This window comes from Mesocricetus auratus, unplaced genomic scaffold (assembly GCF_017639785.1).
Source record: "Mesocricetus auratus isolate SY011 unplaced genomic scaffold, BCM_Maur_2.0 Super-Scaffold_4256, whole genome shotgun sequence".
In the NCBI taxonomy this organism is placed as follows: domain Eukaryota; kingdom Metazoa; phylum Chordata; class Mammalia; order Rodentia; family Cricetidae; genus Mesocricetus; species Mesocricetus auratus.
In genome coordinates, this window is record NW_024429182.1 from 21,474,756 (window position 1) to 21,546,844 (window position 72,089).

Consider the following 72,089-nt stretch of genomic DNA (forward strand, 5'->3'; position numbering starts at 1 on the left):
TAAGCTATATTGGAGAGGCTACCTTAAATGCCCTTCCCTGATAAGGAGATTGATGACTATCTAATGTACCATCCTAGAACCTTCATCCAGCAGCTGATAGAAGCAGAAGCAGACACCCACAGCTAAACACTGAACTGAACACCTGAAATTCAGTTGCAAAGAGGGAGGAGTGATGATCAAAGAGGTCAAGATCAGGCTGGAGAAACCCACAAAAATAGCTGACCATGAATAAGGGGGAGCTCATGGACCCCATACTGCTAGATGGAAAACCAGTATAAGACCAAACCAGTCCCCCTGAACGTGGATGTCAGTTAGGAGGCCTGGGCAATCAATGGGGCCTTTGGCAGTGAATCAGTATTTATCCCTAGTATGCGAATGGACTTTGGGAGCCCACTCCACATAAAGGGATATTCTCTCAGCCTACACACATGGGATAGGGCCTAGGTCCTGCTACAAATGATATGATAGACTTTTAAGATTGCCCCATGGAAGGCCTCACCCTCCCTGGGTAGTAGAAAAGTGATGTGGTAGGGGACAGGTGGGGAGCAGGGGAGGAGGAGAGGGAGAGAGGACTGGGATTGACATGTTAAACAGGCTTGCTTCTAATTTAAATAAAAATATAATTATAGTTATTTTTCACAAATGTCAATATGAAATTACCATTTGAATAAGCATACCCAGTATTCATCTATCCACAAAAATGAAAACATAAGATGACAAAACATGTGTAGATATTCATGTACAAATAGCTCAGAAACATCAGAAGTATAAATAACTCAGGTACATGAATAATGAATAAGGGTATTGTGGTTCTCAAAAGTCTAAAGAGTTTGCTATAACAGGAGGAAAAAGAAAAATGCTGAACTTAGAGGAACATAAAGTATTTTATGCAAGTGAAAGAAGACAGAAAATAAAACCACACACACACACACACACACACACACACACACACACACACACAAAGACCTGGTTTAGATGTCAGTAAACTGTCAAAGAGACATGGGAAAATCTATAGAGACAGACCTCACACTAACAGTTACTAGTAATACCATGGTGTACGGGGAATGATGATTTAGTGGCTGTAGTTTGCTGTTGATTATAAATTACCAAGAGAGGGATATCTAGTCTTTCTCAGAGTTTAGTTCCCTAAATGGTTTTCCAATATATACTCAAATACTTAGTCATTCCTTTTAACATAGGGGAGCACTAAATGGACTGAGCAGGGTGCATTTATTTTATATACTTAGCCACATATTGAATATTCAATATTTAAATGACATGAAGAAGCTCTGTGAATGGAAGATGTTGGTAGAAGAAGGTAAGACACAGTGACATATATCAATTAAATAGAATATTTAAAAATAATATTAATAAGTCTTAGGTAGATTGACCATGAAAACCAATACCAAAAAGAGATAGGGGTTTATCACTGTTTAATGGCTAATCATAAATTCAAAATGAAATATAAACATGTTAGGAGAGCATTTAGAAAGCATAAAAAGATTAGAATATAGGCATAGAAGAAGGGAGGAACATGACAGCACAGTCAAGGGAAATATCCTCAAGAACATTTTGGAAGAAAATTTCCCACAACTATAGAAATAGATGGCTACCCAGGTAGAAGAGGTCTACAGAACTCAATATACATGGCACCAGAAAGAAGCCTCTCATGACAGGTAATAGATAAAGCATTAAAAACAGAGTATAGAGGCTGGGTGTTGGTGGTGCACACCTGTAATCCCAGCACTCGGGGGGCAGAGACAGGTGAATTTCTGTGAGTATGAGACTAGCCTGATCTATAGAGCGAGTGCCAGGATAGGCTCCAAAGCTACACAGAGAAACGCTGTATTGAAAAACCAAAAAACAACTTTCCCCCTCCAAAAAGAAATCCACAGTGCAGAGAGGTACAGGCCGTGCCAGTCATAAGAATGGGTAAGAGGAGTTCAGTTCAGTGTTTAGCTGTGGGTGTCTGCCTCTGCTTCCATCAGCCACTGGATGAAGGCTCTAGGATGGCATACAAGATAGTTGTCAATCTCATTATTGGGGAAGGGCTTTTAAGGTATCCTCTCCACTATTGCTTAGATTGCAAATTGATGTCATTCTTGTAGATATCTGGAAATCTCACTAATGCCAGATCTCTCCTCAAACCTATAATGGCGAAACCCACAGAAACAGCTGACCTGTACAAGGGGGGAGCTCATGGACCCCAGACCGATGGCTGAGAGACCAGTATGGGACTGATCCAGACCCTCTGAACGTGGGTGTCAGTGAGGTGGCCTTGGCATTCTTTGGGGCCTCAGGTACTAAATGAATATTTATACTGGCTTCCAAATGGACTTTGGGATCCCATTCCACATGGAGGGGTGCTTTCTCAGCCTGGATACATGGTGGATGGCCTAGGCCCTGCCCGGGATGATATGACAGACTTTGGAGATCCCCCCTGTAGAGTGGAGTGGAGATTGGGTGGGGGGATGGGAGGGTTTGTGGGGGACAGGGAAGGAGGGGAGGGAGCCAGGATTGACATGTGAAGCAAGCTTGTTTCTAATTTAAATAAAAAAATGAATTTGGTTCAGATCCCAAAGCCCCACACCACTAATACCACCTCCTGCCATAACATCCACCCCTGTGAACATCAAGCCACTCCCACCTTGGGATGATATCTGCTGCTTGGGTAAAGGACATTCTACTCAAAAGAACACCTGCCGAACATGCCAGTCAAAAGAACAAGCACAAGCCATGCTTGTCTGTAGAATAGGTGCAGGCTATACTATCCAGGAAAAACAAATAAAAAACAGCTATGTCAACTTAGACAGAGACTCTGCTTGACCAGAGACCACAGCTGCTGCCAGATCCACAGATAGGTGGCCCACCTGAGGTCATCCTCCACTCTCTAAATTCACACATGCTATTCCTAACCCCAATCCCCTCCACATCCATCATCCCGCACACAGGGACTCCCTGCTGGACCTGAAGTCTTGCTGGCCACCAAAAATCCAGGTCAAAAAGAACAGAATGCCAAAGAGGAAACAGAAACAAAGAAACAGAAAACGCATCCATCAAAGACAAACTCAGAAATTGGCACCTAAATTTATGCTCATCTTAAAACCCAAATGCCTAGAGGCAGGTGTAAGAACAGAACCACAGCCAGGGCAATATGATGACACCAGAGTCCAGCTATCATAATACAGTAAGTCCTAAATGTTTCAACACAGCTGAAGCAAAAGAAAATGACCTTAAAACCAATTTATGAAGATTATAGAGGTCCTTAAAGAGGAAATTTTAAAAATGCTGTAAAGAAATCCAGGAAACCACAAAGAAACAATTGGAGGGAATTAAGAAAAGCCTTAAAGACAGACAAGGGAAAATAAAAACAGGTGATGGAAATGAATAAAATTGTAGAAGACCTGAAAATGTAAATAGAAGCAATAAAGAAAATACAAATGGAGGGAATTCTGGAAATGAAAAATCTAGGTCAATTAGCATGCATGTACCCAAAGGATTCCCAATCATTTCACAAGGACATTTGCACAAATATGATCACAGCAGCACTATTCATGATAGCCAGAACTTGGGAGCAATCTAGATGACCCTCAACCAAGAATGGATGAATGAAATGTAATACATTTTCACAGTAGATGTAGACAAGTGGGTGGAACTTGAAAAAAATAATCCTGAGTAAGACAACAAAGACCAAGAATGACAAACATGATATTATTTGCTTGGATATAAGATGTAAAGAACAATCATGATGTAATCCACAGACCTAGAGATGCTTGTAACAAGGAGAGCTCGAGGAGGTAATCATGTGTCTCCCTGAGAAAGAAAGTACAACAGATTTTGGGGTGGATTGGAGTAGCTGGGGATGGAAACAGGAGAGATTAGATGGTGAATGGAGGGTAAGGGTACTGGGAGAGACAATTGGAATTGTGTAGCATTTAATTGGTGAGATAGAAACCTAGTGAAATGGAAACTCCCTGGATCTACAAAATTGATCCTAGGGAAGACTCCTGGTAAAGTGAGATAAGGAGCCTGAACCAACTATTGCCTGTAACTAGGGAAGGCTTCGATGGAGGGACTGGCACAGTAACTAAGCCTCAAAACCTTCGACCTACAATTTGTCCTGACTGCAATATGTGCTGAGGAAAAGGTGCATAACTTGTGGAAGTGGTCAGTCAACGACTATTCCCATGCACGTATCTGACACTGTAAGGCTAGGAATGGGAATCTGGATAGCACAAAGAACTGAGTAGAACCAACTAGACCGACTAAAAAAAAGTAAATGAAATGATTACTAATGATATTCTGCTGTACTCATACATTGGAACCTAGCTTAATTGTCACGAGAGCGGCTTCACCCAGAAACTGATGGGTACAAATGTAGAAACTCACAGCCAAATGTGAGGAATCTGGGAGTTCTATCAGGGAATCCTGTGGGAGAGGGGGAGGGATGATTGTAGGAGTCAAAGGGGTGAAGGCCTCCTGTTGTGTGTTGTTTGTACACTGTCTGAAAATGTATCGCTGTAGTTAGTATAATAAAAACCTGAACTGCCAATAGCTAGGCAAGAAGCATATGCAGGACTCCTTGGCACAGAGAGGGGAAGCAGGAGAAGATAATCAAGGCACAAGGGGCCACCAATGAGACAGGGAGGGAGTTCAGCAGACAGAATGAATGAAAGGTAAAGAACACACAGGCCTCACCCTCCCCAGAGAGCAGAGTGGGGATTGGATGGGGGGTTGGGGTGGTTGGTGGGGAGTGGGGGAGGAGGTGAGGGAGAGGGAGCTGGGATTAACATGTGAAGCAAGCTTCTTTCTAATTTAAATTAAAAAGATAAAACAACAGCAACAGCAAAAAACACAAGGTAAAATGTAGATTAATATAAATGAGTAAATTTAAGTTATAAGACCTAGTGAGACAAGCCTAAACTCAGGCCAAGTTTAATAATTAGCAATAAGTCTCCATGTCATTATTTGTGAGCTATTGGCCAACAACAAAGCTTGTTACAGACAGCAAGTCAACACAGCCCACAAAATCAACTATCCAGTGCTCACAGGAGCTCACATTGATTGAACTAACAACCAAGAAGCCTGTATAGGTCTGCCCTATGCCCCATGCGTATATGCTATGTTTGTTCAGCATGATATTAGTGTAAGGATTCAGACATTATGCTGATCCAACCCCTGACAACTGGCATTCAGGCAGATACTTAGACAGTTCAAAGAGCCCTGTGTTGCAGCGACTACATCATGTGTTATGTGGCTGCATAAGGACTCTGTACACATATGCAAGCTTTCCCTTTTAAGTGAGCGCCTCCCACCTGTTCACCCCCTTACTCTTTGCTTCTTCCCCCTTCCATTTCTGCCCCCCCTTCCCTTCCCCTTCTATCCTTGTTCCTGGTTGGCCAACACATACCCCTCCCTTTGTTTCCTTCCCCCAATAAACTCCGTGTGGGTTTTGCGGAGTTTTGTGGTTCCTGTTTCATCACCCACAGCTGCAGCAAAACAATAATTTCTTCCACCACCCGCAGCCAGCGGCCAGCACCTAGAGACACTGGGGGACCCTGATCCCGAACTGTCAGCCCACTTTCCATCTACCCATCTGCTGGCACTCCTGCACAACACCAGCTACAATTTAGTAAGGTACCCCTTCTCCTGGTCAGTGTAAACATTTCCTTAGACCTGTGGGAGTGACTGTTGATCATCTGGCACCCTTCTAGTGTTCTTGGACCTTCTAGTGTTCTTGGAACGGGGGCACTCTCACTCACAGCCTTCCAGGCCACGGTTTATGCCTCTTGCTGACTATTACCTCTGGTAGACTTCCTAAGGGCCAGGACTAGCACCACCCACAATGGGTAGTGCACTTGACTTTCAGCTTCTCGCCTTTGGAGGTTATGGATTACTGCCTCCTCTTGGGCTACAGAGTCCTGTCAAGGTTAGCCCTTGGCCCTCGCTCTAGGGCTGCAGAGCTGTAAGAGAGACCTGTGGCACTCGCTGCCACACCCATGGGAAGTAAACCAACAAAGATATAAATAAGCTCCACTGCACTGGGATGCCTGTTTGAAAATCTAAAACCCCTTACTTAATGCCGCCCGTAAAGCTCCCCGAGACTCACTCACCTCTGTACTACAAAATAGCCCAAATACCCCCTACATAGTAGTCCAATTGACTGCCTAATAACTCTTTAGATCCTGATATTTTACAGGACTTCTACAATTACTGTCAGCAAACGGTTAAATGGAAGGAGTTGCCATATAACCAAGCCTTTTTCTACCTCTCTACTAAACATTCTCTTTCAACTTGTCCTCTACAGGGTAGAGCTACTCCTGGACAATGTCTAGTTGTTTCAAATACAAATATGCCCAGTGTTCTAAGTGATGCTCAGCCAAAGAGATTTGACACCTTCCTCTTCACATTCTGTTTTGTGTGTATGTATGTGGATGTGTTAATGTGTGTGCATAATGAGATGCATGTATTTGAGAGAATGTATGCACATGCACATATGCATATCTTTTGAGATAGGGTATCTCACTGGGAAATGGAGCTCACTAATTAGGCTGGGTTGGGAGTCCAGAAAGCTTGAAGAATCTCTTGTTCTGTATCCCCAGTGTTTGCAAAACAAGCATACACCACCATTCCTGGTTGTTATATACATACCAGAGATTAGATTTAGTATTCGGATTTGTGTGGCATGAAATGTCTCTCTAGCACTCAACCTTGCATTCTCTGTCCTTTACAGTATGTGGTCCAACATGATGTGTTAGGAACTGTATTTTCTTTCATTTCATGCCTGAATTATAAGCTGGTCTCAGAACAAGTACACAAATCAAATATATTTATTATTGAAAACATGAAGAAGAAAAATGACAATGAATTATCTTATTGTATTAGTTATATAGTAGTAAAATTATATTTTAGTTCAAGACCAGATACATATTAGCATAAGGGATAACAAGACTGTTGCAAAGAATAGAAAATAGAAATATATTTATGCACTGACTCCAGAAATTGCAAAATGGTTGACAGCTGTTTCCTGGGAATTGACAGAATGGGAATACATGAGAGGGGAGAAAGGACACTTTGTCCCAGACGGAATGAAGGTCTAAAGTGGATTGCAGAAAATAATGCAGCCTGGGCCAGAAACTCTAATCTTCTTTAGACAGGAATGAAGCAGAGCTGATAGGAGGGTGGCAGAGAGGCGAATCCATTTACCACTGGGGTTGTATCGATGTCCTTTGGGTGAATCATAGATTTCAGCTTAAAGTTCTGTAAAATGGTGGTCAGGAATAGAAAGAGCTCCATGCGTGCCAGGCCCTCTCCTGCACATATCCGTTTTCCTAGGGGTGAAAATATCAAAAAAGATTATTATTCTCACTTGTAAATGTGAGAATCACTGTAGTTGTAACTGACTCAAGTGGCTATGAATGGATCATAAGTTATTGGATGGGTTGGTAGAAGGATGGCTACATGAAAGAACAGATAATTAGGCAAACAGAAAATTGTGGAACAAATTTTCTGTTTAATTAACCTACACTATTAAGAAATGTGAAATTCAAAAATACTTTTTAGTTGGGTGTGGTTCTTCACATTTGTAACCAGACTGCCTGGAAGACTGAGGAATAGGGATTCTGTGTTCATTATCAAAAATAACAAAACCAAGGACAGAAGCTACATTTCCAAAGGCAGCATGCACACTGAAGATGTCTCAATATCCATTACTCTAACCCTGAGTGAGAAGGAAAAGGGTTGTAGGTCATCTGTGCAGAGTGTCCCGCCACATCAACAATGTCTCCATCATCTCATGATAATCTCAAAGCTAGCATTCTGAACTGTGTAAACAATGCTTGATCTAATGGTTCATGACCTTCTTTTAATAATATGTGGTTTCTTCTTACAATGCTCCATTGCCAGTGCCTTTTGGGGCAGCTAGGAAGTCATTTATTAGAAAGTTGTTCCATTTTTGCCATTAATATAAAAGGTATGAGAGATAAATGTGCTGATTTATTCCCAATATCCCAGAGATCTGGGAGACTTTCTCATTGCCTTAGTCCAACTGACATTTGGTAAGTATTGTTCATTCAGGTGTTCACCAAAGGCACTTGAAGCTTTGAAGAATTGTCTGTATTTTTGGAGACTCGTAATTGCATAATTGAGCATGGGGGTGATTGACACAGCAAAACCACATGAATATAAATTATGATGTCTCCATTTTCATGGTGAGTGAGAAAAGTGTAAATGAAGTTTTTGTCCCTTGGTATTTATGTGATGTAGCTAAAGGAAAAAACAAATGGCCAACATTATAGCCTTCTGAATTTTGAATAATGGATGAACAACCAACGTCTCACTTTCATATCCTGACAGGGAAAAAAAATCTCTTTTTCATGACAGTACATGAACAGTGAAAGTTGTATCCCTGATCATTGCAAATCTACTAGACAATGGGGAGCCACTATATACACCTCCACAGATTCTCATGACACTATATACGCCTCCACAGATTCTCATGACACTCTATATGCCTCCACAGATTCTCATGACACTATATATGCCTCCACAGATTCTCATGACACTGGTTCACAGAAATGAATTCCTTACCTGCCGAAAAAGGCATGAAGTAGTCACTTTTCTTAAAGTTTCCATTCTTATCTAGAAAGTGGCCTGGGTCAAATACCTCTGGGTTGGGGAATTCCTTGTTGTCATGCAGCACTGATGACAGTGAAGTTATTACCGTTGTTCCCTATAACAACACACAGAGCAAAATCAAGTTACAAAAAATCATAGAGTTAAAACAGATTAGGAAAATAACTTAGTTTCCCTTCAGTTCCATAGTGGGGGTAATGTTTAAAGAACATTAGGGAAGCTTCAACACACAGGGCACATTAGGAGCAGGGAGGAGTTTGAGGCAGGGCACAGTGGTGTGACTAAAGTGCCTTCAGTGACATTTCACGTGAGTACTTGGACTAAAACTTCTGAGTCTCTTCTTTTCCTTCAGATTAGACTGCTGCTTATCTAGCCACTGTTTGCCATATCTCATCACATCTGTCTACACAACCCACATGTGAATCAGGTTCCAGATAGAATAGTTCACTGAGTGTGTTGAACAGAATAGGAGACCATTCATTAAGGACAATAGGGAAAATTTGGGAAGATGAATACTACTCTTTTTTCCCCTCATTTACAGAATCTATCTATCTATCTATTATCTATCTAAGAAAGTAAATGTAGGGCTATGTACCAGAGTAGAAGTGTGCAGTCATACATGCAATCTATCTATATGAATGCACAGACACAAACACAGAAATGCACATATGTATATGTGTCAGAAAAGTAGGATGAACTATTTGGGAGAAGGAAATGAAAGGGATAGAATGTGGAAGAGAAGGAAAATATAAAATAAAAAACAAATAAGATTAATGGTAAGTTATGATGTCATGATCTGATGACAGCTAAATCAATACAGCTTCTGAAGACAAACAGAAATTGCTGGGAGATGGTGCTGGCAAGGTCTCTTCAACTAGCACACAAACTAACCTTATATTATGTCAAAGTTTCTAGGAACATGGTCTAAATGCTTTTACAGGGTTGCCACACAAATTAGAATGTGGCTAAACTAAATATGTTTACATTTTAAAAAACTATTATTGACATATGTAAATTATGTGGAAAATTAAGTTCTAGTGTCAGTAGTACTTGAATGTATTATATTCATAAGCATCTGTTTACACATTGCCTATAACTGCTTCTTTGCTATAATGACAGCATCTCTAAAGGGACAGCACAGTTTTTATGGACTAGAAAATCTGAAATCTACCAGAACAATTATGGCAAAGATCACTGGTTCCTTCTTGTCCTATTAGTTCTGCTGAGATCAGTGGCTCCATTCTGATCAAAGAAACCAGTTATGTTATTTGTCAGATGGGAGAATCAGCTGTGAAACAGCCAGGTTTCTTCATAAAGGAAACTAATGTTATATTCTGCTTGACTAAACCCCAAAGAGACCAGTCATAACATCATCCAGAAGCAGAGGGATGGTGGGATATAAGTTTAGCTGAGGAAACACTCTCCTCAAACTAGGCCTTAATCCCAAGGAAGCTACGAGAAGATACACTGTTCTAATCTTGTCTTTTGTTCTACTTACCATTTAGTTGGGCTAATGACATAAACATAATGATTTTTGTATAGTAGCCACAGACTTCAATGGTTTTACCTTGGGAGTGTCCTTCAGCTAAAAGAAAACGCTGGCAACCTAACCCATATACAAAATCTGATATCACTCAGCAGAACACCTTGCCACCTGGAAAAATTAGTTCCATCATCTCTACATGATGTTAATAACTAGAACCTTACTAATATCTTTTTGCCCCACCCCACCCTGAAATAATACAAGACTTTCCAGGAGAGAGAGCAACTTCATTCTTTCTGAATGAAGATATTCATATTAAAATTATGAAATTTTCATTTGTCATATCTGGCACTCAATAGGAAGTTTTATAGTGTCTTCAGAGCAGCACTAAGTGGCCACAGAAATGAAATACATACAAACAGAATCAAATCAGTGAATGTCTTTAACTTAGTTTTAATCCAACAACTTTGTTTCAATATAAAAATTCTAACAAGAATGAGGAAGAAAAACTATGGACAGAATTTTCTTAACATAGAATTCATAAGTAATGTGTGATAGAGAAAAATCTTATGTACATTATGTTTGTAACACATACAGTCAGCGATCAAAGAGGAAACAATACATAGAATCATAAAATGGGTTCAGAGGAAAATTTAGAAAAGAATGGACAAACTTTTGTGAATAAAATTCATCTCAAAGTTACCATCTGTGTTCCCGGGCCATGCTCATACATAATTGGCTTCACAATAAAGTATCTCTTATATACTTAAGTGAATCAGACCAGTAATTTTCATCTGATCTACACAACTATCAGTGTGTTCCTAAAACATCAAACTTGATAGGGAGAGAGTAGAGTTACAATTGTCATTCTCATCATAAACATGACAAGTGATGTGTGCTGTGGAATAATCCTTTTGCACACTGTGAAGATTTGCTACTCTTATTGATTGAATAAAAAGCTGATTGGCCAGTAGCCAGGCAGAAATTGTAGGTGGGACAACCAAATTAGGAGAATGATGGGAAAAATTAGGGCAGAGTCAGAGGACATTCCAGCCAGTCACTGAGGAAACAGGATGTGTAGAAAATGAGTTAAAAAGCCACTAGCCACGTGGCAAAGCAGAGATAAGAAATGTGGGCTAATTTAAATGTTAGAGTTAGGTAGTAACAAGCTTGAGATATTGACTGAACATTTACAATTAGTTTAATGTCTCCAAATCACTTATTTTGGAAGTGGCAGCTGGTTACTTGTCCTACAGTGATGCCTACTGAAACCAAGTATGTTCATTATAATCCTGAAATTCGTCAAACTGAAGAAAAACTAAAAACACAGGAATATGAAAAGTACATAGAAAACGATTACCCCACATAACACCTTCAACTTCCTCATATGTTTACAGGAATGATTATATAAATTGTTTCCATTAAGCAGATGGAAAGAATAGCAGAGGCACTAGAGAAATAAAATCAGACATTAATTATTCAGCAAATCTCTAAGAAGTTATATACAGACTGCATCATTGAAAAGAAACATGGCAAAGAAATCAACATCACAAATAATTATATAAAATAACACTATTAAGCAGTTGAAGGATTCAGAATATCGATTCTTTCCAATTTGAAGATTTTTTTCTCATAATGATGAAAATCTAGAAAAGACTTGTGAATTTGACAAAGTGTTTTAACATTCAAAAAGAAATACCTAAGCGTTGTCCAACAATGTTTGGAAGAGAGAGCAAATGTGGAAGCATCATTACCAGATATCTCTGTACCTGTAGTAGCGCTGCCCTCCTGATCACAGAGCAGTACAAAACACAAGCAGCCCTGGGTGGCTCAGAGGACTGGAACAACACTGTGAACCTGGGAACATCAAGAGGACAGAGGTGCAGCAGAGAAGAGACAAGCTTACCTTGGGGATGAAGTAGTCCCTGAATTTAATGTCACAGGTCACCGCATGGGGCAGGCTGATGGGGATGAGGTCTATGAATCTCTGGACCTCATGAATCATGGCATCTGTGTAGGGCATGTGGCTCCTGTCTTGCATGCAGGGCTTGCGGTGTCTGCCAACTACTTGATCAATCTCTTCCTGGACTTTAGCTGGTTGATCACAGTAAGAAATGAGGGAATAGAAATGTGACATGTTTATCACAGTGTCAGGCCATATACAGAATAATGTAGGTGTTCCAAAAGAATTATAAATGTTCATTATTCATTAAGGGGTAAAAGTAGTTATACATATATTTATATAGAAATTCTGTGTTGTGGGTTGATATCACTATCTTTATACATATTATGATAGATCAGCATATACTTATTATCTAGTAGCCATAACAGCTAATAATGCATAAGTAATTAAAGGTATCAAGTAAAACAAAGTAATTAGTCACCATGCTTTAATCTGTGGTAAAGGACATGGGAAGACAGATACTAAATCTTTATCTAAACACAGTATTCTCTTACAGTCGCATTCTAATCTATGTGTATTTAAGAACATGTGTGTGTGTTGCATGTGTACAATTAAAAGACTCTTCTTTTTTCTAACACCCCATATTGAAGAAGTTCAACATCTTCAACTACTTCTGAAATATATTCATATTTGTAAAATGACTGTTTCTTATATGAACATATATGTACAACATTTATGAGTTTCAGATATGGGAAATTAATTTTTGAGTTATATGTAAATCATTTATGTGAACAAATACATGCAAAACACACCTAGAGAGGACCCCCCCCAATGGAAAGAATCACCCTGAGTCTGGCCACATCTCGGCCCCTCAGTCCTCTCCGGTCCTTGCCCCATGCTTGAGGAGAGCGGGGGCTCTGCACTGGACCCCAAATCCTGACACCCCTCTGTTTCCATCTCCCTGGGCATAACCTGCACCTAGAGAGGACCCGCTCCACCAGAAAGGACCACCCTGAGTCTGGCTAAATGTCAGCCTTCAGTCCCCTCCAGTGACATCTCTGAGCTACAGTCTTCAGTCCCCTCTGGTCTTCACCTGTGCTTGAGAGCGTCTCAGATCCACCAGCACCCACTGTGAGACCCATTGGAGTATTAGACCTACTTAAACACACTGGAAGAGATCATTAGACCCAAACACACCAGGAGAGGAAGAGTCCCCATAAGCTCCCACTGAAAGAAGGGATTGGAAGGCATGAATATAAAAACATAGCCAACAAAAGAAGAACCACCAGAGTCTAGAAACTCTACACCAGCAAGACCTAAACATCCCAACACAGATGAAACAGAAAAGAATGACCTTCAAAACAACCTCATGGAAATGATAGAGGTCCTCAAAGAGGATATGAGAAAATCCCTTAAGGAAATAGAAGAAAAACAACCCAAAAATGCAAGAAATCAACAAATCTTTGAAAGAAAGCCAAGAAAAAACAATCAAACAGATGAAGTAAACAATTCAAACAGTTCAAGACCTGAAAACTGAAATGGAGACAATAAACACACACACACACACACACACACACACACAAACTGAGGTAATGCTGGAAATACAAAAGCTTAATAAACAACCAGGAACTACAGATGCATGATGGGTAGAAGAAAACTTTCCCAACACCAAATAGACTAGATGAAAAAATATCCCCTGGCTCGATTATAATCAAAACACCAAACATACAGAATAAAGAAAGAATATTAAGAGCAGCAAAGGAAAAAGGAATATAATGGCATATATATGGCATATAATGGCAAACCCATCAGAATTGCACCTGACTTCTCCATGGAAACTATGAAAACCAAAAGGTACTGGATAGTCTACAAACACTAAGAGAGCCCAGATTCCAGCAGAGACTACTATTCCCAGAAAAACTCTCAATCACTGTAGATGGAGAAAACAAGATATTCCATGACAAAAACAGATTTACACAATATGTATCCACAAATCCAGCCCTACAGAAAGTTTTAACCTAACCCAAGGAAGTTAACTCACTCAAAAAACATGAGCAACAGATAATCTTACTTTACTAGAAGCCAGAAATAAGGTAAAAACTCACTTACAAAACCACCACCAAAAAGGGATCCATAGGAAACAAGAATCAACAATCAATGGTCACTAATATCCCTGAATATCAATGGTCTTAACTCACCTATAAAAAGACACAGGCTAACAGAATGGATACGAAGACAGACTCTATCCTTCTGCTGCATACAAGAAACACACCTCAATTTCAAAGACAGATGTTACCTCAAGGTAAAGGTTTTGGAAAAGATATTCCAAACAAATGGTCATAAGAAACAAGTGGGAGTAACTATGCTAATATCTAACAAAATAGACTTCAAACTAAAATTAATCAAAAGAAATCAAGAAGGTCATTTCATATTCATCACAGGAAAAATCCATCAGGATGAAGTCTCAATTCTGAATATCTATGCTCCAAATACAAAGGCACCCACATTCATAAAAGAAACATTACTAGAACTAAAATCACACATTAAACCCCACACACTCAATATTGGAGACTTCAACACACTACTCTCACCACTGGGCAGGTCCACCAGACAGAAACTTAACAAACAATGGTACTAATAGAAGTTATGACCAAATTGGGTTTAACAAACATCTATACAACATTCCATCCAAACACAAAAGAGAATACTTTCTTCTTAGTACCACATGGAACCTTCTCTAAAATCGACCACATACTTGGCAATAAAGCAAACCTCAACAGGTACTAAAAAAATTGGGATAGCCCCCTGTATCTTGTCGAACCACCACGGCTTAAAATTAGAATTCAATATCAACAAAAATTGCATAAACCCCACAAACTCACAGAAAAAGATACAATTACCTTAGTACCCCAACCACACAAAGACACAACCAAGATAGGGAATTACAGATCAATCTCCCTCATGAACATTGATGCAACAATTCTCAATAAAATACTAGCAAATTGAATCCAAGAACACATCAGAAAAATCATACAAAATGAGCAAGTAGGCTTCATCCCAAGGACACAGGGATGGTTCAACATATGAAAATCCATCAATGTAATCCACCATATAAACAATCTGAAACAGAAAAGCCACATGATCATGTCACTAGATACTAAAAAAGCCTTTGACAAAAATCCAACACCCCTTCATGATAAAGGTCCTAGAGAGATCAGGGATAACAGGAACATACCTAAACATAATAAAAGCAATATACAGCAAACTGACAGTCAACATCAAACTAAATGGAGAGAAACTCAATGCAATTCCTCTAAAATCATGAACAAGACAAGGATGTCCACTCTCTCCATATCTCTTCAATATTGTACTTGAAGTTCTAGCTAGAACAATCGGACAACAAAAAGAGATCAAGTGGATACAAATTGGAAAGGAAAAAGACAAACTTTCATTATTTGCAGATGATATAATAGTCTATGTAAGAGACCCAAAGAATTCTACCAGAGAACTCCTACAGCTGATAAACACCTTCAGCAAAGTGGCAGGATACAAAATTAACTCAAAAAAATCAGTAGCTCTACTATATATAGACAATAAAGGGGATGAGAAAGAAATCAGAGAAAATCACCCTTTACAATAGCCACAAACAACATAAAATATCTTGCGGTAACTCTAGCCAAACAGATGAAAGACCTGTATAACAAGAAAGTTGAGTCTTTAAGGAAGGAAATTAAAGAAGATACCAGAAAATGGAAAGATCTCCCATGATTTTGGATAGGTGAATGAACATAGTAAAAATGGCAATCTTACCAAAAGTAATCTAAAGATTCAATGCAATCCCTATCAAAATACTAGCACAATTGTTCATAGACCTTGAAAGGACAATCCTCAAATTTATATGGAAAAACAAAAGACACAGGATAGCCAAAACAATCCTGTACAATAAAGGAATTTCAGGAGGCATTACCATTCCTGACTTCAAGGTCTATTATAGAGCTATAGTCCTGAAAACAGCTTGGCATTGGCAGAAAAACAGACAGACCATTGGAATTGAATCGAAGACCCTGCTATCAACCCACACAGGTTTGAACACCTGATCTTTGGCAAAGAATCTAAAACTATACAATGGAAAAAGGAAAGCATCTTCAACAAGTGGTGCTGGAGTAACTGGATGCTGGCATGTAAAAGACAACAGATAGATCCATATCTATCACCATGCAAAAAACTTAAGTCCAAATGGATCAAAGACCTCAACATCAATCCAGCCACACTGAACCTCTTAGAAGAGAAAGTGGGAAGTACCCTTGAACGAATTGGTACAGGAGACTACTTCCTGAACACCAGTAGCACAGTCATTGAGATAGACAATTAATAAATGGGACCTCCTGAAACTGAGAAGCTTCTGCAAGGCAAAGGACACAGTCAACAAACAAAATGACAGCCAATAGAATGGGAAAATATATTCACCAACTCCATATCTGACAACGGGTGGATCACCAAAATTTACAAAGAACTCAAGAAGCAAGTCTCCAAAACACCAAAGGATCCAATTAAAAGTGGGGTATAGAAATAAATAGAGAATTCTCAATAGAGGAGTCTAAAATGGCTAAGAGACACTTAGAAAGTGCTCAACATGTTTAGCCATCTGGGAAATGCAAATCAAAACAACTCAGAGCTACCATCTCACTCCCATCTGAATGGCTAAAATCCAAACCACTAATGACAATTCATGCTGGAGAGAATAAGGAGAAAGGGAATACTCCTCTACTGCTGGTAGGAATGCCAACTCGTTCAGCCACTGTGAAGATCTGTATGGAGATTCCTCAGGAAAATGGAAATCAGCCTACCACAAGATCCAACAATTACACTCTTAGGATATACCCAAAAGATGTGCACTCATACAACAAGGACATCTGCTCAATTATGTTCATAGCAGCATTATTTGTAATAGCCAGAACATGGAAGCAACCTAGATGCTCCTAACTGAAGAGTGGATAGAAAAAATGTGGTACATCTACACAATGGATCACTACTCAGAAGAAAAAAATGGAATCTCAAAATTTGCAGGCAAGTGGATGGCAGTAGAAGAAACCATCCTGAGTGAGGTAACCCATTCATAAAAAGACAAATATGGTATGTACTCACTCATATCTAGATTTTAGACAGGGGGCAGGGGATTGCCAGCCTACAGTCCCACCGCCAAAGATTCTGGGAAGCAGGGAGGACACTAAGAGAGATATGCATGGTAACTCATAGAAGGGTTATGGGAGATCTCCTAATAGGATTGGGAATAGGGCGGGGAAGGGGAGAGGGAGATGGGAGAAGAAGAGGGGAGAGGAGGGCAAGAAGAGCAGGAAGGTTGAGCCAGGGCAAGAACAGAGGACAGAAGGATGAGAGATACCATAATAGATGGCACCACTATAAGTTGGAGGAAAGATCTGGCACTAGTGAGATCTTCACAGATCTACAGAAATGACTCCAGCTGGCATTCAGGCTACCTTAAATGCCCTCCCCTGACAACAAGATTGTTGACTTCCTTATATGCTGTCCTAAAACCCTCATCCAGTGGCTGACAGAAGCAGAGGCAGACACACACAGCTAAAAACCGAACTGAACTCCTGGAACTCAACTGCAAAGAGGAGTGATCAGCAAAGGAATCAAGACCAGGCTGACGAAACCCACAGAGGCAGCTGAGCTCAACAAGGAGTACATCAACCCCAGACTGATGACTGAGAGACCAGCATGGGACTGATCCAAACAATCCCACATCCTGAACCTGGGTGTCAGAAAAGAGGCCTTGGAAATTTATGGGACGTTGGAGAGAAGATCAGTATTTATCCCTGGAATACAAATGGACTCTAGGAGCCCATTCCGCATGGAGGGATGCTCTCTCATCCTGGACACATGTGGGAGTACCTAGGCCCTGCCCAGGATGACATGACAGACTCTGATAATCCCTCATGGAAGGCCTTACACTCCCTGGGAGCAGAAGGAAGATGGAGTGGCATGGGGTGTTGGGAAGAATGGTGGGGAAGGGAGGAGGGAAGGGAAAGGGAACTGAGAGTAATATGTGTACAAAGTTAAATAAAATATATAAAAAATAAAATACTAGGATGTTTCTGGTTTCATTAAAAATAATTATACTGCAAATTTAAGTCAGTATTTTTAGATTCAGGGAATATATACTCAATTAAAAGGAGCATTATACTCCAAATTGTTTCTCTTTCATTCCTGTTTTTAATTTTTTAAAAAATTTAAATTAGAAACAATCTTGCTTCACATGTCAATCCCAGTTCCCTCTCCCTCCCCTCCTCCCCCACCCCTCATGAATCACCTGAACTACCTACCCCATACCCCTTCAGCTCACTAGGGAGAGTGAGGCCCTCCATGGGGGATCTCCAAAATCTGTCTATGCCCTCCCCCATGTTTCCAGGCTGAAATACCATTGCTCCATATGGAATGGGCTCCACAAGTCTATTCATACGCTAGGGATAAATACTGATCAATTATCATCCCTCTCTTTTTTGTGAATCCCCTAAAAACACCCAATTGAGAGCTTCCCAGACCTGGTACTCAGGAACCTCTCTGATACTCGTACTTTCCCACAAGAGACATTCAGATTCCTGGAGCCCATGGCTTCCTGTGACTTTACTTCAGATATTAGGATGAAAAAAAATTCTCACAAGTATCATGAAAAAATGGAAAACTGCATAAAAATCATGGCAAACCTGGAGTTCTCATCTGCTTTTGATTTTGTGAACTTACAAGAAGCCAGCTGATCTGGAGAATTGTGATGTAGTCTTGATGAGAACAGTTTACACATGACTAAGGGATGTCCCTGAAGGGCTTCATGCTTCTATTCAGACTTAACACTCTATGAGTCTGCCTTGGGTGGATTTTTGAATCCATTCTGATTAATACATTGAAAATATTTTCTATTAAGTTGGTAAAAATAAGACATGCTGATTTATTCCTTTTATGTGGAGGATAGACCATGTTGCTCACATTCATGGAATAAGAAACAGACACGGCTCTGACATGCAGAATTCTGGGACTTAAATATTTCAGTGTCCCCTTTCATCCCTATGTATTGCTCATTCCCTGTCAGGTAAAGGGCTTCTTTGACTTAGTTTCTTATAATAATTTATTTTCCTGGAAGGGGGTCACAGGCTGAATGGGAATACGGAGGGAACTTCAACAAGGCCAGCATCCTGTATACAACATTATTGTCTATCGAACTTCCATTGCTTTGGAAGAAGAGTCTTCAAGGGTCTGTAGACACAGATCCACAGGTTGTTTTTCATATTACATGCATGTACATCTAACATTTATGTTTCAACATCATATTTCCTGTTCTATTTTTTCTCATTCCTCATTCTGTTGTTTCAGTAGTTTGGTAATGTCTTCTTGGCTGCTTATTGGTATCTCTTCTTATCCTAAAATATAAATTTTGATTCACATTTGTTCTTTTATCATGCAATATTGATTGGATACAGGAAGGAGAGTATGTTTTGTATATGCTGAAACACGGGAGGTGTTTTAAAGTACAATGTAAAAAGGAACACTATTGCCGGGCGGTGGTGGTGGTGCATGCCTTTAATCCCAGCACTCGGGAGGCTGAGGCAGGCAGATCTCTGTGAGTTCCAGGCTGGGCTAGTCCGACAGCCTCCAAAACAATACAGAGAAACCCTGTCTCATAAAACCAAAAAAAAAAAAAGGAAACACTATTGGCACAGTTGAAATAAATCATTGGTCAACAGGAGTTTAAGGAAATGAACTTCTGAAATGATAAAATTCCTTAACCTACATTTTCTTCATCAATAGAAAAATGTCTTACAGAACCTAAATTTTTTTAATACTTCTCAAAATGCACATTATCTCAGTCAGTCTCAGAAAACTCTAAGCTTTCTGCTTATGCTTCAGTGAGGTGAGTTTTCTTTTCTCCACCCCCAAAGTTTGATTCATCCTAATGAAGAAAGGAAACAAAGATTTTTAGCTGATATGAAGACATGACTTTTTAGAATAGAAGAACATGTATCCACAGGACAATGTACCCTGAACATGCCTGTAGCATTATACCTTCCAGAGAGAGCAGACACTAAGCAGAATTTGACTGCTTTTCAGACATCCAGAGTCTGTTTCTCTTAGTTACAATGTTCATTAGAGCCACATTGAGTGGCACAAAAGGTGCAGGAATGAGACTGAGTCCTTACCTGTGACGTGTGGGTGCTTCAGCAGGAGCAGGAGAGCATATCTCAGCGTCGTGCTCGTTGTCTCTGTCCCAGCACCAAACAGATCACTTACAGTGGTTGTCAGATTTTCAAGTGAAAATTCCGATTGCTGATTGTGGTTTGCCTAAGAATAATTTGATGCAATAAACTGAGAAATCATTTATTAGCCATATGATTACAATGGCTCTATAGTTTTACACAAGCATATGTATTTGTTACTGAAAGTGTAAAATTTAAAGTAAAACTTGCATTCTAATTGGTTAGTCTACCTGTATAGATGTTTACTGAGATGTACAGACTTTGGGTCTGGTTAATTTGACAAGATGTTTTATTTACTTCTACAAAATTTTCATTTTATATAGTTGTCAACAAAGATCATGAAATGTAGAGTAGAGGAGAAACTAGCATATTATTTTAAAGACTACAGCACAGATTTTTATAACTTTCAATTTCACCCTAAATCCTTACTAGCCTAACCCTTGCATTGATGTGACTACTGCACATAATTGTATACAATTTTGTACATTAATGCCTTAAAAACATAAAGGAAATATTTATTCATTTTCTAGTTTCTCATATCAAAACCATATGAAAAAGACTATGTAGTAGGTATAATCATGGGGTACAAGCCCCAGGACCAGTAAAAGATTACAAACATCTTTTTGAGCTATTGGCCAGTAGAGCCACATAGATCCTTAAGCATTATAGGTCATTGCTAATATTCTTGATTAGTCTCCAAAACTTGACATTAAAATCCTATCTTGATGACACTATATATTTCAGTCACAGAATATTAGAAAATCAATATGCTACTCATCAAGAAGCTTCATCCCTATTGGTTGGTATTTGTGATGCTGGAATGTGACATGTGTGCTACTGGGGGAGAAAAGTTATTCTCAGTCTCAACCAGCTGTGAGCCTGCAAATTACAACAATGTCTGGCCTGGTAAGTAATGCCCAGGAGTTAACAAAAACATCTATGGCCAAGATTTTTACAACTGAGTTCCAACACTGCTCTATCTAAAAGAACGGTCTTCAGTCAGTGATGACAGAATGGCAATATAACTACATGAAGAGAAGCATAATAGAGGAATAAAATCGGGATAAGTCCCATTCCTTATGATTTGAACTTTAGGATTTCAGAACAAAGTACCAAAAAAACCCCAGATAAACCAGACTTCATACATGACAAAAGATAATACATTCAGGACATAATTAAGAATGTGGAAAGGACAACATACAGGATGCAAATGTTGCCATGTCACTTATTTGGAAAGGTTAGTATCTAGATACACACACATTTCTATAGCTCCACAAAGAAAGCAATCCAATGGAAAAATATTGGGATAAAAATTCTCTGCCAACCTATAACTCTATTATAGAGCTGTAGTCCTGAAAATAGTTTTGTATTGTTACAAAAATAGACAGGTAGGCCAACAGATCGAATTAAACACTCTGATATTAACCCATACATATATGAACAACTGATCTTCGACAAAGAAGCTACAAACACACAATGGAAAAAGAAAGGATCTTTAACAAATGGTGCTGGCATATCTGGATGTTGGCATGTAGAAGACTGCAGATAGGTCCATGTCTATTGCCATGCAAAAAACTCAAGTCCAAATGGATCAAAGACCTGAACATCAATCCAGCCACACTGAACCCCTTAAAAGAGAAAGTGGGTGGTACCCTTGAACGAATTGGTACAGGAGACAGCTTCCTGAACATACCACCAGTAGCACAGACAATGAGATCAATGATTAATAAATGGGACTTCCTGAAACTGAGAAGCTTCTGTAAGGCAAAGGACACAGTCAGCAAGACAAAAAGGCAGCTCACAGAATGGGAAAAGATATTCACTAACCCCACATCTGATAGAGGGCTGATTTACAAGGAACTCAAGAAGCAAGTTTCCAAAACACCAAAGGATCCAATTAAAAAGTGGGGTACAGAACTAAATAGAGAATTCTCAATAGAGGAGTCTAAAATGGCTGAGAGGCACTTGAGAAAGTGCTCATCATCCTTAGCCATCCGGGAAATGTAAATCAAAACAACTCTGAGATACCATCTTACTCCTGTCTGAATGGCTAAAATCAAAAACACCAACAACAATTTATGCTGGAGAGGTTGTGGAGAAAGGGGAACACTCCTCAACAGCCACTTTGGAAATCAGTATGGAGGTTCCTCAAAAAAATGGGAATAAACCTACCAAAAGACCCAGCAACTTCACTCTTAGGCATATATCCAAAAGATACCCATTCATACAACAAGTATGTCTGTTCCACTATGTTCATAGCAGCATTATTTGTAATATCCAGAACCTGGAAGCAACCTAGATGCCCCTCAACCGAAGAGTGGATAGAGAAAATGTGGTACACTTACACAATGAAGTACTATTCAGCAGAAAAAAAATGGAATCCTGAAATTTGCAGACAAATGGATGGCACTAGAAGAAACCATCCTGAGCGAGGTAACCCAGTCACAAATAGAGAAACATGGCATGTACTCTCTCATATATGGAATTTAGTCATAGATCTGGTGAGTGCCAGCCTACAATCCTATGGCCAGAGAGTCTGGGAAACAGAACCTTCATTCAGTGGCTGATGGAATCAGAGGCAGACTCCCATGGCTAAGCCCTGAGCTGAACTCAAGAAAGCCAGTAACAGAGAGAGAGGACTGATGACCAAAGGGGTTAAGACTGGGCTGGTTTAACCCCCAGAAACAGCTGACCTGACAAGGGTTAGCTCTTGAATCCCAGACTGATTGCTGGGAATCCAGCATGGGACTGATCAAGAACCCCTGAATGTGGGTGTCAGTGAGGAGGCCTAGGTAATCTATTGAGCCTTGGGTAGTAGATCAGTATTTATCCCAGGTATACAAATGGACTTTGGGCTCCTATCCAACAATGAGAGATGCACTCTCACCCTGGATTCTTGAGGGAGTGTCTAGGTTCTGCCCTGGATGAAATGACAGACTATGGACACCCCCATGGAGGGCATCACCCTCCCTGGGGAATTGAGGGGATAATGGGGCTGTTGGTGGGAGGGCGTAAGAGGAGGGGAGGGAAAAGTAGAGGGACCTGGAGTTAACATATGAAGCAACCTTTTTTCTAATTTAAATTAAAAATTAAAAATTAAATATAAAAAATTATCTGTAGACATATAAAGGCAAAACAGCACCTAAAAAGTTGGTCATTTTCAATGTTTATTTAAAAAAATATCCATCAATCTGCCCTGAGGTACCACGTCACACCCTCTGAGTTAATGTTACTAATAAAGTTTCAAAATTACAACTTTTGGTAGCTATTTGTATCTCACAGATACAAAATAGTATATTAATGTGAATACTTTTGCAGTTGGTCAAAAAAGAAAGGGATTACCAGTTGACTCAGTGCTTGGGACACAGAGAGAGGAAGTGAAAATAAGGTATGAAGAAACATGTCCACATATCTTAGAGATCCACAGATTCAAATAACACAAACCGCCATCTATGAGGAATAAGTGCATTGTGCTATTAAATTTTGAAAATGAATTTTGCTGCAAAGAAAGGAGGAAGTACTGAAGCAAGATGAATTTAGATGAATGGCCAAGATTTTCTGCAAATGCAAGAAGGGAGTACTGCCTCCTTTCTTTTCAGCAAAGTGATGTGGCAGAAGCACTTGTGCCTCATTGTTGTGAAAAACCCTAATAAACCATTTTAAATTTGGTAGGTCTTTGAAAGGTTTTGAAGAATACCTATCCATTTGAAATATATCTCTGTATACCTAGAAAATCTAAGTAACATAACTGTAAGTTTAGGCTATTAGAAGTAACTATCTGTAATCTGTTTTAATTATACATTACGTTTTAAATGAACTGTAGAAATATAACAACTTTGTATTGTAATTTGTATCAATAAACCAAAATCCATACCAATGCAACGTATTCATTTCCACAATATACCCCTTTTTAAAAAAGAGATTGACTATGAGCATTAACAATTTATTATAAGTCTATTTAAATGCAGACAAACATTGATGAACAATATTTGGGAATGTGAATATACATCTCTCCAAAATGCTTCATTCTAGAGTTTATATATTATCCTTCTGGGGTCTTTGGTGGAGTTTAAGACAGATAGTTATGGTTATGGTTTTCCTTAGTTATGATAAAAGATGTTACATAGAAAAGTTTAGACTCAGAAATAGAGTGAACTAAATATATTAACTAAAATTCTTGCTTTATAACTGTTATTTTATGTATTATTTTACTATGTTAAAGTTAAAACTTTCCCTTTTATTTAGACAGAAGAGTAGATGCTGGGGATATCCTTCTATATGTTGTGAATATATGTTTCTTTTATTGGTGGATTAATAAAGCTGTTTCATCTAATGGAGACAGGATCAGCCCATTTAGCCTGAGGTAGAGGTAGGAAGCTAGTAGCCAGATGTTTTGCCTTTCTGATAATCAGTTTGAAGTTTGAACCCCAGCATTAGTCTCTGGGTCTTTATTTTTCATTTTACACCTGATTTAATCCATCTCTGATAAACATCTTAGTGTTCAACAAACCAAAAATCTCAAATCCTAAACTAAATTTATAATAACATTTTACCTGTTTTAGTTTAATCAGGTAATAATCAATGAAGTCCCGAGGGTTTTCAATATCCAATGATTCCTGATGTTCTTCTATTTTCTCCAAAATGTATTTTTTCAAATAATTGACATTTTTTGTTATTTTGTGATGACTTCCTGGACAGTAGTCAATTAGTGAAGGAAAATTATTGCAGACCTACAAAATCAAATACATTTTTGATAAGGTGTGCTGTTTTACATTTATTGGAGTTTGTGGCATGTGTATGCATGCATACATGTGTGTGTCATTTATGTGTGGGTGTCTGGGAGGCCAAAGATATCAGATCCCTGGAAGCTACTGGTTTAGACCCACCTAACATGGATGCTAAAATTTGGACTTCCTTTGGAAGATTGGAAAGATTAGCACACACTCTTAAGCACTGATCCACCTCTCCAGACCTTGCCAAAAAACTTTTAAAGGAACAGATATGAGGAAATACACATATCCATAATGTATAGCAAGACCAACTTGGGTTTATAGATTCACTCGTGAATGAAAATATTGTCCCACAAAAGGAAGAGGTGTTTTATTTCATGTGTGTAGCAATTCTCTGTGAGTAGAGAGATTGGGGGGGGGGTGGGGGCGGAATTCCTGGCCAAATGATCAAAGATCATAATCAAGTTTCAACATTCACGAATCCTTTTCAGTATAAAAGATATTTATAAAAATTGACTGATGGCTTATGTAATTTATTACCTCAAATCTGAAATAATGTAAGATGTAAATCATTAACATTTACAGGTTTTAGATGACAGCAGTAGAGAGTCAGGCAACTTGATTTATAGCAAAAAAAGTAGCACATGCATTTTGAACTCCTGTAACCTGGCTCGTGACATGGAATGAAGCAGGTGAGGCTCCAAGAAGCTTTGAAAGCAAAGTATAGCACAGCACTTAGGGATTTCTCTAAGATCACAGCCATTCTTTTTTAAATTTGCTTTGTATTTTTTCTTTGTGTCTGAGACACTGTTCATTTTGATCCCATTTACCTCTGCATCCCCTCAAATCCACCCTCAGCACTTACAATCCCCCAAATAAAAGACAATATATGTAAGAAAGAAATATCTCATCATGGAAGTTGCATTGTGACACAGAGTCACACAGCAAACCCCTTTATCCATATATCTTTGCTTGCATGTGTTCCCAGCAAGGAGGTATTGGTCTGACTCGAGGCCTCTGGTTTCTAATACACTATAAATACAGGCCCTTACTGGGAGTTTACTTGGATATCCTGTTGTTGCCCAGCGATGTGAAGACCTAGTAGCTGTGGGCCTGCAGGACAAGCCATTCCATGTGCTCCAGCAGATCACAGATGGGGTGGATGTTGAGGTGCTTCTCTACTCATGACCCTAGTTCTGGGTCTGGGTAGTTTCTGTGTTGGACATCCCTCCAACTCTCCCCCTGATCTCATGACCAGGTGAGCTCTATGGTGTTGCCCTGACTTGTTCACTCCTTATAGCAATGGGCTTCTTCATGCACCCTGAGTTGGCTGATGAAGGACAGGGACAACTCGCCCACTCTGATGACCACAGGGCCAGCCTTCCCACATGGCACAGGCTGCAAGGGAGCGGAGGAATTCTATCCCCCACACATACCACCAGAAGACAGATGAGAGAAGAATTTCCCATGTTCACATTCTCTAGGCTGGTTCACTTAGCCCACACCCCAATCAATGGGGTCAATGGGGTCAGCTCTGCTGTACTGCCAGGGGAGGCACAGGGCCCACTTTCCCAGGTGCTGAAGCTGGTAAGGAGGAAGGTCAGGAACCTCACACACCACAGGTGGCAGAAGCAGGGTGAGGAAGGCATGTTTGCCTCACCCTTACCACCACATGGCAGATGAAGAGGTGTGGTCAGCATTCCCATCCTCACATGCTCTGAGTCAGCTCACCTGTGCCTCTGCCAACAGGGTGAGCTCTACTTTGCTTCACAGATTAGGAGCAGGGCCTGCTTTCTTGGTGCTACAGCTGGTAAGGAGAAGGATCAGCCTCCTCATCTGCCTCAGGTGGTGAGGGGCTGAGGGTAATGGGAACATCTCTCCCCAACCACACCATCCATGACAGACAAGCAGTGTGACCAGCTCTCCCACACTCACAACTTCAGGCTTGAGTCGCCTGCATCCCTGTGGACACTGTCAGCTCTGCTGTGCTGCCCAGGCAAGGACATGGTCTGCTCCCTGCATTCTGCAGCGGTGTCTGCAAAGGCAGCTCTCCTGGTCTTATGACCTCGAGGAGGGCAGTTCTCCCTCACCCAAGTCACCATATGGCAGATGAGGGGTGGAGTCAGATCCCCCAAGCACACATTCTTTTGGTTGGTTCCACACACCTATCAAACAGGATCAGTTCCACTGTGCTTCCCAGAGGAAATACAGAGCCTACTCCCCCTAAAGTTGCAGCCAGTGAGTGTTAGGACCAAGCCTGTATAGCCGTTCTTCTTGGCCTTCAGTAGTTTCAGGAGCTATGGACATCAACACAGAACATTGCTGCAAGAGGACCAGACATCACCATGGCCCTGGATGTCAATCAGCCCTTTCCACACCCCTTCACCTCTTCATCTGTGTCTCTCTCCACAGGACACGAACAATTTTAACTGTGTCTTTCCCATACCGCACCTTACTTTTGCTTAACGTAGTAGTGTCTGACTGTCTGGTGCCTTATTGCCCTGTGTGCCCAGATCACACCCATTCTTTATTGAGAGTACAGGAGATGCAACTTGCGCCTAGGACAACTCTCAGAAGATGGATGTGGGCCACACATCATTTAATCAATAATTTCCTTTCTACCTGTCTGTCAACTAAGATTCCAGCTGACCCATCAAACCACTGAAAATACTCAGATTTCTTTGTCATTAATAATCTTTATCCTTTAAGAGAATATACTTTCTAAACTAAAATGTTCCTGCCTAGCAATATGTTCAGGATATATATGTTTAATAATAGAAAAGAGGATTAGAACTATTCGTAGAATAATGTCCTGTGAACAGATGGCACCATTTCTAGATTTGAGTGCAGTCTTATATACAAACAGTTCTGTGAACATCTATTGGAAATGGATAGGGAACTAGCAGGCTTGAGCCAATCTGGAATTTGCCCTTCAGCTTTGCTATTTGTATAGCAGAAGGGCTTAGATCTGCCTTCCAGATATTCTTTCCATAATATGTTGTTCAGAACCATGGTGTCTGCTCACCTCACTTCTTGGTCCATATTGAATTTGACCTGTGAGAATGAAAAACTACAAGGGTGTTCCCAGAAGGAAAAGATCTTTACTTCACCTGCAACCAGGGTGAGCTCAGAATCCTGACATTCTCATTTACTTTCTTCATAAAGGTAAGAAAATCCTGATCTTTATAATCAAAACGATTCTGGAAAATAATGGAGCAGATCACATTGCAGGGAGCACAGCTCAAGATGAACGTGGGATCACAGGGTGACCCTAAAGAATTAGAGACAATTGGAGAAATATCATTAAATATACAAAAATGGCATTTTGCTTTTGTTTACAGATAAAGATTCTTTAGAAGTTTTAAACCATATCTTATCTACAAATTTCCTAACAGCTAAGCATCCATTTTATGTAGAATGAGCATATCACTTTAGCCTTAACCTCGAGATGGCCTCACTCTCACGAGTTAAGTAAGAACAGATCATATCTGTTACACTGATTTTTACATATTTAATTATCTGGTATTTAAAAGGAAAAAAGATTTTATAAACCCCAAATTTCTACTATTTAGCAGGTGAGTATTCTACCACTGAACCACCAATGCAGACCAAATTTCTAGTATTCAGAACAGAATTATTTCTTACTGGAATGGCTAATTACCATGTAACACCGGGATTTAAATAGAAGAGTGTACACCTGGGAGATCTGCTACCACAATGAGTACCCAAAGCAAGTACTGATACAGGGAAAGAGGAAATGGCAACACTGCAGGTGACTTCTCATATTAGATGCAAAAACAAGGGAAGAACTCCTAATAGTTACATGAGAGTAATGTGTGAGCTCAAGAAAAGTCACTTCCATGTAGGTTTATTTGCATTACTCAATAAAATGAAAACTTTTATTTTACAGTTAATTCCAAGAGGAAGAAACAACATTGGGAAAGTGAAAAAGACTTCTCTCTTCTCATTTCATCATTTACAACAATATATTTTATTTCATAGGAAGTAACCACAATATTTGAAAAGTAGACACAAAGTATAATAAGGTCAGTGATAAAAAACAGCTCTGCATTCAAAGTACTTGCTGCTATTTGAGAGGACCAATGCTTAGTCCTGAGTCCCTCCTTGTGGTCCATAACTTTCTGCAAACCCAGCACCATGGAAATATGACACAATTTTCTGACTTCTGTGGCATCAGGTACACAAAGGGGGCACACATGTGTGTACACACATTTACATATATTAAAGAAAAACAAACTACATTTTAATTATTATGAAGGAGCCTGGGGGAGGATTCAATAAGAAAACTGCGGATGAGGTGACCAGAAGGAAGACGGTAGGGAGACATTTTCAAAACACAGGTTACGCTACTAAGCAAAGTCTTCATAAGGCACACACTACATACAGTATTAGCAACAATAATGTTTATTTTTAAAAGAAGTAAATGATGAATATGTTCAATGAAAAACTATACAGCATATTTGGGGGACAGTTTGGTTTGTTGATTAGTAAACATTTCCCCAAATCACCATTATTAAATTACTAAGCTGATATAATGCTTAAAATTTGTGTTGTCCATTTGTGTTGGGCATTACAGGTCAAAAAATCAAAAGGAAATTTCTCATTTAGACTTTTTTTTATTTTTGTTCATGTGCTCGTGTGTGTGTGTGTGTGTGTGTTTGTGCGCGTGCGCGTGCGCGTGCTGTGTATTTGGGAATGCTAAGTGAGCATGTCAGGATCTCATGGAGTTGCCTGGCATCGGCCCTGGGATACCACTGCTGGTAGCAGAAGCAGAGTTTGACAGCTAAGCAATCAGCCGAACTCCTGAAATTTGTTGTAGAGAGGCAGGAGTGATGAGCAAAGGGTCAAGACCATGCTGGGGAAACCCAGAGAAACAGATGACCTGAGCAAATGGGAGCTCATGGACCCCAGTCTGACTGCTAGGGAACCAACATATGATGTAACTAGGACCCATGAATGTGGGTGTCAGTTCGGTTGGGTAGGCTATCGGGCCTTTGGCAGTGGAACCATTATTTATCCCTAGTGCATGAATGGTCTTTGGGAAACCATTCCCTATGGAGGGCTACTCTCTCAGCCCAGATTCTGCCCCAAATGATGTGTCAGACTTTGATGATCCTGCATGGGAGGCTTCACCTTCCCCGAGGATTAGATGGTGTGTTGGATGGGGAAATGTGGGGGAATGAGAGGAAGGATGGGAGAGGGATCTGGGATTGTTATGTAAAACAAGATTGTTTTTAACTGAAAGAAAAAAATATTTAAAAAAAGAAAAAAGTCCTTAATAATCAAATATCTAATCAGATTATTTTTTAAGTACAGAAACTTCATAGGTAAGGAGCATTTATAGGGTTAACAAAAGAAAAATGATTTATTTTCTACACACACACACACACACACACACACACACAAGGAAAGGTGAACTTGAGTAGAAATGACAGGCAGGATTAAAGACAGAACAAAAGGTTAACAAAAATAGTTCAAGTTTAATTAACGACATCATTTAATTAAGAAATATAGTCCTTGATCTATCCTTGTGCATCTTGAGTATTTGTGTTGTCATACATGTTTCAATAGAATATAAGTCAAAATGATAAGTTTCATGTAAGAACAAATAATGAAATTTTTACATTTATTAATTTCCATATGTTGAACCATCTGTGAAGCTCTGGTATTAATCTGATTAGGTCACAGTGGATAATCATTTTGATACATTATGAATTTGGTTACAAATATTTTATTAAAAAATATTTTCTCCATGTTCATCAGAGATGTTAGCCTATAGTTTTCTTTCATTCTATCCTTCCTTCCTTCCTTCCTTCTTTCTTTTCTTCCTTCCTTCATTTCTTTTATGCTTTGCTTGGTTTTGTTTCAGGGAAATACCAACATTGCACAACTTTTAATAGAAATCTTTCATCATTATCTACTTTACCAAATAATGGGAGGAGTATTGGCATTGGTTCTTTTCTGAAGCTCTGGTGGAATTATACCCTAAATCCATCTGGAGACACATAGAGGTCTCTGAGAGATTGTGGATATGAGCAACACACTTAAATGTAATAAAGGCAATGCACAGCATGCCAACAGCCAACATCAATGTAGAGAAACTCAAAGAAATTCCATTAAAATCAGGACCAAGACAAGGCTGTCCACTCTCTCCATAGCTAGACAATATAGTACTCAAATTTCTATCTAGAGAAATAAGACAATAAAAGGAGATCAAGAGGATACAAATTCAAAGGTTAGAAGTCAAACTTCCACTATTTACAAATGATATGGTAGTATCACCATCCCTGACTTCAAGCTCTACTATAGAGCTTGGTATTGCCACAAAAATAGACAGGTAGACCAATAGAAATAAATTGAAGACCCTGATATTAATCCATGTACCTATAAACACCTGATCATTAACAAAGAAGCTAAAACTATACAATAGAAAAAAGAAAGCATCTTCAACAAATGGTGCTGGCATATCTGGACACTGCCATGTAGAAGAGTGCAAATAGATCCATACCCTTCACCATGAACAAAACTGAAGTCCAAATGGATCAAAGACCTCAATATAAATACAGCCACACTGAACCTCTTAGAAGAGAAATTGAAAGGTGCCCTCGAATGAATTGGCACAGGAGACTACTTCCTGCACAGAACACCAGTAGCAAAGACACTGAGATCAACAATTAATAAATGAAACCTCCTGAAACTGAGAAGCTTCTGTAAGGCAAAGGACACAGTTAAAAAGACAAAATGGCAGCCCACAGAATGGGAAAAAGATATTTGCCAACTACATATCTGACAGAACTAAATAGAGAATTCTCAATAGAGGAGTCTAAAATGACTGAGAGACTTAAGGAAGTGTTCAACATCCCTACCCATTAGTTAAATGCAAATCAAAACAACTCTGAGATACCATCTCACTCCTGTCAGAATGGTTAAAATCAAAAACTCCAATGACAGTTCATGCTGGAAAGGTTGTGGAGAAAGCAGAACACGCTTTCACTGCTGGTGGGAAAGCCAACTCATACAGCCACTTTGGAAATCAATATGGAGATTCCTCAGGAAAATGGGAATAAGTCTAACACAAAATCCAGCAATTCCACTTTTGGCATATACCCAAATATGCACATTCATACAATAAGGAAATCTGTTCTACAATGTTCATATTGGCATTATTTGTAATAGTCTGAACCTTGAAGCAACCTAAAGGTTTCCCAACTGAAGGGTGGATAGAGAAAATGTGGTACATTTAGGATACAACTCTGTAGATAAAAATTATGGAATTTTGAAATTTGCAGGCAAATGGATGGCAGTAGAAGAAACCATCCTGAGTGAGGTAACCCAGTCACAAAAAAGGAAACATGGTATGTACTCACTCATTTATGGATTCTGGATATGGAACAGGGAATTACCAGCCTACAATCCTACCACCAGAGTCTGGGAAACAGGGAGAACCCTAAGAGAGATATGCGTGGTACCCTGGGGAACTGGGATGGGACAGGATCTCCTGAGCAGATTGGGAGCATGTGGGGAGGGGAGAGGGAGCTGGGAAAAAGAGAGGGGGAGAAGAGGAAGGAGAGGAGGACTTGGGGGAGCAGGAAGGTTGAGTCAGGGGAAGAAGAGAACAGAGCAGGATGAGAGATTCCATAATAGAGGCAGCCATTATAGGTTTCAGGATATATCTGGTACTAGTGTGATTTCCAGAGATCTGCAATGATCACAACAACTGGCAGTCTAAACAAGAGTGGAGAGGTACCTTAAATGCCTTTCCCCAATAATGAGACTGATGATCACCTTATATGACATCCTATAGCCTTCATTCAGTGGCTTATCGCAGCAGAGAAAGATACCCACAGCTAAACACTGAACTGAACTCCTGGAACCCAGTTGCAGAGAGGGAAGAGTGATGAGCAAATGGGTAAAGACCGGGCTGGTGAAACCCACAGAAACAGTTGACCTGTACAATGTGGAGTTCATGGAACCCAGACTGATGGCATACAGACCATCATGGGACTGATCCAGGCCCCATAAAGCTGGGTGTCAGTGAGGAGGCCTCCCTAATCTATGGGGCCTCGGATAGTAGATCAGTATTTATCCCTGGCATATGAATGGACGTTGAGAGCACATGGAGGGATGCTCTCTTAGCCTAGAAACATGGTGTAGGGCCTAGACAGACATTGGAGATATCCTATGGAGGGCCTCACTCTCTCTGGGGAGCAGAGAGTAGATGAAATGAGGTGTTGGGGGTTGGTGAGGGTGGGAGAGAAAGGGAGGGAGAGGGAGCTTGGATTAAGATGTGAAGCAAGCATGTTTCTAATTTAAATTTAAAAAAGGGGGAAATCAGATACAGTTCTAAACAGAATTCTGAACATAAGAAACTCAAATAGCTAAAAGACATTTAAGGAACTGATTAAAATTCTTAGCCATCAGGGAAATACAAGTCAAAAAACTCTAAGATACCATCTTTCACCTATCAGAATGGCTAAGATCAAAAACACCAATGACACTGAAGTATGGCGAACACTTCTCAGTTTGGAAATCAGTATGGCAGTTTCTCAATAAATGGGAATCTACCTAAGACTCACCAGCATCACTCTTGGATATATACCCAAAGGATGCACAATCATTCCACAATGACATTTGTTCAAATTTTCTTATACCAGCATCATTTGTAACAGCCAGAACCTGAAAACAACCTAGATGCCCCTCAACCTAAGAATGGAATAAGAAACTGTGGTACATTTACACAATGGAGTATCAAATTGGCAAAGAATGGGCTGGCAAAACCAGCAGAGACAGCTGATCTGAACAGGGGAGAGCTCTTGGACCCCAGACCGACAGTGGGGAGGCCAGCATGGGACTGATCTGGATCCCCCAAATGTGAGTGTCAGTGAGAAGGCCTGGGCAACCTATGGGGCCCTGAGCTGTGGATCAGTGTCTATCCCTGGTATACAAACTGTCTTCATGTGTCTATAGCACAAAGAGAGATGCTCTCTCAGCCTGGACTCTTAGGGGAGTGCCTGGACCCTACCAAGAGTAAAATGACAGACTCTAGATATCCCCTATGTGGAAGGATTTGGCAATAGGGTGGGAGGGAGGGGGGAAGGGGAGTGTGGGAGGAGGGGAGGGAGAGGGAACTGGGATTGACATGTAAAACAAGCTATTTAAAATTAAAATAAAAAATGATAAAAAAGAAACTGTGGTACATTTACACAATGGAGTATTACTCAACTGTAAAAAACAATGACATCTTGTGTGGGAACACCAGACCTTGAGCAGAGACCCACTTCCCCTTCTGCCTGGGAGTAGGCAGCTGTAAGACAATGTTTAGTAAAAACATGTTTACTAAAAACGATACAATAAGTTCCTGGGAAAGGCCTTCCCACAGAAACCGCCCTGACCTCGACCTTGTCCAAAGACTAACCGCACCTTCAAAAACCCACACACATCCACCTTTGGCGTATAGATTATGGGCAGCCCCTTGTTCTGGTTGTACTTTCATCTAGCTTTTCGCCCACTGCTGTGTTTTGGCAGACTGGTCCTATTTATTGGGTACATTTGTCAGCCTCCCCTAAGAAGGTAGTGACCCCTTACTATGATCTCATTTTACAATTGTTGTGGAAGGCGCACAAGTTTAGCATTCAAACCTTTGGAAAGAGTCCTGATAAAATTATCCTTCCTTATGGTAAGGAGGAGGTGGAACATCTACAGATTTTCCATGATGGGTGGACCCTGTTTATTACATCTACAGGCGCACAGTTTGATAACCAATATCCCAACAGCCCCTTGATGTCTTTTTTCAAACAACACCCTGTGATCTTTCCCAAGATTTTAAAGGAGAACCCTCTAGTTGGAGCTCGCTCAGTCTTTACAGACGGCTCCTCCAAGGGTTTCGCGGTGGTGGTTTCTTCTCAGGTGCAGAAGAGGGTACCCATAGGGCAGATGTCAGCACAAGCCGCCGAGTTGTTTGCATGCTTGATGGCTTTCCAAATGTTTGAGGGAGAGCCCTTTAATTTATATACTGATAGTGTTTATGTTGCCAACATTGTTAGACCTTTAGAAACTTCTCCATATGTTCTTCCAACCTCCCAGGTTCGTTCCTTATTAGTTCAGCTCCAACATCTTATTTGGCAGCGCATCCACCCTGCTTATGTGGGATTTATTCGTGCACATACTAACCTTCCAGGACCCCTTGCCCAGGGCAATGAAATTGCTGACTCCTTGACCCGCCCTAGGGTCTTATTTACTCAGGAGCAGCTGGCCCACCAGCTCCATGAGAGGTATCATCTAAATGCCCGCTCCATTAAATTTCACACTGGGTGCCCCTTATCCATAGCTACACAGATTACCTCTCAGTGCCCTGATTGTGCCCCTTATCATAATTCTCCCAATGAGGGGGTAAATCCCCGGGGCCTCAGGGCCAACCATCTCTGGCAAATGGATGTCACTCACCTGCCGCAGGCAGGGAAATTAAAATATATGCATGTCTCTGTGGATACGTATTCTAAACTGATTTTTGCCTCTCTCCACTCAGGAGAGAAGATTAAAGATGTTATTTCTCATTGCCTGCAGGCCTTTGCCTACATGGGCGTACCCGATGCCCTAAAAACGGACAATGGCCCTGCCTATGCCAGCAATCGCTTTGCTGCCTTTTGCAGGGAACATCACATTGTCCATTCTTTTGGTATTCCTCACAACCCCACGGGACAGGCTATTGTGGAGCGCACCCATGCCACTCTCAAACAGTATTTTAAGAAAATAAAAAAGGGGGAGTATGTTACCTCCCCCAATATTCAGTTATCCACCATACTTTACATTTTAAATTTTTTGACCGTAGACCGTAATAATTTGTCTGCTATGGAGAGACATTGGAACAAACCCTCCCAGTCCTTGGGATGGGTCAGATGGAAGGATTTGATTACAGGAAAATGGCAGCCACCCACTCCCCTACTAGCTAGGGTCCGAGGGGCTGTTTGTGTTTTCCCTCCAGGAAGTGAGAAGCCCATTTGGGTCCCCGAACGGTGCATCAGGCATGTCGACCCCAATACTACTCCGGATACTAGTAATGCTCACCATGATAAAGATGATCCAACCATTGCTGAACACTCAGGTAAGGGAAATATGGGTGCTGGTGAGGATTCCCCCCCCATGTTAATGCCAGTTAGTCATTCCAGCTCCCTGTTCATCAATTTTTATAACACCAATAATACATTGGAAGCGGCTGCTGCCAATGAGATTAAAAAGTCAGAAACTAGACATTCTGAGTTTCCCCTCCTAAGCCTGATACCAGGGTCAGGAAGTAGGGGAATCCAAGAGATTCCCAGCGGCATATGCTTTTAATCCCAACACACCTTTATGCAAGTCCCAGGACAGCCTCCAAACAATACAGAGAAACCCTGACTCAAAAAAAAAATTGGTACTGGTATTAATTAAAGAAAAAGACAAAGACAAAGGTATATGGAATGGAAAATTTTGTTTACATTTAAGTTCTATTTTGTGAGTCATCTCTAAAAACTTTTGGCCAAAAGCCTGGCCTCTCTACCTTGCATATACAGAGTTACAAGGATTAGGTACGGCTGTACCACATGACTGTAGCTCAAATGGAGGAATGATAAAAACATATAGGACTTTTTAACCTTTTTAGTTCAAGGATTGGCTGGAGTTGTTCTTTTACATAGATTTCAATTAAGGAAGCTTCATTGCAACAGACTAATCATGACCTAGGGAAAAAGGATGACTGAAAGATGCATGTATGTTCTGAATGTATGGTGTGGCCACACCGGTATGTATGAAATGTGATTGTGAATGCGTGAGTGTGAACTGCTTATATGATTAAAAGGATACTTAAATCCCTTCAAAAATAGTTAAGAAGCTACCTAGATTGCTTTAAATATAGCCAAAAGGAACATCCAGCCAGTCTGTTAATGTTTTAACAGAAAAATTTAAGATGCAAATGAGGCCTTGTCAGCTAGTGAGAGCTCTACAGGTTAGATTGGGAAAGAGTGCTCACAGACTCCAAATAATTTTAAAAAGTTATTTGGACACAGTATAGTTTACAATCTTTGAGTGATTTTCAGAAGTTTTTGGGAAATATTTAATGGATATGTCCCTTTTAATGGGCATCTACAAATAATCTAAGTAGTAATCCCAATTTACCTAGATAGTTAACCAAGGAGGGTAGACAAATCCTTCTACTGTTATGGTCCAGCTTCAACAGTTCAAAAAAACTTTTTTTTAGAAAATAAAAAAGGGGGAATAATGTCCCCAGTCCCCACATGACTCATCAAATAATACACTCCTCATTTAAAAATTTTATAATGTGAATGCCAGTGAGCTTCAGACAGATTCTGGCATGATGGAACTTGAGCAACCATTGCTCAGGTCAAATGGAGACATCCATGAACTAGACAGTGGAGAAGACCCTAATTTGGGGTCGAGGGCATGTTTGTGTTTTCTTGTAGGAAAAGAATAAAGCTTCAGCAGCTATCAGACCAATTAGTGAGATGCATGGAGCAGAGAAAAACTGGACCTGAGACCATGGGAGCCTACCTAATCCAGTTTGAGTGAGATCTCCTAAATCAGTGTTCTTGACCCTTGATGTCATCGAATCTACAGCCCAAGAAAGAAAGAAAACAGTCGGTTCGAGATTTCCAGTTTCTCAACAGACCTGCTGCATTAACCTTCCGGACCCGTGAGTTTTCATCCCGAAGCCAACAGAGAACTGGAAAAACTAACTGTCTGCCCTTTACACACCTTGACACAACAGAATTCATTTTGCCAGTTTTCCCTTTAGGGGAAAAAAGGACCCATTTAAAATATTTGGACATTGGTATGGACTATGATGAGTGGCAAAAGCCTCTTTTCAGTATTTGAACAGGACATGGTCACTTGAAATATCAGACTTCATGGTTCCTATTTCTGGAATCACGACTAGGCCAGTGTATTTTTCTGGAGAAATGCAACTTGTCCTAATGCGACAACTATTGTTCATATTTTTCGTAATGCTACATGTGTAACATCAATGATTGTACCTAATGTATCTGTGCAAGTGCACTTTCTAAATGCTTTCCTGAGCAGATCTTGAAACGATTGGAAACTTTATCAAATTGTAAATGTAAATCACATGCGGGTTACCCTTGTAACAGATGAAGGCTGGTAGAATGTTATGGCCCAGATCTGGTGATGGGTATGGTGATAGAGAGGCGCTATGTCAATGGGGGTCCTGGAAATGGTGGCAGTGGCGGTAGGCATTCTGGCTTTATGCCGAGCTCAAACGTGCCTTGTTCCAGAGACAAGAGATCCGTAACCAAGTATTGCTTAGCTTAGCCCATGGCAATCCCGATAGCCATGAAGGTTGGTTACAGATGATTTAAGGTTGGGGTATCTCCGATGACGGGCAACCTGTGGGGAAGACCCCTCCCACCTAAAACAGGGGTTCAAGGTCCCCCAAAGACGGGAAAGGGAGGGTGACCCTACTTGACCTAAGCCAGGAGTGCCTCATTTGAAAATAAAAAGGGGTGAATTGTGGGAACACCAGACCTTGAGCAGAGACCCACTTCCCCTTCTGCCTGGGAGTAGGCAGCTGTAAGACAATGTTTAGTAAAAACATGTTTACTAAAAACGATACAATAAGTTCCTGGCCACTTCCCCTTCTGCCTGGGAGTAGGCAGCTGTAAGACAATGTTTAATAAAAACATGTTTACTAAAAACGATACAATAAGTTCCTGGGAAAGGCCTTCCCACGGAAACCGCCCTGACCTCGACCTTGTCCAAAGACTAACCGCACCTTCAAAAACCCACACACATCCACCTCTGGTGTCAGAGCAGAACCAGCCAGGGGAGAGGAGAGAGCAGAAGCTTCTCTGGTGGGAGCTTTTCTTAGGAGGTTCTCCTGAACCTTTTTGGAGCCTGTTTAAAGTTTTCTTTATATCATTGAACGAGTCTCTGTGTTTTCAATACCCGACACCCTCCGCACGTTCTCGGACACAGGCCGCGCAGCAGACGGAACAATCTTGAAATATGCAGGGAAATGGATGGAATTAGGAATAAAATCATGAGTGAAGTAACCCAGAGCCAGAAAGACAAACAAGGCATGTACTCATTCATAAGTGGATATTAGAAGTAAAGGGAAGGATTATCAGGCTACAATCCATAACCCCAGAGAACTAAGGTAAAAAGTGGAACCCTAAGTTGGACACAAATGGAGGGCTCCAGGGAGGGGCATAGTTAAGATCTCCTGGGTAGACTGGGAAGGCTGGTAGAAGATAGGGGATGGAGGATGAGAACATCAAGGATCAGGAAGACAGAGTTGATGGGGAGACAGAGGGTGACAGCAATGAAAGAGATATCTTGATAGAGGGAGACATTATGGGGTTAGAGAGAAACCTGATGCTAGGGAAATTCTCAGGAATCTACAAGTATGACTGCAGCTAAGACTCCTAGCAAGAGTGTAGAGTGTCTGAAGGGGCCTTCCCTTTAATTGGATTAGTGATTACCCTAACTGTCATCATAGAACCTACATCCAGTGACTAATGGAAGCAGATGCAGTGATCCACAGACAAGCACTGGACTGAGCTCCTGGAGTTTAGCTGAAGAGAGCTAGGAGGGATCCTATGAACAATGGGGGTTCAAGCATGATGTGAGAAACACAGAGACAGCTGACCTGAACTAGTGGGAGCTCACACACTATGAACTGACAGCTTGGGAACCTGCATGGGACTGAAGTAGACCCTCTCAATGTGGGTGACAGTTATGTGACTTGATCGGTTGCAGGGGCTGGAAGTTGTGTACATGTGTGTCTATGTGCATGAATCTATACTGCATATATACAAAAATAATCAAAGAAAAGTGGCTAACCATTGAAGAGTGGGATAAGAATGAAAAGGGAACAAGGAATGGCATCTGGAAAGGAGTAGAAGGGGAAATGGAGGAACTATGCAATTCTATTTCAATTAAAACAAATTTTAAACAAGTACAAAATTCTGAAAGCACTAATAAAATTTTTCTTTAAAAATCATACATTGAAGACCTCAACATAAATCCAGACACACTGAAACTTTTAAACTTCTTAGAAGAGAAAGTGAGAGGTACCCTTGAATGAATTGGTACAGGAAACCACATCCTGAAGATAACTCCAGAAGCACAGACACTGAGACCAACGATTAATACATGGGATCTCCTGAAACTGAGAAGCTTCTGTAAGGCAAAGGACAAAGTCAACAAAACAAAAAGGCAGCCCACAGAATGGGAAAAGATATTCACTAACCCCACATCTGACAGAGGGATGATCTCTAAAATTTACAAAGAACTCAAGAAGCAAGTCTCCAAAATACCAAAGGATCCAATTAAAAAGTAGAATTCAGAACTAAATAGAGAATTCTCAATAGAGGAGTCTAAGATGACTGAGAGACTTAAGGAAGTGTTCAACATCCCTACCCATTAGGTAAATGCAAATCAAAACAACTCTGAGATTCCATCTTACTCCTGTCAGAATGGTTAAAATCAAAAACTCCAATGACAGTTCATGCTGGAGAGGTTGTGGAGAAAGCAGAACACTCTTTCACTGCTGGTGGGAGTGCCAACTCATACAGCCACTTTGGAAATCAGTATGGAGATTCCTTAGGAAAATGGGAATAAAAAAATCATGCATGTCAAGCAAAAATCAGGTTTGGTGTATAGTAAATAGAAAGACTACACAAAGTAGGATATATAGGAAAGTGGGGGGTATATCTGAGAGGAGTTGGTGGGGGATCATGATTAAAATATATAACATCAACATAGTAAATAATTTTTAAACAAATAACACAATTTGTATCAAATTTGTATCAAATTGTTGTATCAACACTATAGAAGACACAATTTTTGATGAAAATTCTATTACATCCAACTAAAAAAGGAAAACCCTAAATAACATCATTGTTACCCAGGGATGTAAACATGGGCCTAGAAGAAACCCTGTACTGCTCAGTTAATTTACTCAAACCACTGTGATCCAAAAAATATTAACAAATATCCACTGATTGGGCTCTGTCACCCTTAACACAAGCAAGTATTCCATGGTGGAATGAAGCACAAAGACAAATTATTTCTATATTAATGGAAATGCTCAGCTCTGCAGCTCAACAGAAAATTAGCATGAAATGTACAATCATTGTTTCTGATTTAAAACCAACAAAAACATGACAAACGCACATTCCTGACTGAGATGTAAATGTATAAACCTACACTTACCATTGGTTTTCCTCAGTTCCTCCACAAGGCACTGTGCTTCCTCTTGTACACGGTCCTCGATGTTCCTTTTGCCCATGCCCAGATTCCTCAGAGTCATGAGTGAGAATCTCCTTATCTCTTTCCACCTGTTTCCATTGCTAAAAACAATACCTGAAGAAATAGTAAAACACCAGAAATAGGTTCTGGGAACAAATGAGATCTGAAAGGTGGAAACCACAGAGAGGTCCAACCTGTACCTCAGGAAGAAAGTCCAGCCCCTCCTTTCAGTCTTCACTTTCACAGTCAACCCTATGCAGCACTCACATGAACACTTACTTACCAAGGCCTTTATTAATTCTTTCAGCCATTGGGAAGTCTCCTCTTCCAGCAAACTCCTCCCCATGGTCAATCAGTGCCTCTTTCACTGTTTCATACCCATGCAACACCACAGTGGGCTTCATGCCCAAGTACAGGGTGAACACAGGGCCATAGACTTTTGAGAACTGCAAATAGGAAAGAAAAATGTAAATACTATTGAATAAAGTCAGTTTTATCACCATGGAGTCAACCTCATTCACAATAAAATTATCACTGCATTTTAATATTTTTATTCAGGCAAAAATCAGCTTCAAGTTGTTCTGAAGAGTATTTATATCACATTATGATGATTATCAGTTATTGATCATCTACAGTGAACCATGTAACTGATGATGCTCAGGTACTTGATACATAAAGTTTACAATAAGTTTTCACATTAAAACATTCAGGAAGAAGCTGACCATCAAAACTCCATGTATGCCACGTACCTGTCTCCTCACTGCCCCCACTCTTTCAGTGCCTACCAACCCTACCCACAATCACCCCTCCCATCCTACTCACCATGTCCTAGTCCCCAAAATTGGGCAGAAATGCTCTGTTTGAACAGAGGTCTTTCCACTCTAAGCTACAGAAGTCCAGCCCACAGATGTGGAGACATACTCAACAGTCCTCTCCAATCAGAAGACCAGATAAGAAGCAGAAACCAAGTAACAAAACACACACTACCAAACCTGTATTTATAAATTGAATACTATGCATCAGACTTTTGATGCCATAATTACAGGTTTAAAAAACAACAGAGGACCACAAAGTACTAAGACCATCAAGTGACTCCTAAGAACTTAAAAAGCTGTTCAAGGTAAAACAATGTCTGACATAAAATTATACTGTGGAGATACAATGATATAAACAGTGTGGTACTAACAAAAAATAGACAAGTAGACCAAAGAAACAGACAAAATGATGATGAAATAAAGCAACAATGCAAGGCCCTCTTATATTTATTTGAGATGTAAATTTGTAAATCAGCACAAATGATTCTGTTCTGCAGTCCAGGTTTGGCAGTTGGCTACTACAAACAGATGGTGGTTACCACAGACACTGCACATAGGCATGCAATATTTCCTGGAAAAACAGTTCCTTCTCTGGCAGCATTCTTAGACCTAGATTTAGGATTTACAAATATTAAAAGTAGATATAAATATCACCAATATGCCAAAATCTTGGCTTTTTTCTTGAAGTTCTTGCATTATTCCATGTCCATTAGTGTTTAGTTAAATTAGACATCAGTTAGTTCTTTTAGTGTCCAGAATCAAATAGATAACCTCAATAAAAATGGATATCTAAAATTCTACCTGTTTATTGAATAATCTGTTACTCGCTATTGATTTCAACGAAATACAGTGGGGAAAAGCTGTTTTTCCCTTTTTCTTTTCTTTTCTTTTTTATTTTCAAATTTAAATTTAAATTAGAAACAAGGTTGCTTCACATGTCAATTCCAGGTCCCTCTTCCTTTCCCTCCCCTCTGATGCTAGATTTTCATTAAAAGGAGCGTTCAATGTATATTATTTATCAACATATTGGAGGAGCACAACGAATACTTACATTGGTCAAGGATCCACTGATGTTCTTCACATCTATTTGGAGGAAATTGCCAATAATTGGGAGAGGAGTAGGGCCAGGAGGGAGCTTCCTTCTCTCAGAGCTCTGTCTCCAGAGTGAGAGGAAAACCAGACTGGAGAGAATAAACACCAACACCAAAACTGCATCCATGGAGACCCTTCTCACTGACACAGCTGTGATCAGCCAGCATGGAGCTTTTATAACACTATCTGCTGGATCAACATGTTCCTCTTGAAACATCAGTAGATAACAAATCAGATAACCTTTAATCTCTCTCAAGAAGACTTTGTCCTTTTGATAGAGATAAAAAAATAAGTTGTTCTTTACACTTGCCCTTCTTTACAGGGTACCCATTTGAATTTCGGTTTAATGATACTAATTATTGTCCAAATAGTGCTAATGAAAATAAAAAATGTATTTATAATATGCAACTACTCTTGAGAAGCAATGAATTAATTTTGAAATTTAAGAAAACTGCTCAACATTTATATTCTTAGTTAGTGACCAGGGAGAAGTTCATGACTTATGAAGACTTTGTATATTATTTGAAATATATTTCTTTTTTTAACAAAGTCTTACTGTGTAGCTTAGATTGACCTCAAACTGACAATTCCTCTACTATGTTGTCCCCATGGCCAGAAAAAATATTGTGCACCACCATAGTTATGCACATTTTAAACAATTCTTTGCTATATTAAACATCTGGACATATTTTGTACAACAATGTTAGCCTTATAATTCTTTATTTCACTCTTTGGCCATTAATAAACCAAGATAACAAAACATAGATGTTGGTAACATGTCTGGAATCAGAAAATATATATATTAAACTTTAAGCTAAAGAAAGTTCTTTGTTTTTCAGTGTTGTGTAGTTCAATCATGAAAGACTTTCTTTTTAAAGGAGATGACACAGGAAGAACTACCAGTGTTTCACAGCTCATACCCAGAAGAACACAGAAATCAAAGTGACTTTCTAAGTGGCATACTTACTTCCCTGTCATTACCATACATTCTTAAGGAAAGGTATTTGAATTCTCCTAGTCCCACCAGTGCATATGTAAAACTGGATAAGCACAATAGTCTATAGAGTCTGTAACAATAATTGATATAACCTAATCAGCCCCCAAACAGCAACAACAAGTGGGTACTAAGTATTAAAATGCCTGAGCCAAAGGTGGCATTTATAACTTAACCCACATTTCTTTCATTTTGCCCCCTTCCTTGCATTAAGGCATACAGTTTAACTATATCCATCATAATTGCTTAACTCTGAGCTATGTCACTATACTGATCATAATAAAAAACAATCGTTGTACCATGAATCTAGTTAAGAATTATGTCATCATTGTTTTAACAAAGAAGTCAGAAAAGTTTGCTCAAGTTTTGTAATCTTGCTTAAAGATTACAAAAAGTAACTACACAGGGAGCTAAGATAAATTTCAATAACCAAAAGTCATGGTTATCCTCATTATCTACAATAAAGAAAGCAATAATTTGTTGCCCAAATCATATTTCTCTAAATTCCCAAATAACAGGTATGAATAAAACAGTCTCAGTAGATTTTTTTTCATGCCTGGAGTGATACTTGGCCTAGCATATTTGTAAGTCAACACGATGCTCTGCATAAACTTTTCCTTTAATAAAATATGAGATTCAAAGGACATTTAAAAAGAGTTGGGCCTTTGAGCTCATCTTGTTGGCGTTTTCCTTTGCTTTTTTAAGGAAAGAGCTGTTGGTGATACATGGAACATAACGAATCACTTTCACTCAATCAAAGATGATTTGACTCTTGAGAAAACCTTTTATTGACCTTTCATTACATTTTGTTTCTTAGCTTGTCTCTTCTCTCAACAACATCACATTATTTAAAAAATATTTTGGTATTTTTTATGAAAAAATTACTAGTGCTTTTTCACTACACAATTGAATACATTTCATAATACCATTTTTATTCAAGTATATCATGACTTTGGCATTATACACACCCTCTATTTTCCATATTGGTTCCTCCTGAATCCCAGCCATCTTTCTCTTCTGAAACAGTCCCTCTTCTGTGTCTAAGAAATAGCGCTCACACAAAGGAAAAAAAAGAAATAGTTTATTCTGGAGTCAAATATGAGACAAAATGGCTGCAAAAATAGGAACAATATTTCCCCACAGCACCTTGTTCCAATATGGGCACAATTTCAAATAAAATAAAAAACAAAGACATTTGTTAAATTTTTAAGTAGAAGTCTTAGGTAACATGATTATGAAATATAGAAAATTCCTTGGTAAAGTTCTCAGATGCTTTCTGACACTCGTAGCATTTTGGTTGATAGAAGATAAGTATCTATTTATACACTCAAAAAAGATACCTAATACTCCCAAACAAGATAGGTCATATAAAGTCTTGGGGAAAATCACTATAAAGGAAACTAAGATGGTCAGAGGGCATTTGATTCTGGACTTGTAAATTTATAGCTTCTTCACAACACTGAACCTTTTTTCTTAAAACACACAAACATTTATTAAACAAACCTGGACTCAGCATTATTATTATATATATTCAACTGAGAATATTTTTCCTAGAGCAAATATATTGATATATAAGTATCTATAAACAAAACTACAGTGGTGTTTTTAATTGTGCAACCAGATTAGAAAAAAAGAGAAAAAACATTTTTCATAATTTCAGGTGGATCACAAGTGTTCAGAAAGAGAGGGTCAGGGGAATAACTGCAAACTCCATGTGGCATCTGTTACCACAGGAAATCATATGATGAGTCCTCCACTCTATGAAAAACTGAGGTCAACCCAAGAGAAGTGGAAAGAGGCAAGATCTCCTGAGCAGATTGGGAACATGGGGGAGAGGAGAAGGAACCAGGAAAAAGAGAGGGATAAGAAGAGGATAAAAGAAGACATGGGGGAGCAGGAAGGTTGAGTTGAGGTAAGAATAGAGGAGAGCAGGATGAGAGATACCATAATAGTTGGAGTCATTATAGCTTTGAGGAGAGAACTAACACCAGTGAGATTTCCAGAGATCTACAAGGATAACATCAAATGGAAAACTAAGTAATAGCAGGGAGACTACATTAATAGCCCCTACCTAATGATAGGGTTGATGACTTCCTTACATGACGTCCTAGAACCTTCATCCAGTGACTGATGGAAGCAGAGATAGACACCCACAGCTAAACACTGAACTGACCTACAGGAACCCAGTGACAGAGATGGAGTGGTGAGCAAAGGGGTCAAGACCATGCTGGTAAAACCCACAAAGACAACTGACTGGACAAGGGGGAGCTCTTGAACCCCAGATTGACGGCTAAGAGGACAACAGGGGACTGATCCAAACTCCATGAATGTAGTGTCAGTGAGGAGGCCTCAGAAATCTCTGGGGCCTTAGGTATTAGATTAGTGTTCACCATGGCATACAAATGAACTTTGGGAGCTCACATGGAGGGATGCTCTCTCAGCCTGGACACATGGGGAAGGGCCTAGGTCCTGCACTGGATGAAATGACAGACTCGGGAGATCCCCCCAAGGAGGGCCTCACCCTCCCTGGGGAAAGATGTGGGGACTGGGCTAGGGGTGGGAGGTGGGGGTGGGGCTGGGAGGGAGAAGTGGGGAAGCTGGGATTGACATTTGAAGCATGCATGTTTCTAATTTAAATAAAAAAAATGAAAAAATAAAATAGAAAGAAAACTGATACAAATAAATAATACAAAATAAAAAAAACTGAGGTCACTGCCATAGGGGTCGAACCTGACCTATGAGGACCAGGAGGAGGAATAAGAGGCCACAAAGACTCCTGCCCACTTCCCCTAAGTCATATAGGTAATGACATATATTACATACCAACAAAGCAAACCTCTCTGTCACCCTGAAATGACAGTGTGTAGAGGAATGCAAGGCTGTTAGGTTCGCAAGGAATATTTGATGAGAATATGTAGTTTTAACCAGTCAGCTGGCCTTCATGTTTACCTCTTCTTTCAAGAAAGTAGTATTTGCCAGGTGGTGGTGGCACACGCCTTTAATCCCAGCACTCTGGAGGCAGAGACAGGCGGATCTCTGTAGTTTGAGGCCGGGCTGAACCAATAGCCTTAAAAACAATACAGAGAAACCCTGTCTCGTAAAAACCAAAAAGAAAGAAAGAAAGAAAGAAAGAAAGAAAGTAGTATTCACAGACAGAACCCTCTAGAGAGATATCTTTTTGACATTATAACCTCTGACAACTAAATAAAGAAAATAGATATATTGTCAGTGTCTGAAGTATCTACCTTGTTTTAACCCACAGAGAAATTTCAATCCAACATTTTAACAATGAAGAGGGAAGAGTAGAAGAAATGCAAAAACTTGTTCAAATATTTCACAGGTATGTTTTAAATTGGTGTGTTTGTGTGCTCTAATTAATACTCTTATCATTTTATGAATCTATGCGTCTAAGGTTGGTGTGTTCTTGTAATTTATTCAGACAGCTTTTCAAAGAGTAATGAATGAGGTCCTCCAGTGGTCATATTCCCACAGACACACTATTTGAGTAGGTATTCTTAGACCAATCCAGCCAAGGCAGAATCTATAATGTCCAAACTTAGTATAATAGAAGCACAACAGTCAAGAATGTCAGAATCAAGGATTGTCTCTGTCAAATCTACTTCCCTGTAGTTAGTCAGGAGCAGTGGGTACATTTGGAAGAAGGTAAAGTCAATGCCATGGACTCTAAACCAGTATTGAACCAGTCATGATAACAGTTCATTGCCCCATTCCCTTTGCGTGTCTGTGTATTGACCTTTTGGAACGACATTAATCTACCAGTCATGAACTGTGACCTCCAACCTCCCCACTACCTGTGATGGATGTTAAGAGAGATTGTGGGGTTGAGCCAGCACAGAATCTTGATTTGGTTTCAGTGTTTGCTACAATTCTGTGAGCTATAACAGGCAGGGACTAATGGCCCTGTGCTTAAGTCAAAACTTACAAATGGAGCCTCTAAAAATGCAATTGAGTCATGTGGGAACCTGTGCAGCCATGAAACAGACATGCCATATATCACTGAGAGACTTTTTTTGTGGCTACAAAACCACAATATGTCAGAATGGTGTCTTGGTGGGAAACAGATTCTTCATAAGACTTCCCACACCATTCAAGCCCTAAATCCAGGAAGCACAATTTAATACAAACAACCTTTGTGAAAAAAGAATTAGCATGTGGCAACAGGTTGTATTACAAAATGCCTGGCAGTTATCTCTTCATGGTTATTCTGCCAAGAACCATGTGGAATCCTACAGTGTCTGACCACAAGCTGGTAGCTGTAGAAAGGGGTAAGGGATTATGCCAAACCCAGAAGACAGTCTTTCCTCTCTATATACTCTCCCAGGTCATGCTGAACCACAGACTACCTATGGACTTAGAAAAACCTGATGTTGGTCATCCTCTACTGGTAAAATAAAGGCATACAATATAGGACTGCCAGAAAATTTGCACTGAGGTGTGTGCATCACATAGTTCTGGAATAGTAGTCAAAACTCTTCAGGAAAAGATTGTCAAAACCACAGTGAGACATCGACTCCTCAGAAAACTGTTGTCTACTGTTAAAAACATGGAAGAGAACAAGTGCTGGTGAGGATATGGAGATTAAGGATAAAATGTTGGACTAATGTTAACTATCAGTGTCACAATGGAGAACAACCTTGAAATTCCACAAAAATTAAAGTCAGAACAACTATATCATCAACAGCTTCAATACTATTATGTACCACAGACAATAGAATAGGTGTAAGGAACAGACAATACACTTCTGTGTGTACTGTGACACATTTCACTACAGAGCAGGAATGCAAGAGGTTTAAATGTGCACCCACTACTGACAGATAAAGAAACTATGGTGCATGCATATGATAGAGTGCAATGCTGTCATTCAAATTTCATCTTACTTGTGCTTGGATGGAAGTGGAAACTGCTTTGCTGAAGGAAATAAGTCAAAACACTAGTTCCAAATCTACTCTCCTCTGTAATTACAGTTTAAACTTGAAAGAAACCAAGTGTATTGGCATGGACATACAAGGAAGGGTTTACAGAGGGGAAAGGAAAGAGTGAAATGATGTAATTAGATTCCAATTTCAATTTTTTCTTTTTTGTCTTATTTTTTTTCTCTTTTTTTATTCCCTCTCCCTCCCCTCCTCCCGCACCACCCTGCCATCCCCCACCCCAGCCTCCTGCCCTATTGCCAATTCCTTCCACAAAGGGGATATCATTTCACTCAGGGAAGGGTCCAGGCACTCCCCCTAAGAGTCCAGGCTGAGGGAGCATCCCTCTTTGTGTTATGGACACATGATGTCTGTTTGTATTCCAGGGATAAACACTGATCCACTGCTCAGGGCGCCATAGGTTGCCCAGGCCTCTTCACTGATTCTCACATTCGTGGGTCTGGATTAGTCCCATGCTGGCCTCCTAGCTATCGGTCTGGGATCCAAGAGCTCTCCCCTGTTCAGATCAGCTGTCTCTGCTGGTTTTGCCAGCCCATTCTTTGCCAATCTGCTCATCGCTCCTCTCTCTCTGTCACATGGTTCCTTGGGTTTAGTTCAGTGTTTAACTGTGGATGTGTGGCGCCAGCGCCACAAGCAACTCCAAGGTATCAGGGAAAGAAAGACCAGACGTCCAGCTGTTTGTACTAAGAGAATGTATGTGTTGCCTTTATTGCCAGGAGAGTGTGTGTGTATCTTCATTACAAGTGCTCACAGGTCTCCCTCTTGTAAGAGGGAGGAGCTTTATATACAGGTTTACAGCACAGTGGAAAAATCCCAAAGATCGTTGTTTTCCTCCTGCTGAATGTTGATGTCAGAGGGTCAAGGCCAGGGCAGTAAGCCAGGACTAGAAAACAGAAAGCACTTGGACTGGAAAACAAGTTGCACTTGTAGGCTGACCAGCAACTCACAGAGACCCCATGGGGCTTGGGCCCAACATCTCCCCCCTTCTTTATATATAAATAAGCATCTATCTCCGGTGACTAGGATGTTAATGTCAATCTTAGTATACAGAAACAAACATTTATAAACAATATTTGGGAATGTGGGCGTTGTTCTTTCCAAGTTACTTCCTGCTGTTAAGGGGCGTTGAAATACCATGGGGATCATGACAAAAAAACAAAAACAAAAACAAACCCAGAACCCTGTTGAAGTTCTTGTTTTTGTAGTCTGTAAGGCTGAATCATCTCAGCTGTTTTAGGTGTTGGATCACCTGGGCCACTGCTTCAGGTGGTCTTGCTTTATCAAACCATACTAGTCTGGAAGGAACAAACAGCTTTTTATGTTTTGTGGAAACAAAAGCAGAGATTCTTTTCCCAAGTAACCTGTCCTTATATTTAAATTTAGAAGTCAAGGCATTTACAAAACATGTAAGTTGGATTAATTTAGCAACATTAATAATCAAATGTCTTTTAGTATTTTTTGTTCCTTTCTCAGTAATTAAACAATTTAAAGACACCACAACTGTACACAGTATCCAGACTCTCTGTGTATTTTTTATTTTATATATTTTTATATTTTTCTTTTTTTTTTACTTAATACCAGTACCTCCTTTATTAACTGTTACCAATTTTTAATTTACCCACTTTTAATCCACCCTCCAACCTAGGGTGATCTCTCAGGTTTCCCTTTCTTTCCTGCCCTTGGTGTCAGGAGAAGGCCTGGAGATTTAATCTAATCCACCCCCCACCTAGGGTGATCTCTTAGGGTCCCCTTACTTTCCTGACCTTTGTCAGGCGAAGGCCTGGAGATTTAATCCATTTAATTTTACTGTTAGAAGTTGAGGTACCTGTTTAATTTTTTTCTTTTTCGAGTCTCTCCTCCCCTGAGTCTTTTTTTTGGCCGATCTTGCCCAGTCTTTCCAAGTCTCTCTGGATCTCGGTGGGACCTCCAATTGCAGCACCAGTGCCACGAGCAACTCCATGGTATCAGGGAAAGAAAGACCAGACGTCCAGCTGTTTGTACTAAGAGAATGCATGTGTTGCCTTTATTGCCAGGAGAGAGTGTGTGTGTGTATCTTCATTACAAGTGCTAAGAGGTCTCTCCCTTGTAGGAGGGAGGAGCTTTTATACAGTTTTAGAGCATAGTGGAAAAACCCCAGGTAGAAGAGATCATTGTTTTCCTCCTGCTGAATGTTGATGTCAGAGGGTCAAGGCCAGGGCAGTAAGCCAGGACTAGAAAACAGAAAGCACTTGGACTGGAAAACAAGTTGCACTTGTAGGCTGACCAGCAACTCACAGAGACCCCATCGGGCTTGGGCCCAACATGAATGTTTGCCTCTGCTTCCATCAGTCATGGGATGAAGGCTCCAGGATGGTTATAGACATCAAGTTCGTTATCAGGAATGTGCATTTGAGGTGATCTCTCCACTATTACTTAGCTTGCCAATTGGTGTCATCCCTTTAGATAACTAGAGGTCACACTGGTGCCTGATCTGTCTTCTAACCTATGATTCCCTCCTCCCCCTATTCTACCCCCCCCACTCAACCTTCCTGTTCCTCCATGACCTACTCTCTCTTCATCTTCTCCCCCTTTCTTCTTCCCAGCTCCCACTTCCCCACCCTCGCCGTGTTCCTCATCTGTTCAGAGGATCTTGCCTCATTCTTCTTCTCTTGGGTATAATGCATATCTTTTAGGTTATTTCCTGTTTCCCAGACTCTCTTTCAGTGGAAGTGCAGACTGGCACTATCCTGAGCCATGTTTAAAATCCATATATGAGTGAGTACATACCATGTTTCTCTTTTTGTGACTGGGTTATCTCACTCAGGATGGTTTCTTCCAGTGCTATCCATATACCTGGGAATTTCAAGATTCTATTGTTTTTTTTTTCTGCTGAGTAACACTCCATTGTGTAAATATACCACATTTTCTCTACCTACTCTTAAGTTGAGAGGCATCTAGGTTGCTTCCAGATTCTGGCTATTACAAATAATGCTGCTATGAACATAGTGGAGCAGATGCCCTTATTGTATGAATTTGCCTCTTATGGATATATGCCTAAAAGTGGAATTGCTGGGTCTTGTGGTAGATTGATTCCCATTTTCCTGAGGAATCTCCATACTGATTTCCAAAGTGGCTGTACGAGTTGGCACTCCCACCAGCAGTGGAGGAGTGTTCCCCTCTCTCCATATCCTCTCCAGCATAAATTGTCTTCCGTGTTTTTTATTTTAGCCATTCTGATATGAGTCAGATGGTATCTCAAAGTTGTTTTGATTTGCATTTCCCTGATGTCTAAGGATGTTGAGCACTTTCTTAAGTGTCTCTTGGCCATTTCAGCCTCCTCTATTGAGAATTCTCTATTTAGTTCTGTACCCCAACTTTTAATTGGATCCTTTGGTGTTTTGAGACTTGCTTCTTGAGTTCTTGTAAATTTTGGAGATTAGCCCTCTGTCAGATGTGGGGTTAGTGAATATCTTTTCCCATTCTGTGGACTGCCTTTTTGTCTTGTTGACTGTGTCCTTTGCCTTACAGAAGCTTTTTAGTTTCAGGAGGTCCCATTTGTTAATTGTGTATCTCAGTGTCTGTGCCACTGGTGTTATGTTCAGGAAGTGGTCTCCTGTACCAATTAGTTGAAGAGTATCTCCCACTTTCTCTTCTAAGATTTTCAGTGTGGTTGGATTTATGTTGAGATCTTTGATCCATTTAGACTTAAATTTTGTACAAGGCAATAAACATGGATCTATCTGCAGTCTTTTGCATACCAGTACCCAGTTATGCCAGCGCCATTTGTTGAAGATGCTTTCTTTTTTCCATTATATAGTTTTAGCTTCTTTGTCAAAAATCAAGTGTTCATAGGTGTGTGGGTTAAAATCAGGGTTTTCAATTCGGTTCCATTGGTCTACCTGCCTATTTTTCTGCCAATACCAAGCTCTTTTTAGGACTATAGCTCTATGATAGAGCTTGAAGTCAGTATGGTGATGCCTCCTGAAGTTCCTTTATTGTATAGAGTTGTTTTGGATATCCTGGGCCTTTTGCTTTTCCATATAAAGTTGATTATTGTTCTTTACAGGTCTGTGAAAAATTGTGCCGGAATTTTGATAGGGATTGCATTGAATCTGTAGACTGCTTTTGGTAAGATTGCCATGTTTATTATGTTGATGCTACCAATCCAAGAGCATGGGAGATCTTTCCATTTTCTGGTAACCACTTTGATTTCTTTCTTTAAAGACTCAAAGTTCTTGATATACAGGTCTTTCACTTCCTTGGTTAACATTATCCCCAGATATTTGATGCTGTTTATGGCTATTGTAAAGGGTGATGTTTCTCTGATTTCTTTCTCAGTCACTTCATCTTCTGTATATAGTAGGGCCACTGATTTTTTTGAGTTAACCTTGTATCCTGCAACTTTGCTGAAGGTGTTTATCAGCTCTAGGAGTTCCCTTGCGGAGTTTTTCGGGTCACTTATGTAAACTATCATATCGTCTACAAATAACGAAAGCTTGACTTCTTTTCCTATTTGTATCCACTTAATCTCCTTTTGTTGTCTTATTGCTGTAGCGTAGATGTTTAAAATTGAGACTTCATCTTGATGGACTTTTCCTTTAATGAATATGAAATGTCCTTCTTCATCTCTTTGATTGATTTTAATTTGAAGTCTAGTTTGTTAGATATTAGGATTGCTACACCTGCTTGTTTCTTGGTTCCGTTTGATTGGAAAATCTTTTCCCAACCCATTACTGTGAGATAACATCTGTCTTTGATGTTGAGATGTGTTTCTTGTATGCAGCAGAAGGATGGGTTCTGTCTATATCCATTCTGCTAGTCTGTGTCTTTTTATAGTCATGTTGGGGCCGTTGACATTGAGGGATATTAATGACCATTGATTGATGATTCTTGTTTGTCCTTGATTTATTGGTAGTGAAGTTATTTTGTGTAGTTTCTCCTCCCTTTTTCTTTGGGTGTTTTGTAAAGTGGGATTATATATTGACTGTGTCTTTGTGAGTGTAGTTATCTTCCTTGGATCTAGGTTTTCCTTCTAGCACTTTCTGTAGAGCTGGATTCATGGATACGTATTGTTTAAATCTGGCTTTGTCATGGAATATTTTGTTTTCTCCATCTATGGTAATTGAAAGCTTTGCTGGATATAGTAGTCTGGGCTGGCATCCGTGTTCCCTTAGCGTTTGTAGGACATCTGTCCAGGATCTTCTGGCCTTCATCGTTTCCATTGAGAAGTCAGGTGTAATTTAGATAGGTCTGCCTTTATATGTTACTTGACCTTTTTCTTTACCTGCTCTTAATATTTTCCCTTTATTCTTTAGTTTTGATGTTTTGATTATTATATGGCAAGGTGACTTCTTTCTCTGGTCCAGCTATTTGGTGTTCTGTAAGATTCTTGTATTTTCATAGGCATATCCTTCTTTAGGTTAGGGAAGTTTTCTTCTATGATTTTGTTGAATATGTTTTCTGTACTTTTGAGCTGTATTTCTTCTCCTTCTATGCCTCTTATTCTCAGGTTTGGCTTCTTCACGGTGTCCCATATTTCCTGGATATTTTGTTAGGGATTTGTTGGTTTTGAGATTTTCTTTTGTTGATGACTGTATATTGTCTAATGAGTCTTCAACACCTGAGATTTGCTCTTCTATCTCCTGTATTCTATTGGTGATACTTGCATCTGTAGTTCCAGCTGATCGTTTACCCAGCTTTTCTATTTCCAGCATCCCCTCATTCAGTGTTTTCTTTATTGTTTCTATTTCAGTTTTCAATCCTTCAACTGTTTGAGTTGTTTCCTTCATTTGTTTGGTTGTTTTTTTCTTGGTACTCTTTAGATTCTTTGAGAGATTTGTTTATTTCTTGAAATTTTCCCCCATTTCATGGATTTTTTTGTTTGTTTTTGCTTCTATTTCTTTAAGGGATTTCCTCGTTTCTTCTTTGAGGGTCTCTATCAACTTCATAAAATAATTTTTAAGGTCTGTCTCCTCTGCTTCATCTACGTACTGCTTTTCAGGTCTTGCTGACATTGGTTCCCTAGATTCTGGTGGAGTCATGCTGGTCTTCCTATTGCTGAGTGAGCTCTTATTCTGTCTTTTTCCCATCTCTTTTTCTAGTGGGTGCTGGTGGGGTCTTTCTGTCTCCACTGGTCTTCCTTCCTTCCTGAAGCTGAAGCTGGGGATGCTGACACTGAAGCTTAAGCTGAAGCTGGGGTCGCTGGAGGCTAGGGCCTGAAAGGGCTGATTGATGGGGGAAGTCCTGTGTATGTGTTAATAAACACTGTTGGCCAATAGAGAACCAAGATAGGTGGGACTAGGAGTCCAGGAGGACTCTGGGAAGGAGAAACACAGGAAGTCAAGATGTAACTGCCATAGGGATAAGAAGCCCGGAAAGTTCTCCAGTAAGAGAAATACTTAGATTAACAATTATGGGATAAATACTTAAATCAGAACTAGCCAGTAAGAAACAAGCAAGACCTAGAGCTTCGTAATTAATATAGCCTCCTGTGTGTTTACTTGGGACTGTTGTAGCTCTGGAACCAGGCTGGCGGGATGGCTTCTCATTACAGCTGATGTCTTTCCTGTGTGTGTGTGTCTTCTGGACAGGAGCGGCCCCTGGAAGCTTGAGGGGTGGGTGTTGGGCAGGGGATGTGGAGTGTCCCTCTGGAGACCCAAGCTCACTTGAAGCTGGGATCACTGGATTTTGGGGTCTGGAAGGGCTGAGGTCTTTCCTGTCCCAATCTCAATTTTTAAAAAATTTTTATGTTAGTAGAAATTTAGAGTAAAAGGATAGTAGAACATGCATGACATTAAAGAACAGAAAGTGGATACTGGAAGCATGGATAGAGAGATGGGGGAATAGGAGGTAAGGTATGCATACTTAGCCATATTCTCAATCATCAGGGAACATCAAGAAAAAATGAGCAGAAAGAATGTGTAACCAAATGATCCAGACCCCTGAACCTGGGTGTCAGTGAGGAGGCCTCTATAATCCATGGGACCTTGAATAGTAGATCAGTATTTATTTCTGGCATACAAATGAACTTTGGGAGCCCATTCCACATGGAGGGATGCTCTCTCAGCCTAGACACTTGGGGGAAGGCCTAGGCCCTGCCTGAGATCATATGACAGAATTTGAAAATTCCCCCATGGAAGGCCTTAACCTCCCTGGGGAGTGGAGGGGAATGGGGTGGGGGCAGTGGAGGAGGGAAGAGAGCTGGGAATAACATGTGAAAAATATTTATAAGTTTTTTATTTCAAAAAATACAAAGAATAAAATGAAAAAAGAGAACAAAATGAAAAATGCTATTAAATGATGTTGTCCAGACATGACATGGCTTTGGCACACGTGAACTCACAGCAACTATGCTTATGTATACAAGGTCCTCACAAGATTAAGCCAACTTAAAATTCCACATGGACAGTGAAATGGCTCATAAGAACCCACTTCTACTAAAGGAGATCAAAAATGGTCACTTTCTTTATGTGTGTGGCAATTGATAGGTTTCCCGTACCTCAATGGATGGCCCACACCCATGTGCATATGGGCAATGTTAATTGGACTTGATGTGTTAAATAAATAAAAAATGATAGACATGACTGGGAGGGAGATGTGATGAGGTGTCCCAATAAGAGGGTGAAAGGGAGGAGTGAGGGTTTGATATGATCATGATTCATTGTATACATGTATGAATTTTAAATTTTAAAAAGAACAAAACCTCTTAAAATGTAATAGAGAAGTCATGAACAATTTGTGACCAAGAAAATTTAAATGTATAATGTGGTTACAATATGTACACTCAATGATGAAAGTATAGTCAATATATAGAATCACAGAAATGGGTGCAGAAAACATATCTGAAAAGAAGTTACATATTTTCTTGATAAAATATCACATCAAAGTAAAATATCAGGGGAAATATACTTAATCTGATCAATAAAAATCAACTTAAGGTACCAAACTTGACAAGCAATGATTAAAGCTACACTCTGTTGTGTGCTCATAAATAGAACAAGTTGATGCCCATTATAATCTCTTACATCCAGTGCTATCCTGGAATTCTTCAAGTAGTCAATTCGAGAATCAACTGAGAGGGAGCTAAGCAATTTGAGCCAACCTGGCATTTGCTCTTTGCTTTCCTATTTTTTAGCAAAGGGCTTAGACCTCCCTTCCAGATATCCTTTCCATAATACTCTAGGCAGGATGTGGATACTGTACCTTACCATTAGTCCATATAGATTTGAGCTTTGAGAAAGAATGACCATAAGTTTGTTCTCAGAAGGAAAGGAATTTGGCTTCACCTATGTCCAGGGGGAGCTCAGAATCTTGAAATTGTCATTTATTTTTTCCATCAAAGTAAAAATAATTCATCTTTATTATTTTTTATTTCAAGATAGCTTATTTTCAAAATGGGTCACAACATTAGCTTTTGGCCTATTCTGCCAAATGTACAAGCTACAAATGCTTGCTCAGCCACTGTACCATTGTACATTGGTCCCCAGACGCTGGTTGAGCCATACTTCTCATCTGGGTTGGGTCTCTTCAGCAACAGGGGCTTCACGTGTGCATGATCATAAAGAATGCAGTTAAATTATCCACATGCTCTGCCATTCACGTAATACATGAAGGTTTGCTCACTTAACTCATCTTCATCATCAGAACCTGTCTGCTCCTTCCACACGATTTTTATTTGGCAATGATACTGACCACCAGTATGAAAGCTATCTATCTGCCTGGCTCAGCTATAATTCTCACTCCAGTGTCTGGCAGGAAGTGCTTGTCTAGAGCTGGGTTGATAACACTGGTGATCTCTTCAAATTTAAGCTTCACATCCTCAAATCCAGGAAAGCCACCACCAATATCAAGCAGATACATGCTGAAATCAACTTCTGTCCCCATGTGAAAGACCCAGCAGGCATCCGACAGGGCCTGGAAGAAGGTCTCAGGGTCAGTACATCCACTTCCCACGTGGAAACTGACACTGATGACATCAATAGTTAGCTCTTTTGCCCATTCCAAGAGAAGCCTGCTGGTTCTGAGTGTGGCAACAAACTTAACACCGAGGATACAAACTGCTTTGGAATAGTCAGTGGCAATCCCCAAAACCAACTTGGCCTTTGGATGTGCTCGGGTGACCTTCCTCAACTCCATCTCACTGTCAAAATTCATCATCTGGACTCCATTACTGGCTGCATACTTGATCTGAGACACTTGTTTACAAGGATTTGCATAGATAATCCTCTCAGGAGACACCCTGAGCCCCTGCACCAACAGTATTTCAGTCTTGCTTGCATAGTCAAAACCTGTCTCAGTGGTGGCTAGGGTGTTCACTATGGCTCGTTATCATTAATTTTGATTGCATAAAAGGGAGTGTCCCGGGGGAGAGCTTTTAGTCATCTCAGGGGTTTCTTCTGAATGTCTCCAAGGACCACAACATAAAAAGCATCCTTGTCATCAGAGTAATAGACTTCATTAATTCTTTGGTTCAGAATGTCCTTGGCAGTAAAGATTTCATCGAGGATATGGCAGTCAAACTCTTCCTTATTGGAACTGTTCAAGCTCTTGGTGTGCCTACAAAAAACCCTAGAGATGGGATTCAATTATTACCAGCTACTCCCAAGGCACGCTATCCAGGAACTCCAAACTGTCTCCTTGGAGTGGTGGAAGAGTCCTCACAGCACATGGATGTTACTGGCCAGCACCAATGGAGACACCACTGCCGAACCCTGAGGGGCTCCAGAGCTCCCACCTCATCAAGCCTGCCTCAGATACCTGCCCAAGGTGGTCCAAGCCACTGGCTGAAGACTGGCCCACAGCATCGACTGCTGCAGGGACTGACCAATTCATCTTTATAATCAAAACAATTCTGGAAAATAAGGGAGCAGCACATTGCAGGAGCACAGCCCTGCATGAAGTTGGGATCACAGCGTGAGCTGGGAGAGTTGAAAACAATTGCAAACATTCATCTGAGAGTAGGTCTCATGATTATAGTCAAACATGACAAAACAAGATGCAATGTGACAAAACAAAAGCCCTTATCAAGGCTGGAAAAGGTAACCCTGAAGGGGGGAGAGTCCCTAGAGTCCTAACACAAGGGTCAGAGATACACCCACTTCCACTGTTAGGAGTCCCACAAAAACACCAAGCTATCAGCCAAACTGTTACTTAATATTGGGATCATCCACCTCACTTCACTCCAGATGTGAATCGAACTTGGTAACCTGAGCACAGAGACAACATCAGGTAATTGCATGGAAAGAAAAAAGTAGAAACTGTGGATTCTTGGCCATATAGTCTTCGCAGGATAGTACTTCTGATATGTATATTCTTGTTTTCATAAGGGTTTTGACTGCTATGATGAAACATTGGGACCAAAAGCAAATCTGAGTGGAAAGGGTTTATTTGGCTGACACTTCCACATCACTGTTCATCATTCAAAGAAGTCAGAATAGGAACCCAAGCAGGATTCTGGAAGCAGGAGCTGATGCAGAGGCCATGGGTGAGTGTGACTTACTGGCTCTCTCACCATGGCTTGGTCAGGCTGCTTCTCATAGAACACAGGATAACCAGCCCATGCATGGTACCATATTTTATTGGATGAGCCAACCTCTATCAATCACTAATTTGGAATATGCCAAGAGCCAGAAAATGGAGGCATTTTCTCAACTGAGGTTCCTTCCCTTTAGATACTGTAGCTTTTGTCAAGTTGACATAAATCCAGTCAATGCAATTCTCTATTGTTAACAATAAAACAAACATACACTATTCAATAAGAAAATTTGTGTACAAAGCAATTCTTGTGGCTTTAACAAATCATGGATAATTACAGATGTTTGCAATCATAGTATAAAATGTCTAGAGTGTACAGAATGGAATTCACAGACATAGTCATCAAAACGATATAAATATAATGCAATTATATATATTATTCTACTTATAATGGCAAATCACAAGCACAAGGCTTTATTTGCAGAGATGTTTCATATTTGTTCTAAATTGAATAAGCAGAGATTCCTAAGCATTCTTAGCATGAAAGATTGCCTTTTAAATGGACTTTATATATTATTTCATACATCATACTACACAGATTCTGTGAATTTTCTTGAGATACAAATACCTATGTCTCTTCTTATCCTTTTGACTTTTCAAATTATTTCCCTTAGGGATTTAAAGCTGAGCCCTGGAGATTCAGTGCTTGGGCCAGAAAGAGACTAATGGTAGAGGAGCCAGGGTGTGAGCTCTCAACCTGCCCTTCTCCCTCCACAAAGACAGTCAGTTCTGTTGTGTTCACCAATGTTCACTGTGTACTGTGATTCAATATCAACCTCATGCTGTGACAATCAAAGCAAACATGGCTTATTTAATAAATACTAAAGCAAATAAATTAATAAATAGTTTCTAAAAATAATTTTCAACATGGAGGTCAGAAAAGTTTCATTTTAATGATCCTCAGAATCTAGTTAATAATTAGATCACCATTTTTTTGCCTTGAGGTCAAAAAAGTCTGATTTTCATGATCTTTAGAATCTAGTTAATAATTAGATCATTGTTTTCGACATAGAGTTCCCAAAAGTTTGATTTTATAATCTTTAGACCTTTAATGATAGAAAGTCTTCTTGCCCTGTTATCTTATGCAAAGTAAGCAGAATATATTGTCTACCTCATGTTGACCTAAAATCCCAAAGGAAGACAGACAGAAATAGTGTGTGTGTGTGTGTGTGTGTGTGTGTGAGAGAGAGAGAGAGAGAGAGAGAGAGAGAGAGAGAGAGAGAGAGAGAGAGAGAGAGAGAGAGAGAGATTTACTGGACATAGGCTAGACTAGAAAGTACAAGACTTTATGTTGGAATTTATGTTGGGAAAGTTGGGATATCTTAACTGGGTGAGATCCTAATGGTTTCTATGCCCAGCTGAGGACAGAGACTGTGGAATAAAACATATGCCCCAACCTGTTGTATTTCCCACTAGAAGCACTGAGTCTGACTGCTCAAGTTTTTAGATACACATCAACCTCTGATGTAATCAGTACACAAGGAGCATTCCCAATGCTGATCTGGTCGCACATTTGGTCTGATTTAAGAGCTCTGGATAGTGTACAACATCAGCATTTGTTCCAAAAGGGCTGTCCACTTCATCTCTCCCCTAACCCAGGAAGTACAATTAAGAGCAATTATCTTTAGAGGAGAAAATAGGAAGTGGGTGGTAAGTTTTAAAATAAAAGATTACTGTTGTAGGGAATCCACCAGACAAGACTGCTCAGACTGAATTTGAATCAAAAGAATGTCTTTATTAGTCAGCCAGTGACTACATTGGGTGTTTGGGATCTCAGGGTAGCCCCAAGTCTTTCTCAGAATGAAAATTTAAGAATAAAAGCAATATTTTGTTCCCATTCACTAAATCCCCAGAGACCTGCCAGCAGCCCAAACCATCCAGCATCTGCCACCATTGGAGGCTGGCTCTGATCTCACTGGGAGACATGAGTACTGAGCCTTTTCCTGCTCCCTCCCGCCCCTCATTCGAGGCCCTTGACTGGGGCAGGTAGCACTATCACACCCAAAGAATGCATGGAGACTGGGAGGAAGCCCCACACCCACTGGGAGAGCTGAAGTCATTGAAGCCTTGGCCCCACACTCACCAGGAGAGGCCCCACCTGCACCTACTGGGAGATGGGAAGATGATATTATAAGAACACATTCGATGACATAAAGGGTAATATGACACCATGAGAGTTTAGGGATTCTACACAAGTAAGACTTGAACATCCCAGACCAGATGAAACAGAGGGAAAAGACCTTAAAACAATTTTATGAAGATAATAGAGGCCCTTAAGGAGGAAATGAGAAAATCCCCTAAAGAAATAGAAAAAAGGTCAAACAAAAAATGGAGGTAAAGACAAACCAAAATGCAAGAAATCAACAAATCTCTTAAAGAAAGCAAGAAAAGCCGAGAAAAAAAAACAATCAGACTCGTGAGGGAAACAATTTAAACAGTTCACAACTTAAGAACTGAAGTAGAGGCAATAAAGGAAACACAAGCTGAGGGAATGCTAGAAAAACAAAATCTGGGTAAATGATCAGAAACTACTGATGCAAGCATAAGCAACAGAATACAAGATATGGAAGACAGAGTCTCAGGTGTTGAAGATACACTAGAGAAAATAGATTCATTGACCAAAGTAATAGTTGATTCCTAAAAATCCTTAACACAAAAATATCCAGGAAATGTGGGCCACCATGAAAAGACCAAACCTAAGGATAATAGGCAGACAAGAAGGCGAACAAGCCCAGCTCAAAGGGACAGATAACATATTCAACAAAATTATAGAAGAAAACTTTCCCAACCTGATGAATGACATGCCTATGAAAGTACAAGAAGTTTACAGAACCCCAAATTGACTGGGTCAAAAAAATCCCCTTACCACATAATAATCAAAATACCAAACATTCAGAATAAAGAAAGAAGTCAGAGATGGGTTCAAGCTTCAGGTCCCTAGCACTGTCAGGGGGCCACTGGAGCTCCAGTGCCAGAGCAGCATCAGTGAGAGACCCAAATCCCAGCCTGGAAGCAGCATCAGAGGAAGGCCACAGCTTCAGGCCCAGCGCAGCATCAAGGGAGCCATGACACTCCAACCTAGGATCAGTATCAGAAGTAGGTTCGAGCTTCAGGACCAGATCAGCATCAGAGGGAGGCCAGAGCCTCATGTGCCGAGTTATGCCCAGATCGGCAGTTTCAGAGGGAGGCCCTAGAGTCAGGCCCTGAGCAGCGTCAGAGGGAGGAAGGCCCAGAGCAGGGTCAAGGGAGCCATGAGCCTCAGACTCAGGAACAGCATCGGAGGGAGGTACATTCCAAAGAAGGGAACTGAACACACAAAGCCATCACCAACAACCAAAACAAAGTAACAGAAACAAGCAATCACTGGTCATTAATGTCCATTAATATAAATAGTCTCAATTCACGTATAAAAGACACATATAAACAGATTGGATATGAAAACAGAATCCATCCTTCTGCTGCATACAAAAAACACACTACAAACTCATAGACAGACCTTACCTCAGAGTAAATGGTTGGAGCATTTTTTCAATCAAATGAACCTAAAAATCAACCTGATGTAGCTATCCTAACATCTAACAAAATAGACTTTGAACTAAAATCAATCAAAAAAGATAAAGAAGGTCATTTCGTATTCATCACAGGAAAAATCCATCAAGAGTAAAGCTCAATTATGAACATCTACATTCCAAACACTAGGGTTCGTGCATTTCTAAATGAAGCATTATTAGAGTTTAAATCACACATCAAGCCCACAAACTAACAGTGGTAGACTTCAAAACGTCACTCTTACCAATGGTCATGTCTGCCAGACAGAAGTTTAACACAGAAATAAGGGAATTAAAAGATGTTATAACTCAAATAGACTTAACAGACATCTATAGAACATTCCACCAAAATGCAAAAGAATATGCTTTCTTTTCAGCACCTCATGGAACCTTCTCAAAAATAGACCACATACTGAATAACAAACCAAACCTCATCAGACACAAAAAAATAGAATAAACCCCTGTACCCTATCAGATCACCACAGATTAAAGTTAGAATTCAACAGCAATATTCAGCACAGAAAGCCCACAAACACATGGAAATTCAGCAGTGATTAAATAAACCACCTACTGTATTGCCAGAGAGTCTGGGAAACAGAAACTTCATTTACTGGCTGGTTAAGTACTGAGCTGAACTCAAGAAAGCCAGTAACAGAGAGGGAGGACTGATGATCAAAGGGATTAAGACTGGGCTAGTTGAACCCCCCAGAAACAGCTGACCAGACAAAGGTTAACTCTTGAATCCCAGGCATCAGCCTGGGAATCCAGCATGGGACTGATCAAGACCCCCTGAATCTGGGTGTCAGTGAGGAGGCCTAGGTAATCTATTGAGCCTTGGACAGCAGATCAGTACCCATCCCAAGTATACACACGGTCTCTGGACTCCCATAGAACAATGTGAGGTGCACTCTCACCCTGAACTCTTGGGGAAGGGTCTAGGCCCTGCCCTATATGAAATGACAGACTATGGACACCCCCATGGAGGGCCTCACCCTCCCTGGGGGAATGAGGGGATAACGGGGGGGGGATGGGGGGGAGGGCACGGGAGGAGGGGAGGGAAAGGGAGAGGGACCTCGTACTGACTTGTGAAGCAACCTTGTTTCTTATCTAAATTTAAAATGGAAAATAAAAAAAATATTAAAAAAAATAAACCACCTACTGGGTCAAGGAAGAAATAAATAAAAAAATAAAAGACTTCCTAAAATTTAATGAAAATGAAGACACAGCATACCCAAACTTATAAGACACAATAAAAGCAGTGCCAAGAGGAAAGTTCAAAACAGTAAATGCCTACATAAAGAAGTTGGAAAAAATCTCACACAAGAGAATTAGCAGAACAACTGAAAGCACTAGAACAAAAAGAAGCAAACTCACCGAGAAGGAATAGACAGCAGGAAATAGTTAAGTTGAGGGGTGAACACAATAAAATAGAAACACAAAAAACAATGCAAAGAATCAATATGACAAAGAGTTGTTTCTTTGAGAAATTCAACAAAATAGGTGCACTTTATCCAAACTAACCAAAGGGCAGATAAAGTATATCCAAATTAACAAAATTAGAATCACAAAGGGGAAATAATGACAGACACAGAGGAAACCCAGAGAATCATCAGATCATACTTCAAAAACCTGTACTCCACAAAATTGGAAAAATTAAGGAGATGGACAGTTTTCTAGATAAGTACTACATACCAAAATTAAATCAAGAACAGAGAAACAAGTTAAATATACCTATAACCCCTAAGGAAATAGAAACAGTTATTAAAAGTCTCCCAACAAAAAAAGGCCTATGCCCAGATGGATTCAGCGCATAATTCTATCAAATGTTCAAAGAAGATTTCAGACTAATAGTCCTCAAATTATTCCACACAATAGAAACAGAAGGAACATTGCCAAACTCTTTTTTTAATGTTCAATTTTTATTTAAATTAGAAACAATTTTTTTACATGTCAATCTCAGTTCCCTCTTCCTCCCCTCCTCCCATACCCCCCACTAACCTCCTATTCCATCCCCTTTCTGCTCTCTGGGGAGGGTGAGACATTCCATGGGGGATCTTCAAAGTCTGTAATATCATTTGTGTCAGGGCCTAGACTCTCCCCTGTGTGTCTAGGTTGGGAGAGTATCCCTCAGTGTGGGTGTCAGTAAGGAGGTCTTACCAATCTATGGGTCCTCTGGTGATAGATCAGTATTTATCCCTCACAAATGAATGGACTTTGGAAGCCAAACACTTTTTATGAGGCTAAAATTATAATCATACCCAAATCACACAAAGACACAACTAAGAAAGAGAATTATGGCCCAATTTCCCTCATGAACATACATGCAAAAATTGCTTAACAAAACACTAGCAAACCAAATTCAAGAACATATCAGACAAATCATCCACCATGATCAAGTAGGATTCATCTAAGAGATGCAGGGATGGTTCAACATATGAAAATCCAGCAATGTAATGCACCATATAAACAAACTGAAAGAAAAAAAAACACATAATCATCACACTCCATGCTGAAAAAATCCTCAACAAAATTCAACACCCCTTCATGATAAAGGTCTTGGAGAGAATATGGATACAAAGAACATACCTAAATATGATAGAGGCAATATATGGTAACCCAACAGTCAATATCAAACTAAACGTAGAGAAACTCAATGTCATTCCTCTAAAATCAGGAACAAGACAAGGCTGCCCACTCCATATCTATTCAACATACTACTCAAATTTCTAGCTATAGCAATAAGACAACAAAAGGAGATCAAGAGGATTCAAATTGGAAAAGAAGTCAAACAATCACTATATGCTGATGATATAATAGTATACATAAGTGACCCAAAAGTTTTATCAGGGAATTCCTACAACTGATAAACACCTTCAGTAATGTGGCAGGATACAAAATTAACTAAAAAAATAATACAGATGACAACCTATATACAGATGACAACCCGACTGAAAAGGAAATCAGAGAACATCACCCTTTATAATACATCAAACATCATAAAATATCTTGGGGTAACTCTAACCAAATAAGTGAAAGACTGTTATGACAAGAGCTTTAAATCCTTAAAGAAGATATTAGAAAATTGAAAGAGCTCCCATGCTCTTGGATATGTAGGATCAACATAGTAAAAATGGCAATCCTGCCAAAAGTAATCTAAAGATTCAATGCAATCCCCATCAAAAGCCCAACACAACACAATTCTTCACAGACCTTGAAAGAAAAATACTGAAATTCATATGGAAAAATAAAACCCAAGATAAATAAAACAATCCTGTACAATGAAGGATCATCTGGGGGTATCAGCATCCCTGATTTCAACCTATACTATAGAGTTATAGTAATGAAAACAGCTTGGTATTAACACAAAAACAGACAGGTGAACCAATGGAATCAAATCAAAGACCCTGATATCAACCCACACACTTATGAACAACTAATTTTTGACAAAGAAGTTAAAAAACTAAAATGGAAAAAAGAAAGCATATTCAACAAATAGTGCTGGTATAACTGGCTTTCAACATGTAGAAGGGTGCAAATAGATCCATATTTATCACCATGCACAAAACTGAAGTCCAAATGGACCAAAGACTTCAATATTAATCCGTCCACACTGAACCTCATGTAAAAGAAAGTGGGAAAAACCCACAGGCACAGGACACCACTTCCTAAATAGAACACCAGTAGCAGTAGCACAGACAGTGAGAGCAACAATTAATAAATGGGACTTCCAGAAACTGAGACACTTCTGTAAAGCAAAGAACATGGTCAACAACACAAAATGGCTCCCTACATAATCTTCACCATCCCCACATCTGTCAGAGGGCTGATCTCCAAATTATATAAAGAAACTAAAAAAATCAAACTACCAAACAATCCAATTGAAATATGGGGTAGAGATCTAAACAGAGAATTTTCAACAGAACAATCACAAATGTTTGATAGACAACTAAGGAAATGTGCAACATCCTTACTCTTCACAGAAATGCAAATCAAAACCGCTCTGAGATTCTATCTTACACTGATCAGAATGACTGAAAACAAAAACAACACGGACAGCTTATGCTGGAGTGGATGTGGAGAAAGGCAAACATTCCTCCATTGCTGGTGGGGGTGCAAACTAGTACATGCACTGTGGAAATAGGTACAGCAATTTCTCAGAAATTTAGGGACCAACCTACCTAAAGATGCTGCAATACCACTGTTAGGCCTATACCCAAAGGAGGCACATTCACACCCCAAGGACATTTGCTCAACTATTTTCAAAGCAACACTATTTGTAATAGTGAGATTTAAAAACAACCTATATACCCATCAACTGAAGAATGGATAAAGAAAGCATAGTATATTTATACAAAGGTAAGTGGTAAGAAACAATGACACCCTAAATTTCACAAGCAAATGGACAGAACAAAAGGAAACAATCCTAAGTGAGGTAACCCAAAACCAGAAAGACAAATATAGTATGTATTCACTCATAAGTGGATACCAGACATAAAGCAAAATATACCCAACCTACAACCCACAATTCCAGAGAATTTATATCCCTCTTCCAGAAATAGATGGAAGCAGATGCAGAAATCCCCAACTAGCCATATTGCCAAGGTTGAGTACAATCAACATGAGGGAGGGGTGACTACATGAGCAAAGGAGTCAAGACCATGATGGGGAAACCTACAGAAACAACTTTCCCATGCTAGTGAGAAATCACTGACCCAGGACTGACAAATGGGGAACCAGCATAAAAAATGAACTAGAGTTCCTTAATATAGGTGACAATGGTGTGACTGGCACACTATATGAAGCCACTGAAAGTGGGTACAAGATCTAACACTAATAAACAAACTGACTTAGTGGAGCACATTCTGTATGGAGAGAACCTCGCACAGCCTAGACACAGGGGCGTGGGTGTGGAGATGTGCCTTAATACTGCCTAAATGAGAATATGAGACAGATTTAGTAGATCTCCTAGTGGAGGCCTTACCCTCTCCAAGGAGCAGCTAGGAGGTAGAAGAGGAAGTGGGGGAAGATGGGGAAAAGGAGGAAGGGGGAACTGGGAATGTAATGGAAAAAATAAATGAATTAAAAACGTAAGAATGAATGCGGAAAGAATATTAAGCACTGCTAAGGAAAAAGGCCATGTAACATACTAAGTCAGACATATCAGAATTACACCTGACTTCTCAATGGAAACTCTGAAAGCCAGAATGTCCTAGATGGATATTTTACAAACTCTAAGAGACCACTGATGGCAGCCAAGACTACTACATCCAGCAAATCTTTCAATCACTGTAGATGGGGGGAAAAATAAGATATTCCGTGACAAAACCAGGTTTAAACAATGCATATCCAAAAAATCCAGTCCTACATAAAGTACTGGAAAGAAAACTCCAACCCAAGGTGTAGCTAGAGATCACACGAACCTGCATGGGGGGATGCAGAGATGAAGACCAAGGAAAGAGGGTTCAGGCACTCTCTTGGGGTGGCAGGCAAGGTCGGAAACCATCAGATGGCTGACCTCAGTTCTTGGCTTCTCATGTAAGTGACTTCTCTCTCTCTAATAAAGTATCATACGACTTCCCTTCCTAGTATACTTGGTGTGGTTCAATATCCCTGTCACCTGGTGTCAGGAGTGTGGGACATCCCACCCCTCCCCCAAGCACCTCGATGCTACCCTGAAAATACGGTGGCTTGGCTCGCATCGTTCCTGCCTGTGCTATGAGCTGCATTCCTGCAGACAGCAACACCCCTGCCGGGGAGTAGCTGCACACATTGAGGCTCAAAAGTCGTGCTGTGTTCGGGACCTGCTTGGCACGGCATCCCCTTTGTTCTCTGGAACACCAACATTCCCCGAGACTGGTGCCACAGCCATGGAACGTGAGAAAGCCGCTGCCATTTCTCTACCATTGTGTGCAGTCCTGCTCTGGAGCGATTCCAGTCCCCGCAGCCCTACCACGATTCCTAGTGCTAACTTTGCAGCTCACATCACCAAGAAAGCCGTGCAGTGTTCACTTCCCTTCTGTCCTTTAGATTCCACTGCCGTTTTCTAGTCACAGGGTCCTGCAATCTGCGCAGACTCCCCCCCCCTTAACAAAATCCTAATTGCTAATTTTCTGTACAAGCTGCTTAGAATTTTTCAGATATCATTTGGGATATACCGAGCTTCTGTGGCAGAGCCGTTTTTTGTGGTACAGCTCTGCCACCTGCAGGTAACATTCCTTTGCTCAACCTGAGATAATTGGAGGTAAACCTTGTATTCTGGTACTTTAAGCTGATGATAAGATTATCTACTCTATACCACGGCAGATAATCTAATGATGCAGAATGCTAGGGATATCATTGCTTATTTCATGAATGACATCCTGGGAGAGAATTATGATATGCCCCAAATATATTTGTGACTAATGTTAATGTTTAGCTTCATAATACATATAATATCATGGAAGAGGTGCCTTAATAACAGGGTGGAAAGCAGGGAAATTGTGCAAATGATTGAAAAATTAGAGTAAAAAATGTAAAATCTTGAGGTCAATGGTGAAATGTCTAACAAAGTAGATAACTTAAAAATAACCACCTAAAAGACAGGATTGGTTCCATGTCTACTACCCTAATGGCCAAAATAGGATCCACTCAGGAGGACATTATCACACTGAAAGAAACAACTCGTTCCATGCCTGATGACTCGATTAATACACTCAAAGACTGAAACATCAGATTGGTAATCTTACTGAAACAATTCATTCCATGTCTGAAGATAATGACTGGCTAGCAGTTAGAACACTGTTTCTTGAAGGCAACTTATATACCATTCAAATAATATCTAAGGATGTGACTATTGTTTTGCCTTTTTATTTTTAAATTTAAATTAGAAACAAGGTTGCTTCACATATCAATCCCAGCTCCCTCTCCCTCCCCTCCTCCCATGCCCTCCCACCAACATTATCAAAAAGAAGTCTGGTAAATAGAGGATGTTTACTGATCTGAGAGCCATCAGTAAACTAATTCAGCCTATGGGCTCTCTACAGCCTGGGATGCCATTACCTTCTCTAATACCTAAAGGATGGCCAATTATACTAATTGATCTAAAAGACTGCTTCCTTTACAAGAAAAAGATAGGGAAAACTTTGGCTTCACAGTGCCTACCTATAATGATTCTCGACTCATTAAGAGATTTCAATGGAAGGTTTTGCACAGGGAGTGTTAAATTGTCCTACTTTGTGCCAGTAATTTGTGCAAAATCCTTTGGAAATACTTTGCAAACAATTTCCACAATCCATGATTTACCATTATATTCAAAACAAGGAACATTGGAAAAGATGTTTGAGGCAGTAAAGGAAATTTTACCTTGCTGTGGATTACAGATTACCCCCGAAAGAATCCAAAGAGGAGATTTTATTAATTATTTAGGTTATAAAATAGATCAACAAAAAATTAGACCGCAAAAAGTACAGATCAGGAGAGATCATTACCGGACTCTTAATGATCTTCAAAAACTACTTGGAGAGATTTCTCAACTACAGACGATTATTGGGGTAGAAGGACATGATTTAAAACACCTAAAAATGGCCCTAAAAGGAGACAAGGGCCTAAATAGTCCACGAATATTACCAGCTGAGGCTGAAAAAGAATTAGAATGGGTAGAAAAGAGAATACCAGGAGCACATGTGGACCATGTGGATCCAAAACTGGACTGTATTCTGGTTATTTTACCATCTAGAGAATACCCCTCAGGGATTTTGATGCAGAGGGAAGATACCATGTTGGAATGGATATTTTTGCCACGTAAACAGAATAAAAAAGGGAAGACATATATCGAAAAGATCTCTGATTTGATTTTAAAAGGTAAATTAAGGCCTTGTCAACTACCTGGAATGGACCTAACAGGAATTATTGTACCTTTAACTAGTGAAGAAATTTCCTTCTTATGAAAGAATAATGAATATTGGCAAAGAGCTTGCAGTAACTTTTTGGGAATGATTAGTAAAAATTATCCCAAAACAGACAGAATCAAATTCATAAAGAAAACAATTTGGATCCTTCCACATATTTTAAGAAAAATGCCAATCTCTGGAGTCCCTACATTCTACACTGATGCAAAAAAGTCAGGAAAGGCAGGTTATAAATCAGGAAATATAAGTAAAGTAGTTCAAAGACCTTACAACTCTTTACAAAAGGCAGAGTTATACGCCATTCTAGTGGTCCTTATTGATTTTACAGAGCCTCTCAATATATTTACTGACACTCAATATGCCGAGAGCATCATCTTACACATTGAGACTGCTGAATTCATTCCTGATGATATGGAATTAACTTCATTGTTTATACAATTGTGGAAACTATCAGAAATAGAACTCATCCTATATTTATAACACTCATCAGATCCCATGTGGGTCTGCCAGGTCCTATAGTACAAGGTAATGTTAAGATCGATCATTTATTAATAGGAAGTGTGCTAGACACTTCAGAATTTCATAAAACACCATGTTAATAGAAAAGGCATAAAAAAGGATTTTTCTATCACTTAGCAACAAGCCACAGAAATAATAAGAAAATGGCCCACCTGTTCATTCTATAATCAAACTCCATTACCAGCAGGCAGTAATTCCAAAGGTAATCAGAGAAATAAAATTTGGCAAATGGATGCTTCACTTTCCAGAATTTGGAAGTTTAAAATATGTGCATTGGACCATAGACACATTTTCAGGGTTCCAATGGGCTACTGTTCTTAACTTTGAAAAGGCTGATTCTGTTATCACACACATCTTTGAGGTGATGGCCATTATGGGTATACCTGCACAAATAAATACTGATAATGCCCCAGCATATATCTTCAGCAAATTGGAACAGTTTTTAAAATATTATAGCATAAAAATATAACTGG

General features: G+C 39.9%; 1 protein-coding gene and 1 pseudogene across 1 annotated transcript; both read right to left on the reverse strand.

Annotated features, from left to right (window-relative positions):
• Positions 1-6,812: 6,812 nt before the first annotated feature.
• LOC101823450 (cytochrome P450 2C25-like) lies at positions 6,813-43,345 on the reverse strand. The gene is given in 9 exon segments (NM_001281686.1): positions 6,813-7,331; positions 8,590-8,731; positions 12,024-12,211; positions 20,234-20,375; positions 24,844-25,020; positions 28,131-28,291; positions 41,263-41,412; positions 41,582-41,744; positions 43,165-43,345. Coding segments are annotated over 9 exon segments (1,473 nt in total). The 5' UTR covers positions 43,333-43,345; the 3' UTR covers positions 6,813-7,149.
• A 14,183-nt stretch (positions 43,346-57,528) lies between these two features.
• LOC101841491 lies at positions 57,529-58,961 on the reverse strand (annotated as a pseudogene).
• Positions 58,962-72,089: the final 13,128 nt, after the last annotated feature.